Source organism: Tiliqua scincoides, chromosome 8 (assembly GCF_035046505.1).
Source record: "Tiliqua scincoides isolate rTilSci1 chromosome 8, rTilSci1.hap2, whole genome shotgun sequence".
NCBI lineage: Eukaryota > Metazoa > Chordata > Lepidosauria > Squamata > Scincidae > Tiliqua > Tiliqua scincoides.
The window spans coordinates 24,349,092-24,407,752 of record NC_089828.1 but is presented as its reverse complement, the minus strand read 5'-3'; the positions used below and the strand labels follow the sequence as shown (position 1 = coordinate 24,407,752).

At 44.5% G+C, this 58,661-nt stretch overlaps 2 protein-coding genes and 1 pseudogene across 2 annotated transcripts; 1 reads left to right on the top strand and 2 right to left on the bottom strand.

Moving 5' to 3' along the window:
• Positions 1-5,884: 5,884 nt before the first annotated feature.
• MPHOSPH10 (M-phase phosphoprotein 10) lies at positions 5,885-21,052 on the bottom strand. The gene is made up of 11 exons (XM_066635800.1): positions 20,938-21,052; positions 18,685-19,363; positions 17,453-17,619; positions 15,672-15,849; positions 15,152-15,293; positions 13,854-13,921; positions 13,051-13,188; positions 11,181-11,291; positions 10,519-10,626; positions 7,836-8,063; positions 5,885-6,098 (listed from the first exon to the last, which is right to left on the bottom strand). The coding sequence occupies exons 1-11, from the start codon at positions 21,030-21,032 to the stop codon at positions 5,952-5,954; spliced, it is 2,061 nt and encodes a 686-aa protein (XP_066491897.1). The 5' UTR covers positions 21,033-21,052; the 3' UTR covers positions 5,885-5,951.
• Positions 21,053-25,327: 4,275 nt separating this feature from the next.
• MCEE (methylmalonyl-CoA epimerase) lies at positions 25,328-37,919 on the top strand. Its single transcript, XM_066636179.1, has 3 exons — positions 25,328-25,408; positions 35,748-36,088; positions 36,865-37,919. Exons 1-3 carry the CDS (start codon positions 25,378-25,380, stop codon positions 37,015-37,017), a joined length of 525 nt encoding a protein of 174 aa, XP_066492276.1. The 5' UTR covers positions 25,328-25,377; the 3' UTR covers positions 37,018-37,919.
• A 3,765-nt stretch (positions 37,920-41,684) lies between these two features.
• Positions 41,685-41,803, bottom strand: LOC136659563 (5S ribosomal RNA; annotated as a pseudogene).
• Between the last annotated feature and the right edge of the window lie 16,858 nt (positions 41,804-58,661).

Genomic DNA, 58,661 nt, shown 5'->3' with positions numbered 1-58,661 from the left:
TGAGGAATGCATGACCAGCAACATTAAGGAGAATCATAAAAGCTTCTTCAAATATGTTAGAAGCAGGAAACCCGCCAGAGAAGCGGATGGCCCTCTGGATGGTGAGGGAGGGAAAGGGGAGATAAAAAGAGACTTAGAGATGCAGAAAAATTGAATGAGTTCTTTGCATCTGTCTTCACAGCAGAAGACTTCAGGCAGATACCGCTGCCCAAACGGCCCCTCCTGACCAAGGAATTAAGTCAGATAGAGGTTAAAAGAGATGTTTCAGACCTCATTGATAAATTAAAGATCAATAAGTCACCGGGCCCTGATGGCATCCACCCAAGAGTTATTAAGGATTTGAAGAATGAAGTTGCTGATCTCTTGACTAAAATATGCAACTTGCCCCTCAAAACGGTCACGGTGCCAGAAGATTGGAGGATAGCAAATGTCACACCGATCTTTAAAAAGGGAAGGAGGAGGGACCCGGGAAACTATAGGCCAGTCAGTCTAACATCTATACCGGGTAAGATGGTGGAATGCCTCATCAAAGATAGGATCTCAAAACACATAGACGAACAGGCTTTGCTGAAAGAGAATCAGCATGGCTTCTGTAAGGGTAAGTCTTGCCTCACAAACCTTTTAGAATTCTTTGAAAAGGTCAACAGGCATGTGGAGACAGCTCCTACCTTTCAGAGGATCTTGGGGTGGTGGTGGACAGGTCAATGAAAGTGTCGACCCAGTGTGCGGCAGCAGTAAGGAAGGCCAATTCTATGCTTGGGATCATTAGAAAAGGTATTGAGAACAAAACGGCTAATATTATAATTCCCTTGTACAAATCGATGGTAAGGCCACACCTGGAGTATTGTGTCTAGTTCTGGTCGCCAAATCTCAAAAAGGACATAGTGGAATAGGAAAAGGTGCAAAAGAGAGCAACTAAGATGATTACGGGGCTGGGGCACCTTCCTTATGAGGAAAGGCTACGGTGTTTGGCCTCATCAGCCTAGAAAAGAGGCGCCTGAAGGGGGACATGATTGAGACATACGAAATTATGCAGGGGATGGACAGAGTGGATAGAGAGATGCTCTTTACACTCTCAACACCAGAACCAGGGGACATCCACTAAAACTGAGTGTTGGGCAGGTTAGGACAGACAAAAGAAAATATTTCTTTACTCAGCGTGTGGTCGGTCTGTGGAACTCCTTGCCACAGGATGTGGTGCTGGCGTCTGGCCTAGACGCCTTTAAAAGGGGATTGGACAGGTTTCTGGAGGAATAATCCATTATGGGGTACAAGCCATGATGTGTATGCGCAACCTCCTGATTTTAGAAATGTGCTATGTCAGAATGCCAGATGCAAAGGAGGGCATGAGGATGAGGTCTCTTGTTATCTGGTGTGCTCCCTGGGGCATTTGGTGGGCTGCTGTGAGATACAGGAAGCTGGACTAGATGGGCCTATGGCCTGATCCAGTGGGGCTGTTCTTATGTTCTTACATTCTTAACATAATTCACAATGCAGAATTAACATGTGTAGCATAATGGCTCAGAGATGGAGCTGTGAATCAGGACTTCCTTGGTTCAGGTATTACCTCTCTGCCATCAACTCATTAAGGGCCCAATCCCATGGTGTTCAGCACCAGCAGTACACTTGTACTACCAGCGCTGTGTGTTGTGAAAGTGCCACAAAGCACTTTCCTGCTGGCGGTACATGCATACCAACAGCGCTGAGGCAGCACTGGGCCTCAGTGCCAGGAGGACTCAGTGCTGGAGCGGCCGGGTGAGTACTGCCCTGGTCAGCAGCAAGGCTTTTGGGGGTGGGGGAGGCAGGTTGGGGACAGAACCGGGCAGTGGGAGGATCAGGCCTGGGAGGGGGGCAGAGATGGCAGTAGACTCTGCCACCGAATCCTATGCTCCCTCCCAGGCTGAGAAGCCCTACACAGGCTTCCTCAATTCTGCACCCACTCAGTAGCAGGTGCAGCTCCAAGGAGACCCCTTCCCCGAAGAGTCTCCAGTAGCTACCCCAGCCCCATTGGATACAGCAGTGGCCATTTCACAGCCATTGTTCCTCTGGGTGCTGGGGCTCTATAGGACTGGGCTGTAAATACCTTTAAGCAAGTCATTCTTTCTCACCCCGTATAACAGAGATCATACAGTATTTACTTACCTTACAGGGTCGTCGTAAAAAGTGCATCAAGCCAATTCAGGTGACATGCTTTGACCAGTCAGAAGTGCTCTACAAAGGTTTCATTAATATTATGGAATTTGCTGCAATGGCCACAGGTTGGTGGGTTTGAAAGGAGATTGTACCAATGGCTGTTGTGACTATGGCTATAAGGAACTCCCATGTTCAGTGGCAGTATGTTATTGAATATTGGCTGGGGAGCGACAGTGGAAGAGGGATGTTGACTTCATGCCCTTCTTATAATTGGCTATTATGGGAAGAAAGATGCCAGAATGCAATGGATTTTATCCATCAGGGCTCAGCTTAACTGTATTGATGAATATCATTGCTTTCCCTTGTATTATGGATATTGCACTATCCAGAGTGGCATGTTACAAAATTGCAGACAAAATAAAAGTTGTATCACCTGCAGGAGGAGAGCTTTGAACCATGAACTGCACAGCACAGTCTCTTAGCCGTTACACTCTCTCCCCGCTCAGTATGCAAACTTGCTTCCTGGTGGACATGAGCGATAAACTGTTGTGTCATATGAAATCAATTGAGTTTACCTGCCGGTTCCATTAGCCAGCATGACTGTGGCCTTGATCACACTCTATTATGCAGAAAGTCTTTTAATTTATTTTTCAGATGGTGGCCTTAAGGCCTCTCCCTATTAGCTGTAATTGTGGTCTCTTGCTTTTGCCTGAAATTTTGAACCAGTGCAATTTTTTGCTTCTGTGTGACTTTAATTAACTGTAACAAATTCCCCCCAAAGCACATCTGCAAATATCACATAATTTATGAGGTCACCAAAGGAAAAATATTTAGTGCCCTATTAAACCAACCCCGTATAACAGGTCTTTGTTTCAGGTTCTTAACAGCATCGTTTGATAGGCAAAGAAAAGCACTTACACAAACCCAGGCCAGTTTGTTGCAATGCATACGAGATACAGACCTTCCTTAGGTGGTTAGAGCCACCTACAACTCTAAATTTGGCAGGGAAAATGGGTACCAGGAGCATCTTCACTGATTTAGTCCCCTGAATTGGGGGGGGGGGGCTGTGCACCAGCTGTCTCTGCTGGTATGCAACCCACTCATCAAATAAATAAACACTTCATCACCACCACCTTGCATTCCCCCCTGCCCACCTGGCAGCTTTCTTAACCACCAGCAGCAGCTCCCTCCCCCAATTATTCTTCCTCCAGAGCTACTGGATGAAGAGGTGGGTTCAGCTGCTGGGCTCCTGGGCCTATTCCTATTTGCTCAGACAAATAGGAAGGCTCTTTATGCTTTGTACCAACTCTGGCTAGGAGGTACAGAGCTCTTGTCCTCTCAGCTACTTAATGGCAAGAAAACAGGTTTTTCTACTCTTCATGCTTGTGAAGGCATTTGAAAAATCCCTCTAGGGTATTTATGTATTTTTTTTAGAGGTCATCCTAGTGATCAGCAGGGCAGCAGTGGTGAGAAGGGGAAAGAAGTACTGTTGATAGGTAACATACAAGAGTGCTCAGTGCGTTGCATACCTTCTCAACAATGGTCACCACAACCCAGCAAGCTAGGTCAGTGCTATCTCCATACTGAGCGAGGAAGCACTGAAGTTGAAACAGCACGGCTTGTCTGCTGAAATTCTTACATGGGAAGAAGTCCCATTGAACTCAGCGGGTTTTACTTCTAGGTAGCCATGCATAAGATTGCCGCTGTAAGATTATCTAATGAGTTTGCAGAAGCTCCATTTGAATCATGGTCTTCGCAGCTCAGCTGTTATGCCCTCACTCTTCAATATGCAAATTTGCTTCCTGGTTGATGTGAGCCATAAACTGCCTTCTTCAGACTGTGTCACTATATGTAAATGCTACTTCTAATAATGTCCCAATTCAGATCTAGCAGCACGATCGCCTTTCAAAAGAGATATGCTCAGCTGCTCATGAATATTTACTAATCACAAGGAAAGATTCACAGAATGGTAGCCTTGCTGTGGTGCAAGACAGCAAGGTTTTATATGATGAAACACAGCATTCCAAAGTGCTTCCTGTATGGTCTGATGTTGAAGGAAAGGGAAACATTACCCCTTTCAAACTTGCAGCAACAGCAAGCTGAGCACCTACCTGCAAGTAAATGTACTGGCAAGGCAGGCTGGGGCATTTATCTGCACGTGATATTCTCGATGGCCATTGGTCCCAAGAGGACCTTTGCTACATAAGTATGATGAGTAGCCTAAAGCAGAAAAGGGATTAAGTGTGGCCATGGAGCACTGCAGACAGATTTGTCAGGTTCTGCACCAGAATTTGCTGTCTAAAAGAGGGAATTTCAGGATAGGGGCTAGAGTAGCAGCAGCAGCAGCAGCTAAGCCGTAAGTCACACCAAATAGCTCTCTCTCTCTCTCTATATATATATATGGAATCACAAATGTCAATTGCCAGATGGATGGATGAAATCATAGTAACCAAGTTCTAAAAACTGCTTAAAGAAAAGCTCGGCCCTGTCACCACAAAAGGTCAGCATCTGGCATCCCAAAGACTTAATAAGGCAAACCAAAGAGCCAAGAGAGCTTGAATCCCCTGTCGCCTTGTGCGATTGCCAAATGAAGACTATCAGTCAGTAGCTTTTTAAAAAAGTGGTACAGAAAGACTTGAGTCAGTGGCTGGAATAGAAACAACTGTGAAACTAGCTCTGGGAGCCCAAAAGTGTGGTTGAGATCTTTTTGTCAAAGAGCAGTGCACTCTTCCCATGCTGCATGGCAAACTGAGAAGCTTGGAAGGCAACTGTGGCACAGCAAGAGGGACAGCTGATGTATGTGGGGCAGATAAGCCCAAGCAGCTCTTTGGAACTCAGCTGTAGTCTTCAAAAGTGCAATGCAGCCCAAGAGTAGCCCAACCATTTGCTGGTTTGGATGCAATGGCAAATGACAGTGTGCTTCAAGAGGGATGGAATCAAAGCACATGAGGGAAGAGAGGGAGCACATTACCTAACCTGTATGATGCCAAAGTTTAGAGTTGCCTGTGAACCCAGATGCACAGAGCCCACACAAAAACTGATGGGGAGATAAAACACACCCAAAGCCAGAGACACTTCAATGAAAGTTATGTTTAACTGTTAGATTATGTTCAGGTCTAGCATCACAAGGTGGCACCCTTGGGGCAATTACCAAGCGGCTGGTGAGGCTCCCTGCTGATTACTCCAACTCTCACCTTGGTAGGGGGGCATTACGTCACTTGGACTGCGCTGTTTTTATCTCTCCTGGCTTTTAAAAACTAAGCAAATGTGGCTGCGCTTCCTCCTTGCTTTCTCCATTTTTAAAAAGAGGAAAAGGAAGGTGAAGAGATGAGGGACAAAGAGTGCTGTGTGTGTGTTTCAATGGATCCCCTCGGGTGCACAGGGTTGGCCCTGGCAGCCACAAGCAGCTCTTGAACTGCTGACTATCACAGCCATGACTGCTGCTGCACTGTTGCATATGCAGCAGGGTTCCTGCCAAGATTGCCCATGTAAGGGGAGGGTTAAGGATCTGCCAAGGTAGGAGAGGAAGGCAACCATTCTGTTGAGAACCCCCCCCTCCAGTTCCAGTTATGATGCTTGTGTGGCAATGGAGCTTGCCCTTTCACAGCTAGCCATTGTGCGTAATCCGTGTCCAATCATCCCTTTCAGCTAGGCTCCTGTTGAGGAGCTCATGGTAGTTCTTATCAACCCAAGTTGCCTTTTTAACAGCCCTACGTAAAAGCAAAGAATAAAAACACAGGATGAAATTAGGGGAAAAAAAACACCAACATTTTAATTTATACAAAACAGTGTATACAAAACAGCGTATGCATAATATATTACAGCTTCAGCTTCTGGGCAGAAAGTTCTCGTTTCTTCTGTTTCCTCTGGCTTTCTTTTGCATCTTTAATTTGCATTTTTACTTGATCTTGCAATTGAGAAAAGAATGCTTGGGAGGACTTCAAAGCCTTGTCTTTGCCATCATCCTATAAAAGAGCAACATTCACTTCATAACAATCGGAAATACACACACCAGTGAATAAACATACAGACGTTCCAGCCACCTAATTGTTTCAGTAAAATACACGAGAGAGACCCCATTTGTATTCCGATTGATAACTAAATGGCAAACAGCTGTTGTGTTATGCAATACCTTTTTTCTCTGGCAACATAATAAATCCAAAGAGCTGAAGGGATACTTGGCGTTATCTACACTCTCAAGCTTAATGCATGCTAATGAGAGATAAACATGTTCGGCTCGGAGCAAATCCCTTTGTAATAGAGGGCTAAGAGTGATGGAGCTTCAATGGCATTTATATCATTCTTGTTTAAAGTTGCTTTTCTGTAGTTGCTCAGCACTTAGGTTTCACTAACAAGGCATGCCAAAAGATTTAAGAAGTAATAATGAGGATGAATGACATTTGTGGTACGTGGAAAAACCTTCACCTCAGGTCACTTTACAGCCCTGCATGGTTGATGGCACAGGGAACAGGTTTTCTATCTCAAGCTTCCATTTTTAGAGTATTCGGACCATATAAGATACCATGCTTAGGGATGAGATCGTAGCTCAGTAGCAGAGGACATTATTTTCATACGAAAATTCCAGGTTCAATCTTTGGTGTCTCTAGATCAGGGCTGGGAAAAAGCCCTGGACAGTTGCTGCCTCTCAGTGTGGACAGTGCTAAGCTAGTCTGAGTCAGTGTAGAGTCAGCATCTTATGTTCAGCTGTTCATTATAGCAGCAACTAGAGACCACCAAAAGCCTCAAGCCTTTGTAATTGCGGCAATAACCCTGAAACAGATTGCACTATGTCTGGTAAAAGTTTGTTTCTTTTTCACTCCATGGATCTCAGGTTGATTCTTCTCCCTTCTTTTATTCTCAACACAACCTTGCAAGGTAGGCTAGGCTGAGGGACAATGACTGGCCCAAGGTCACCCAATGAGCTCTGTGGCTGGGTAAGAATCTGAACCCAAGTCTTTCTGCTTCAAATCCAACACTGGAATACGTGCTCCACCCACCCCTATATTATTTTTAGAATCTATGTGAGGGCAGTGGAAAGAGCATGATTTGGCTAGAACTGAGGTGGGGGAGCCAACAGATGAGGCTTGTGGGTTTCCATAAAGGACCCTTTGCCTTACCCTCCATAACTTAATAACTGTAAGAAAGACTGCCTGGTCAGGGCTTCAATTGCCCGATCTCTACTTTTCCTGAAGACACTATACTCTGCCCTATTAGATTTCAGCCATTACTCCTTTGCCATCTAATAACCAGTTCTGAAATTAACAATAATTTAAACTCCTTGAAAAATTTTATTCTGGGAAGCAATAGTCAATAGTTGAGATTTAACCTTGCATATTTGTTCAAAGCAAAGTTTTGAAATTTACGTAGCCACTGTGCAGCCTTTCGGTGGGGAGAAACCCATACTTTTTGGGGGTTACCATTCAAACACTGCAAAGGTCCAGATACATACAGGATATACTCGGTGATATCTAACTACTGACCTGGCAAGTGACCACTTTGAAAATTCCCCCTAGGTAAACACCTCCTTGTGAGACTGTATTTTCTAAGACACTTCAAATATCCTGCCCAGAAAAGCAGGGTGACATTTTATCAAAACAAACCAAAGAAAAGGCAAGGACTGAACAAACTAAGGCTTTGGTCTGAAGCTCTGGCTTCCAGACAAATATTTCTTAAGACCTTTGCTATTGTTTTGGTAACCTTACCTTCAACAAGGACACTCTGCCTCCCTTGGTTAGCTTCTTCAGTTGTTCAGCAGAAGCCTTTTTAGTCAATTTGTCACTTTGCTTGGGATCTTTCTCCAAAAGCCTCTGCCGTTTCTCCCTCTCCTTCAGCTTTATCCGTTTCCTAAGCTTCTTCTTCCTCCGTTCCCTCTTTTTGTCTGTAGAAGTCTTTTCTGCATCTGTTTTCACATCTGCACCTTTGTTCTTCTCCTAAAAACAACAGTTGCACATTTTGCATCCAAAAACTACAGTCCGTCTAAAGGGGAACATGACAACACACACACACACACACACACACACACACACACACCCCAAGAGTGCCAACCATCAGGTTGTGTAGAACTATGTGCTGAACAAACAAAACATCTGCTCCAGGAAAAGTGGAACTATGACACCTAAGAATGTAAGAACAGCCCCACTGGATCAGGCCATTGGCCCATCTAGTCCAGCTTCCTGTATCTCACAGCGGCCCACCAAATGCCCCAGGGAGCACACCTGATAACAAGAGACCTGCATCCTGGTGCCCTCCCTTGCATTGACATTCTGACATAGCCAATTTTAAAATCAGGAAGTTGCACATACACATCATGGCTTGTAACCCATAATGGATTTTTCCTCCAGAAACTTGTCCAATCCCCTTTTAAAGGCATCCAGTCCAGATGCCGTCACCACATCCTGTAGCAAGGAGTTCCACAGACCAACCACACGCTGAGTAAAGAAATATTTTCTTTTGTTTGTCCTAACTCTCCCAACACTCAATTTTAGTGGATGTCCCCTGGTTCTGGTGTTATGTGAGAGTCTAAAGAGCATCTCTCTATCCACTTTATCCTTCCCATTCATAATTTTGTATGTTCAATCATGTCCCCCCTCAAGCATCTCTTTTCTAGGCTGAAGAGGCCAAACGCCGTAGCCTTTCCTCATAAGGAAGGTGCCCCAGCCCCGTAATCATCTTAGTCGCTCTCTTTTGCACCTTTTCCATTTCCACTATATCCTTTTTGAGATGTGGTGACCAGAACTGGATGTAATACTCCAGGTGTGGCCTCACCATCGATTTGTACAACGGCATTATAATATTAGCCGTTTTGTTCTCAATACCTTTTCTAATGATCCCAAGCATAGAATTGGCCTTCTTCACTGCCACCGCACATTGGGTCGACACTTTCATTGACCTGCCCACCACCACCCCCAGATTTCTCTCCTGATCTGTCACAGACAGCTCAGAACCCATCAGCCTATATCTGAAGTTTTGATTTTTTGCCCCAATGTGCATGACTTGACACTTACTGACATTGGAGCGCATCTGCCATTTTGCTGCCCATTCTGTCAGTTTAGAGAGATCCTTCTGGAGCTCCTCACAATCACTTCTAGTCTTCACCACTCAGAAAAGTTTGGTGTCATCTGCAAACTTAGCCACCTCACTGCTCACCCGTCTCCAGGTTGAAAAGCACCGGTGAGGTTATGAAGAGGTTGAAAAGCACCGGTCCCAGGACAGATCCTTGGGGCACACCGCTTTTCACCTCTTTCCATTGTGAAAATTGCCCATTGACACCCACTCTCTGTTTCCTGGTCTTCAACCAGGTCTCAATCCAGGAGAGGACCTGCCCTCTAATTCCCTGACTGTGGAGTTTTTTCAGTAGCCTTTGGTGAGGGACCGTGTCAAACACCTTCTGAAAGTCCAGATATATAATGTCCACAGGTTCTCCCGCGTCCACAGGCCTGTTGACCTTTTCAAAGAATCCTAAAAGGTTTGTGAGGCAAGACTTACCCTTACAGAAGCCATGCTGATTCCATGCAGGAATCCATGCATGAAGCCTGTATGCATTACGCAAGGACCCATATATTTTCATGATTTATTTTGCTTCTGCTAGTCAAAATGAAGGACAAGGAATTGTATAGAGCACTGCAATTCCACCTTCAGCTACTGAAAAGCCTACCAGGCCACCCCAATCTGCCTTCTGAGATACCAGCTGGCATTGTAAGCTTGGTCTTCTATCTCCCACAGAAATAAATGAGAAAGAGAGAGATGCACTGCCATGCTCATCCATAGTTTTTATTTGTTTCAGAGGAATTTCCTGATGGATTTGGTACCTCGCTGTCTAATCACATACTAGCTGGACCTATCTGTAAGACTGGTGCCTGCCCCTGACCACACACTTTGTCTTCACCTCTGCTCCTCCTCAGCTCCCTAAGTTGAAAAAGAAAGGGTGGAGTAGAAGAGACCTTTGGGCTAGAGTTTCAGACACTCTATGGCCCACTGTCCTCTGTCACACTTACTCTTTGACTCCACCCCTCCTTTCCTTTCCAAGAATCCAGGGATCAGGAAGAAGTGGGGCAGTGACTGACATGGTCTAAGTAGGACAGAAACATTTGGTATACTACCTCCAGGGCTTCCCTGGGCATCCCAATACCTTATAAGGCATTAAAAATGTCACTTCCGGTTTCATGGAGAAACTAGAAGTAGCACTTTTTTTAAAATAAACACTGCTGGGTTCAGAGGACCCTCTGGAGGTGAGGTGAGCAGAGCTCACCTCCGGAGGGGGCATGCGTGGGAATGCCCACAGATAAGTGAATCAGTAAATATGAGATCTGCAGATATGGGAGCCTCTCTGTACAATGCCGATAGGCAAGTAGGCAAACTATTGGCTAAGTGCAACTACCATCTTACCTTGATCTCTTCTGGAGCAAGGAGAGCAGCGTCGCTGACACTGACTGGAGCTACTTCTTCCATAGTTATTGCTGGGAGATTGGAGACTATTTTAACCTCTGGCACGGGCTAGGAAGAAAAACGAGGGAGACGTGTTATGCATTTCATATTACAAAAACATTATGTTATTAAAAAGGCTGATCCACAATTCAGTTAGCAGAAGTATTAAGATTTCACCCACTGATTCTGCCCTGCAGAAGTCAATACACCCAGAAACCCTTCTCTAACCTGTGGAAGTTAGGTAGCTGAATACATGCGAGAGAGCAGTCTGAATGTGATAACATACAATTTCTGCAACAACTTCTCTAGTGTCATCTGCACACATCTTATAGTTGCTTATTCCCAACTTTTAACCTTTATCCGACTTTTAATTCTTCATTCAGGAGGAGCCATTCAAGCAGCAGTATCTGCTGGAGCTCTTCTACCGTGAAGGCAGATGCAAAGAACTCATTTAACTTCTTTGCAATCTCCAAGTCCCATTTTAAGCCCCCTCTTTTTTGTAGTTCATGAAATATCAGGAGCAAATGCGCATCATAGATAATATCTTCCTCAAACTCTTTCCTACTAAAACACTTTCTTTTTACACATCATTATTTGAACAAAGTTGCAATTATCACACTTACCGGCTTGGGTATGAAGTGGAAATTAGAAAGGGCGTCCAGCTGGAGGAACAGGGAATCCATCATTTTCTGAATCTCTACATGCTCAGGTTTTTCTTCCTCTTCAGTTTTTTTCTGGGTTAACAGCAATATTGGATTAATCAGAGCAACTCCCAAATACTAACTTAGCAAAATTAACAGATGTCACTTATGGCCTTTATAGGCTCATTTAGTCTTCACCCTTGCTTTAAAAGCCAGATGTTAGAGTGCTTTACAAAAAGTACACTTCAGTCATTTTACCAAAGTCTCTAAAAACAATTTTGAGATCATGAGTTTGTCAAGCTCTGATTTCAGAAACAGATTGCTAGCAGCCTGGTTCAGATGTTATGCAGAACCAGGATTAAGGTATGGTTCCATGCAATGTCCCAAAGCCTCAGGATCATGCACTTCCTCGTTCCCTGTGTACATGAGGAGAGGAAGGATTCTGCTCTCAAACCTGGTTTAAAATATGTCAGAATTTGCTGCAATTTCTGAACCTGGCAAATTTTAGCTTTTTCTAGGCAGGATATGAAACCAGGATACGAAACTGGGATTCAACATTTTGGCTTATTTCTAAACTCTGGCGAGAACAAGCCAATATTTACAAGTTCAGATTTCCTGATGAATCCTTGTTCATTTTAAATCAATATCAGGAGAATCTTCCTTTCCCTTGTGTACATAAAGGGGATGTGCATGAGCTTGGGGATACTGCACAGAACCGTGGCTTAATCCTGCTTCTTCTAACAGAGACAGGCCAGTAGCTAGGATCCAAAGATGTGTGAGTAGAAATCTGGTTCTCCAATAGCACTTTTTTGTCCATTCTTCCCACTGCATCCCCTGGGGAGAAAAATGCTCCTTAAGAATGAAGACTTTCCAGTATGGTGCAATATAATAATAATAATACAGGTATTTATATACCACCTTTCTTGGTCATCAGATTTCTCCTCAGACTTTATTCAAGGTGGTTTACATAGGCAGGCTATTTAAATCCCCGTAGGAATTTTTACAATTGAAACAAGGTTCTATCTTTTAAGAACCACAACATTTCAGATGTTTCTTTCTCATCTGGTTTCACATTCTGGCCTCCATCCTCCCACGCTCAGAGCAGATGGAATAACACGGCTCAGCTTGTCAGCTGCTTCAAGGTCGCACGGTACCGGTGGCCTCAAACTGGTGACCTGCGGATGCTATCTTCAGGCAAACGGAGGCTCTACCCTCTAGACCAGACCTCCTGCCCATATATGGCAAAAATGGGCCTCAGCAAAAGGGGGCGGGAGACAATTAGGGAATGAGCTTCTTGCACAATCAGAAGACTTCCACTAGAACTAGATTTGGATTTAAGCCTATGTTTAGATGCTAACATTGCAATCAACATAATTCAGCAATGGTGAGCAAGTACAGTTTCAAACATTATATGTGCAGTAACAGCAAAAAGAAGCATAACTGACTGACATCCAAAATAGTTCTCAGACTACATTGTGTATTATAATCATACATAAATGGGATTGCAGTAGATAATGAATTACAGAAAATGTGTTGCTTTAAAATATGAAAATTTAAAAGACAATTGTTTCAGAAAGACTAATGTTTCAGTTATGCCATAAGCAAAACTCAGAAGAAAGCACAAAAAGACTTCATTTAAAGGTTATCTCCCTCCACCCCTTCCTGTTTTTTTTTTTTAAGGGAAAAAAGCCCAAATTTCTAAAAGCCACCGACTACAAAGAATGTCATCATATCCAAATTTGCTCACTTGTCACCACTGCACACATGCAGATGTGGGTCCTTAATCCAATCTATTCAACAGAAGAGCTTTCTAGATTTAAAGCATGGGAATATAAGCTCCTTCAAAATTTACCTGATTAAGTTTTAAGTACTCTTGCTCATAAATTTCAGCAAGACTCAATTTGCTTTTCTCATGATCCAGAGTCAGGCGTTTCTTATATTCATAGGGATCATCTTTTGGTTTTTCTTTACGCACGACATCGTCCCAAGCCTAAGACAAAGAAGTCAGAAAGATATAGCTGTATAAGAACAAGAACCTTCATCCAAGGGGATGCAGGCCCTCTTATTGACTCTTTTGCATAAGCGCAAACTAACCTCGCAAAAAAGTTATTGTGAATTAATCTAGGGTGCAATGCTTTGTATGACAGCTGATGCCACACGAACACCCCGGCTGCATGGCAAGTACACTAAGATGACGCACAAATCATTTTTATCTCTTCCTTCTCTCACTTTGGATTAAGAATAATATCAGCCAACCAAGTAGTAGAAACTGTTACAGATATTAATACATTTCCTGTGGAATTTTAATGAATTGAATATTATAAAAAATATCTTTCATTTTTGTAATGCCTGAGAAAGTGTATGGCAAGGTCATTAAAGCTGCAGAGTGAAGAACAAAACAGTGCAATCAAACGGTTACGAGTATTTGCCAACAATCATAGCAATGCAAACTTTTGATTAAGAAACATTGAAAGGGGCCTTTTTAAATGTTTCAGATACTACAGACATCAAGCAATAGAAGCTACAGAGAAGGTAGCAACTCCAAAGTTGCACTGGCTGCAATCTTTTTCCTGTCTAATCTAAAATATATACTTAGAAACCCATCATTCTCCCCTGCAATAAAACTGAAGACATGCAATATTAAGTACTATTTACCTGATCTTTGATCCTCCGCTTGATGATCTCTTCAAGTTCCAGAGTTGTTTCCTCGGTGATCACAGGAGCTGAGAATACAAAAAGGGCAAGCAAGTTCAGGATTCAGCCACTTCATTGTGAACTAAGGGGGGCTTCTTGCTGTTATTGGGTTATAGCCAAAGAAGTTAGTCACATGACTAAATACTATTGAAGTTAAATACTAAATACTATTGAAGTTTGTGAGACCTGACTAAGGGCCCCAATCCTATCCAACTTTCCAGCACTGGTGCAGCCAAAATGCAGCCCCGATGCAAGGGAACAAATGTTCCCTTACTTTGAGGAGGCCTTTGTGACTGCCTCCCCACCACAGGATACAGTGAATGCCATTGGCATGGCTGCAACAGTACTGGAAAATTGGATTGGACTGGGCCATCAGTCACAACAATTTGACTCACTGATTTCAATGACACCATTGGGGTGTCACTGATACGGATACGGTTTGGGTTGGACTAGATGACCTATTAGGTCCCTTCCAACTCTATGATTCCATGACACTTAGTCCTGTCTTATTTTCTTAGGGTTCACAACCCAGTATCTGTCACTTGCAAAACCACTCAACTCCTATTAAATCAGTCCAACTGTATTTAATTCTGAATCCCCCCCACCACACACACCCATAGACCATAATGACTGCATGCACTCACATGCTATTTTTTGAGCACTGTAACCAGGAAGTGAGGGCACAAAGGTGGGGTGGCGGCTGCGGACCTGACTGTGGAACTACAGGGTTTCCAGGATGGAACTGTTGCAAAATTAGGCTAGAATTGGGCCTCTCCAACAAAGGATTCCCTTAGCTATGACTCACCCCATTCTAGAAAGTCTGCCTCACATGGAGAACCTTGAATGTAGGGGAGCAGGCAGCCAGAAGTTCTTGTCTTTAAACATTTTTCCCCATGTTAGATGACAAACTTAATTTTGATTCACCGGAGTCAAGTTATGTTCCTTAACTGAGCCACAAACACAAGTCATTCACTAACCTGGACTGTTTGAAAGATTCAAGGAAAAGAGAAAATGTGCAACTTGGAAGAAATGAAACTCACTTGGAAGGACCATTTGTAAGAACTGGTGCCTTTGTGTCAGGGGTGGCAACTGTAGCTGCCATAATTTGCATGATTACAAACAGTGGTTCTGTGAGAGCAGAAAGCTAATGACATCCCCAACATGTTCTTGAAGAGTGTGCATGTGCATTAGTCTCCTGCTAGTGTGAACAGTCCTATGAAGAACTTTTAACAGAAAGCTTTCACCATCAGGTGGCTTACCCATTTTGACTGCATGGTCAAAGAGCAGCATTTCCTCCAAAAGGCTATTTTCGGGGCGTTTTTGTCCTGTCACTTCTCCCCGAAGTTGCCAAGACTTTTCTTGCAGTAGCTGTGCTTCTAGTGATTTAATTTTCTCATTCATCTGCAAGAGAACAACATTCCCTCCTGATGCATTTCCAAGACACTTCATTCATGTCCACATCTAAATTTCATTACTGGCTTTTCAAAGCCTAAAGCAGCCATTTTCAACCAGTGTGCCTTGAATGGTCCACAGATGTGTCACAGGAATTTGGGGGAGAGTTGTTTTTTAGTAGAGCCAATGGGGGATGCAAGCCCCCCACTGGCAGCATGGTGTGCCTTGTCAATTGTCAAAAACTTGATGGTGCGGCTTGACAATTTTAGAGCCTTGTCAGTGTGCCATGAGATGAGAACAGTTGAAAATTGCTGGCCTCAAGATATCATACTTGGTTTAAATGGGCTTTATCAAAAGACAAATGCATTTGAGTTACAAGCAAGTTACCTTTTCCTGTCTCTTCTCAAAGGATGATTTAATGCCAGGGGAAATGTTTGTCTTTTCCTGGAACACCTCTGCCTCGTCTTCTGTTTCACTATCATGTGGCAAGGTGAATGTCACTTTTTTAGATGATTCATTTCGTTTTTCATTTTCCTTTGCTGGTTCTTCATCTGTTTCCACCATTCTGTAGTTAGACAATGTTACACGAAAGGAGGATCTTGGTCTGTTCTTATAGCACTTTGCTGACATTTACTGCATGCCCCAAATCCCCCAAACAGGCTTGACCTGGAGTCTGTTGGCACTCATGACAAGATATGCAATGTTATCTCAAGGTATGTAATGTTACCCTCAGGTGACATTACATAAGTACCCCTTCTTACAGAACATGCACACACATACAAAAAATGCTCAGATCCCTACACCCGCAAAAGTCAGAAACAGGTGCGCCCATTTCAGTTTCTCCAAATTAAAGACAAATTTTGAGTGATTTCTCCTTGGTTCCAGGATATGGTGTTTTGAGAAGAAGCACTTTTTGTGCTTCTGCTAGCAGCCATTAGTTAATATTCCATACTTTAGTATGGCAGTTCTCCTTACAACTACTTCAGCTTGAAAAACCGCAATACATATACTCCCAACCCTGCCATGTGGCTGAAGAGCTACATTAACTCCTATACTACCTGCAACCCATGCTGGTTCCAGGACAGAGACCAAGAGGTGATGACAGGGTGGGTGGATCAGTCACCCAACAGCCTCCTGGTTCCAGCAGCAAACACGCTCTAGTTCCTAGGACCAGGTGGTCAATCTACCTACTGCCTTTCTAGCAATGGACTGATGAGGACCTTCAGATGAATGTCCACTGCAGCACAGTCCCCATCTTGGATCACAGTCTGACTGCGAGAACACTTCCGTTTCAAGATGATGAGCTGGGAACATGCTGATGTCCATGAATACATGCCCCACACAGGTACACTGGAGTAGAGCTTCCGGTTTCATGCAGCATTCAGGGGCTAGACCTCACTTGGGCATTCCAGACCTCAACCTTCTTCTCTCCCCTTGCAACATTCTTCCACCTTGATTTCTGCAGATCATTGTCAGGTACTGAATGGCCTCCATTTCATGAATGTTCAAAGGGATCTATTTTCTGTTTCAATTCTTAAAGGCAAGGTTTTTTGTGTGGTTTTTTGGTGGAGGTGCAGGGGGGAGAAGAATGCTACCAATATCTGAAAACTTAAGCCAGAAGAATTCTTTACTAGTCCTCATTTCTTCCTCCAGTTGTGCACAGCATCACCCATGAATTCTATGCTTAATTTATAATAGAACACTAAAATAGCAAAACATGAAGGCATGCATGGAAAACCCACATTTGTCTATGGTTCTCCAATTTATTCCTATTTAGATTATAATGGGTATGCTTTGCTAAGCCTCTCTCCACCAAGGATAGCTAATGTCCCCTATGCTTTCTAAGTAGGGGGATGATATCACATAAAATTAAATAGCAATATTTTTCAACTTCACAGAAGAAAATTACTTCTACCAAAATAATATATTAAAAAAGTTAGGAAAATGAAAATGTATCCACTCAGTATACCAAATCTGATGATATTAAGTAGTAGTAACTTTATTGTCATTGTGCTACAGCACAACATTAAATAATTAAATTAAATAATAATTTAATAATTTAATAATAAACAATAATTATTAAAATTAATAATTAAATAAATTAAATAATTAAATAAATAATCCCATTAAAATAATAGGACCACACCCCACATTCCTCAACCACATACTCATCAACAATTCCATCATCACTGTTGTCATCATCATCATCAGTTTCATTTTCTTCTCCCTCATGCTGGTCATCTTTCCTATTCTCCTCTTCTCCCATGCAGCTTTCATCATCATCAACAGGATCAAAATAATCTTGGTATGTAAGATCACGTGCACTTTTAATCGGCTGGGGAAAAGGAAACCAAGGTTATAAAGAGGCAATTGATATTTTAAGATGAACTTTTTTGAGAAAGAACAAGGAGCAAAAGAACTGTATTAAATAGATGCACTATGTCCACAAAACATACACAAGAATTTGAAAAGTTTCCCTGGGAGCAACATGTACCAAGTTTTGAATAGTCTGATACTTACAAATTCCATTTCAAGCTATGCAAGCATGAAGGTGGCCAATCTGATCAGTCAATCTGATTTAAAGCTGACAAGGGCATTCAGAACACTGCACAGGGGTGATATAATCTCATGTATAATTTTCTTATCGTTTTCTCAAGTATCTTGCTCATATCTAAGAAATAACACATTGGTACTTGCAGTTGCTTTAAGAACAAGCAGCAGCTGGAACATCTATGTGGGGGTGTGGAATGTTGTTCTCTCCCCTAGCCCCTTTTGAGCCACTGTGGAGTGAAAAAAAAATGGCTGGGGCCCATGCTTAGACCCATAGCCCAATGAAGATGCTCCAAACACGGAGAGCTGTTGTATGTTACCAGTCTTTCTGATATTCACATTGGGGTGGAGGAAGGGCAGCAGCACTGGAAGTGGAGAAGAGCTGACAGCCATGGAGGAGCCTCCAGTGAGAGAAAGGGCTAGTTCATTTGACTGTTTATTTGTTGTGAGTTACCGGAATGAGTGGAATGGTGGGATATACATGTTTCAAACAAATAATGAATAAGCCAATTTATTTTGAAATCACTGTTGTGCTTTTAAACATTTCAAGGGTTAACCCTGTCAGAAACAAATACCACATGTCCATAACAACACATCTTAACCATACCATTTCCTTGCTATTTGGAGTTTGGGCAGTTCTGTTCGGCACAAGTGGAAACAATCATAATTGGCCACACTATTCAGAACTCTCTTAGGTGAATGGACGAAGAAACCATTCATTTGTACAAACCAAATGCACAAATCATTCAGTAATAATTGTGAACCCTTCCTTGAAACCCTTGGAGAGCATATCAAAATATTTGGCTTAGAAGCACACAATATTGGAACAACTGTTTCTTGGCTCCATTACCTTTATTCTAGCTTCTCCAAATTCTTCATCATCCTCATCCTCATCTTCAGAAAGAACATCCTCAAAATAATCTATTCCTTCATCATCATCATCATCCTCTGTGACTCTGTTTTCTTTCTTCTCTACTGTATCCAAAATAGCTTCCATCTCAGCCAGTTTGAAAAATCTGTCATCTACTATGGACTTTTCTCCTGTTTTTTTCATGGTGGTCTTTGACCTTTGAGTTTGCTTCTCAAGTTCATCAATGTCAAAATCCATATCAGAGTCATCATCACTAAATGCATAGTCTCTCATTGCTTCAAGTCCACTTCTCTTGTTTTCAGACTCATTTTCCTTTTCAGAATTATCGCTGTCAAAACCTGGCTCTTCTTCCATCTGGTCCTCAGTAACTGTCTGCTGTTCATTGTCCTCTGCACCAGATCCATCCTCCTCTGTGCTTGGGAGAAGGCAGAAATCCTCCTCTACCTCTTCAATATTTTTAGCAATAGCCCTCTTAAAGTAGCTTAGAACCGAACTGTTCTGGAGTTCAAGCTGTTGCCATATCTGTTCTTCATCAAAGTTCTCTGTCATGAGTTCCTTTAAAGGGCTTCCAGGAAGGACATCAGCCTCAAGAGCTTTATGGAAATCATACAGTGTTTTTGTTAACCAACTGAAGTCACCAGCAAGCCCTTCCTGAATGCTGGAGAAAACAAATTGCAAAATATTTTTTACATGTAGCCAGAACACAAATACCATAAATTTACTACTACCCTGTGAGAAGCAGGGAGGAAGGCAAGCAAAAAATCATACACTTGCTTCAGATGGACTGTCCCCTCCACTACTCTAGTGGTCCACCTCTTTGAGAGAAGCACATCAGTGGTCCTAATTCAGCAAGGTATTTGCACTTTTCATGATCTTAAGCCATTTCTGCCCAACAATGCATATATGCAACAGGGATCAAATGTGCACACCTGCGGGCTGGGAAGAAATGGGTTAAACAAGAAAGCAGGCTCAGGGTTACTTAAAACAGTTTAGCTATGCCCATGTGTTCCTATACACGCAAAATATGACTGTAGCCAAAATGGGGGAGGGGGGAGCAGAGAGTGCAAGACTGAAGTCAGGCTAGCCATGCTTTGCAAAAGAAAACTCCAAATATAGAATTGTTCCAAAACAGATTAAAGGGCCATCTCAGCTAGCTTTCTGACTCCTACAGAGGCCAAACATGCCTACAGGAAGCATGTGCAAACAGCCCTTCCATGTTGTAGCTCCCCCCCCCCCAAATGTACTGCTTCTTTACATGGAAGTTCTATACACTGACCAATCTATCTTCCATGAATATAGTCAGTTCTCTTTATATGCAAATTCACTATCCAGGAGGGACGGAATTGCCACCTAACTCTCATTATCTGTGATTCTGCACTTGTTATCTTGGAATTCAACCCTGGACATGATGAGAGGCAGATAATGAGACCGCCGGAAGGCTACCTGATGGCTGCTCTGGGACAAGCCCAGGAAGGAGCCAAGAGGCAGGTGGAGAAGGAAGGGTGAAGCAACCCCCTCCCCACTGCTAAACTCTAAGGCATCATTGTTAGGCCAGCAACCTTCAACAAGTCAAGGGATAACCAGCACACTGTGAGATACAAGAAGATGGACTAGATGGGCCTATGGCCTGATCCAGCAGGGCTTTTCTTATGTTCTTCATGAGAACAGGCTGTATGTATAATCTCCTTCTCAAGCCCTCCTGCAACAGTGAATCCCACCTCCCTCGCTCTAAGACTAGCTTAATTATAAAGAAACACAACCAAGACTTTTTCTCTCTTGATACCTTCCCCCATCTGTGCTGCTACTTCTTTCTTGCACAATGTGTTCCGAGGGAAGGGTAACAGGTGTGAGCTGCAGCACAACCACCACGTTTACCCAGGGGTAAGGGCCATAATGTCAGAGGGGACTTACTAAAAGTTGGTATGTGCAAGATTACAGCCTCAGAAACCAATCCAACGCGTGTCTACTCAGAAGTAATCCCCATTATAGTCAATGGGGCTTACTCCCAGGTAAGTGTGGATAAGACTGCAGCCTCAGAGCCTACTCCTATGCATGTCTACTCAGAAGTAAGACCCATTATAGTCAATGGGGCTTACTCCCAGGTAAGTGTGGCTAAGCTTGCAGCCTCAGAGGCCTCTCCTAGGCCTGTCTACTCAGAAGTAAGCCCCACTACAGCCCATGGGGCTTCCTCCCAGGTAAGCGCGGGCAGGGGTGCAGGCGAGGGCGCCCTACCTGAGGAAGCGCTCGGGCCGGGCCGTGGCGGCGCTCAAGGTCTCCAGGCAGGCGCTCAGCAACCCGCCCGCACCGGGCGCTCTGGGGGCTGCCATCTTGTCTCTCTTCCACACGCTTCTCGTCTTCCCCGCAGGTGGGCGAGGCCCGGCCGCGTCCGTCTCCCGAAGCGTCCCGCGAGCTCCACGCAAAAGGGTTCCGCCGTAAGGAAGGTTCCGGGCACACCCCCCAAGCAGTCAGTGGAGCAGGCTGTGTTCAGTTCAGGCTTGCTGCAGAGCCAGTGTCTCAGGGCTGGCAGGGAGGTGGAGCAAAGGGGAAGGGGAAGAGAGAGACATGGGGGTCCTGTGGAACTCCTTGCCACATGATGTAGTGCTGGCCGCTATCTTGGGCACTCAAGTCAATGGCACCGGCTGTGGTTGAGTGCAGGCTAGCTGCAAAACCCAGTTTCTTAGGGCTGGCAGGGAAGTGGAGCAAAGCTGGGGGGGGCAGAGACAGGGAGGTCCTGTGGAACCCCTTGCCACATGGTGTGACTTGGAACTCCTTGCCACATGGTAACTCCTTGCCATGTGGTGTGACTAACTTGGACACTCAGTCAATGGGACAGGCTGTGGATCAGGCATGCTGCAAAGCCAGTGTCTCAGGGCTGGCAGAGAGGTGGAGCAAACCTGAGGGGCGGTAGGCAGAGAGGTCCTGCTTTCTCAAAATTCAGTTATATTCCAAGGAACGTACTCCCAGGAAAGTGTGCATAGGGACTGCAGTGTAAGTGTTAGCAATGGCTGCAGACCTACACACTCTACCCTTGGAACAGGCCCCATTAAGCAATTTCTGCACAACATGGAACTCCTTGCCACAGGATCTGGTGATGGCATCGGCCGTAGATGCCTTTAAAAGGGGATTGGACACATTTCTGGAGGAAAGTCCATCATGGGTTACAAGCCATGATGTGTATGTGCAACCTCCTGATTTTAGAAGTGGGCTACCACAGAATGCCAGATGCAAGGGAGGACATCAGGATGCAGGTCTCTTGTTGTCTTCTGTGCTCCCTGGGGCATTTGGTGGGCCACTGTGAGATACAGGAAGCTGGACTAGATGGATCTTTGGCCTGATCCAGCAGAGCTCTTCTTATGTTCTTATATTGCATATACGCAACAGGGACCAAATGTGTACACCTGTGGGCCGGGCAAAAATGGGTTAAACTCATTGAAAAATACATTGTAGGTTATTAACAGTATTTATATACTGCTTTTCAACTAAAAGTTCACAAAGCGGTTTACAGAGAAAAATAAAAAAAACTAATGGCTCCCTGTCCCAAAAGGGCTCACAATCTAAAAAGATGCAAATGAATACCAGCAGACAGCCACTAGAACAGAGAGTGCTGGGGTGAGGTGGGCCAGTTACTCTCTCCCTGCTAAAAAAGGAGCACCCGCTTGAAAAAGTGCCTCTGACCCAATTAGCAGGGGTGATCCCCCTTCACTGCTCTCTTCCGATTTGGTCCTTGGTGCTTAATATGTTGAAGATGCAAGGCTGCCTTGGCCCATACCATTGGTCTTATCTTGTCCAGTGCTATTCAGGCAGAAATCTTTTCCAAGCCCTGCTTCATGCTTCCCTTTTAACTGAAGATACAAGGGAGATGCTCTTTACACTCTCACATAATACCAGAACCAGGGGACATCCACTAAAATTGAGTGTTGGGCGGGTTAGGACAGACAAAAGAAAATATTTCTTTACTCAGCGTATGGTCGGTCTGTGGAACTCCTTGCCACAGGATGTGGTGCTGGCGTCTAGCCTCGACACCTTTAAAAGGGGATTGGACAAGTTTCTGGAGGAAAAATCCATTATGGGGTACAAGCCATGATGTGTATGCGCAACCTCCAGATTTTAGAAATGGGTTATGTCAGAATGCCAGATGCAAGGGAGGGCACCAGGATGAGGTCTCTTGTTATCTGGTGTGCTCCCTGGGGCATTTGGTGGGCCACTGTGAGATACAGGAAGCTGGACTAGATGGGCCTATGGCTTGATCCAGTGGGGCTGTTCTTATGTTCTTATGTTCTTATGACTGGTTTTGGGACCTCAGGCATGCAAATCATGTGCTCTACCACTCATCTATGGGCCTCCCCAGGACATGGGGCCCTGCTGGTGCAGATGTTTGGCCTAGATTGATCTTCAAATGTATTGAAGGCAGACTACAGTTCTCTAAACTGCATGATTTCATGGGATGTGTGTCTGTTGATAGCTAATTATGTGATTTGTAATGAGCATCATGCTGGAAACTTCTTCAGCGCAGTGTGTTTTGTGCTGTGTGTTTTGCCTTCTTCCCTTGGGTTGTTCCAGATCTGGATTCCCATCTGTAATGAACAGGGAAATAAAAATAGTAACAGTTCAGTTCAGTCATCTTACTATGAGGTGTTGTCTTCCTGACCTATATCGGAGGTTTGGTCTGGACTCAAATTTTTCAGCAGTTACAGAGACAACCTAGTTTCTGTATCAGTATTGGTAAGCTTCACATGAATGAGTTTTGTGGCACCATATAGGTTAACAGATTTATTGTGGCACAAAGTTTCTTAGACTAGAGCTTAGATATGTTCGGTTTAGTCCTCAAAAACGTCTCCCATGATCAGAGGCATAACTAGGGTGGAGCCTGAGGGGCATATGCCCTAGATGCTATGCCAAGGAGGGCACATGACTGCTTCTCAGGCTCTGACCTAGATATGCACCCTCAATTCTCCTTCAGACTCCACAGGAGAAGGAATGGGAGTGTGTGCAGCCAACCCAAGTGGTGCAAAGCAGTCACTTCTGGGTTCTTCCCAGAGGAGGGTGCACTGGCAGCATTATATCCCCCTGTTCCTTCTCCTGTGGAGGCTCCCCTTCAAGTGAGAAGGACAAGGAACAGTGGGCACAAATCTGCCACAGCAAGCACTTCCTTCTCCGGGGAGAACCCGGGAACGACATCATAGCATCATGTGACATTGTGATGTCACTGCCCCAGGAGCAGGGGCAAAGGTTTATGTTTCTGCCCATGACAAATTGATTAGTCTTTCAGGTGCCACAGGACAGACTAACATGACAGTGAGCCATGTCCATAGTAGATCCACTCAGAAGTAAGTCCCATTATAGTCAGTAGGGTTGACTCCCAGTTAAGTGTGGGTAGGATTGCCCTGTGTCTAGATATTGAAAATAGAGCATCCGTGTCATCAGGATAGATTTGAAGGATCAGACCAAAGTTGATCAGGTCCAGCACTCTGTTCCCAATAGCAGGTTAGCGAGATGTCTCTGGGTGCTCCCAAGTGAATTATGAAAGGGATGGACTTGTCCTATTGTCCAGTCCCCAACATGTGGTATTCAGAGGTATAAAACATCTGTGCATTGAGGTTCAATTTAGCCTACTAGCCCTTGATAAACGTTTTCATGATGTCAAGTATGTGGGTGACATATAGTACCTCTCAGTAGATAGAAAGTTGCTGAAGGAAGTTTCCAGTGGTCTGGGATGGCCTACCTTTTTCTGTCCAATGTTGCATATATGCAACAGGGACCAAATGTGTACACCTGTGGGCCGGGCAAAAATGGGTTAAAGGCAGGTTTGGACCACCAAACATACCAAATGCACCCAGAGCTTCACAGAGGCGTGGGTGCTTTTTTTTCAACCCCTTTTGTTTAGTCAAATGGAATATGACAGAGGTGGCCAAACCATGGCTGAAAGCCACATGAATCTCTTTAACATATAATATATGACTCGTGGAAATATGTTGGCTGAGCTCCTTTTTTGCATCACAAGTAACACAAAAGGTAAATTTAAAAATTTTAAGCTTTACAATTATTTACCAGGCATTATAATTTACTTATTATAATAATTATAATAATTTATCATGTATTTATTAATAAATTTGTTATCACAAATTGGTTGTGCATTTATTAATATATTTATTATTATTGATTAATAATTTAGTATTTATTTTAATTATTTATAATTTTATACCAAGCTTTATAATTATTTACCTAGTTTACCAGCTGGGAGTCCACTGGATTAAAATGTAAGTTTAATGTTCATGGTGAGTGCTGTAAACATATTTAAGAATTTAAAAGCTTATTAAATATTGCAGGTCTTAAACATCTAAGGTTTATGTAGATGTTAACATATTAAGTTAATGTGCTCTTATGCTAAACATGTTTGGCCACCCCTGGCACAGGAGGGGGGTGGAAAGCTGTTGTGGAAAAGAGTTTAAGGAGAGGCTGGCGCTAGGACCCCGCGGAGGCGTCTTTCTGCTGCTCTCCCTAACAAACAGCGCGTGGATGTTGTCTCTTCTTTGCGATCACACCAAGCGCCGTATGCCAAAGTCTTTTGAGCCTGCCCGCTTCCCGTTGTTGCCAGTCCTTCCTTGCCTTCGCTTTTGCTTCAAGGACGTGGCTGTCCATAGACTTGTTCGTCTGGACTTGCCAGCTTTGAAGATGGCGGCTTGCACTGGGCGCCTGGCTGCAGGTAGGTTTTTCCAGGTTCGAGGAGGCAGGCTGACTGTGACAGGCGGTGGAGCTCTGAGAATGGGACCTCCTTCCCTTTCCCCCATGCACGCCTAGAAAGGGCAGACTGGGCTTTGCAGTGGGTCGCTTTGGAGTGGGTCCCTTTGGACTGCCATACCTTTCTGTTGCTTTCTCTTGTTGCTTGTCCTTAGTGTCTGTTCATGCAAGGGGTAGACTGTCTCTGCACATGGAGGTTCCATTCAACAGCTGCTATTAGTCTTATCCTTTGTACATTTGCTTGTCCTTGGTGTCTGTTCATCCAAGGGGTAGCCTGCCACTGCACGTGGAGGTTCCATTAAGCTAGTTCCATTTAACAGCTGCTATTGGACTGATCCTTTGTACGTTTGCTTGTCCTTGGTGTCAGTTCATTCAAGGGGTAGACTGCTTCTGCACATGGAGGTTCCATTAAGCCAATGGTTCCCCAACTGTGAGCCATGGCTCCTTGGGGAGCCACAGAAACCAGGCAGGGGAGCCACAGAATCGTCACAAAAAACCCACTGCCCTATACAATGTATAGGATTGTCGCCCTAATGGGGAGCTGCAACCAAGAGCCCAGGAGGTTAAGGGAGCCACCAGTTACCAACTGTTTTCATTTGACAGCTGCTATGAGACTTATCCTTTGTACATTTGCTTGTTCATCCATTTATATCGTGCTTGCCCTGGTGGGCATTCAAAGTGGCTTTAAAAAGGACAATAAAAACAATTTAAAATATAATATAAACATTAAGATTCCCTAAAAAAACAAACAGTATTCCTTAAAAACTGAAGAATCTCATTAAAAGCTAGGGCAAAGAGTACAAAAACCGACAGCAAACACCAAAAGAACAGAAGAATTTGTCCTATAGTACCGTTTGTCTAAGGTTTCATAGGAATTTTGTAGGAATTTGTCCTATAGTACCATTTTTCAAGGTTTCATAGGGATGTGAAGTAAGGCTGTTGCCCAGTTGTTATTAAATCATAATTGATTCATCTATTAATGTTTATCATTTGTCTAGTGCAGTGGCTCGCAAACCTTTTGGTTTCCTGAGCCCTTTGCACTGCTGAACAGATTCTCGAGGAGCCCCACTGGCACATGCATGGAGTCTATGGAAGTCCCGAAGTGCCAGTGCATGCTTGAAGTGGTACAGCATCAAGCAGATGGCAACCCTAGTGCAGTGTTTCTCAACCAGTGGTACGGGTACCACCAGGAGGTGGTGTCTAGTGGTACCCACGGCATCCCTGAACACATGCTTCCCTGCAGCTAGACCAGGAATGTGACACAACAAACAGCAGTAGGAGGCTTGGCGGGCAGAGAGCATGCTTTTCCATGCTCGAAAAAGCCCTTCTGTCCTTCTGTCCTTTATTGGTGTTTGCTGCATCACATCTGGCCTCCCAAACCAGAAATAACTGGTGATGATGTCATCACCAGTTACTTCCAGTGTTATTTCAAATAGGTGTACCATGAGAAGTGGTATGGTGGGAGACAAATGTTGAGAAGCACTGATCTAGTGTTTTCTGAAAGTGCAAGTGTATTTATCTTGATGTAGTCCTTACAACAACCCTGTAAGGTACGTATTACTGTCTCAGTATTGCTAAAGGCGTTCTAATAAATTCGTGGCAGAGATTAGATTTAAACCCAATTCCTAACTCGGGGCCCAATCCTATCCAATTTTCCAGCACTGGTGCAGCTGTAGTGCAGCCCTGAGTTAAGGGAACAGATGTTTCCCATACCTTGAGGGAGCCTCTGTGACTACCTCCCCTCCATAGGATGCAGTCGACACCCCATTGGCATGGCTGTACCGGCACTGGAATATTAGATAGAATTCAGCCCTCAGTCACTTAGCTTTGACACTACACCAATGTTCAGCTATCAAGATTTGCATGAGAGTACAAGCAAAATGTTCTGAAACAAAAGGCATACTTTGTAGATGATGTGTCCATGTGCCACAGCAGGCATCCTCTTAGAAGAGCATTCCCTACAATGTACAAAAATCAACATTGCCCCCCCCAATGTTTACTAAGCCTATGCCCTCTCTGTTTTTAAGTGATCTGTAAATACCCCCCTGTTCCACCAGTCTTTTAACAAATTGATGTTATCTGTTGTCTTGTTCTCATCTTTCTAGTTGGGATATTATGTACTTTATGACTTAGATAGCAGCCTTATAGTGAGTTAGCCTTTTCGCTGCATAGCCCAAGCATTGTTGATGTTGACTGTCAGCAGTTCTCCACACATGATTTTTCCTTACCTAGAGATGCTGGAGTCTGAACCTAGGAGATACTGTATGCAAGGCGAATTCTCTTGCATAATGCAGCGACCCTTGTTGATTTTATAGTGTCAACTTATTTAGTTAGCTTCCCTGGGTGGACTGTGTCCTGAAAGGCAATCAATAAGTAAGGGAGACTTCCTCTTATTAAAGCAGCCCTTTGTATCTGCAGTTTTCTTTATCAGTACTGTACTCTTTATTAAAAATAAAGTTTAAAAAAATCGCCACTCTGCTGCCTGATTCATCTGGGCACTTTTTTAGTTAATCTAAGTAAGAGAGAGAGTGTGTGTGTTTTAAATAGTGAATCTAACTGATGAAGTTATTATACTGTATGTCACAACCACAAAATGAACAAATGAAACTTCTTTACAGTAGTCAGGTCATCGGTTGCCTAACCCAGTGCTGTCTGTTCTAGCTGACAAGTGACTTTGGAAAGTGCTTTTCAAGTAGCAGTACTTGTAAGTTTCTCCGTCTTCTACCCCAGCAGGGTTGTTACAAGAGGGTTGTGCTCCATTTGTTGTCCGAGTCCTTGGCTGCAGGGAGAGAGGGGTAGAAACAAAAGGGGGTGTTCTGGCCGAACAACCAGGATCCCTCAACCAGGCCTCAGAGTTCAGCAGTGGGAGGAGGCTGCCATCAGCTACCTAGTTCCTTTTCTTGGCTTGCCCCAATCCCAGGGAAACCAGTAGTGAAGCTGGGGGAGCGGGAACCCAGGGCCGGTTGACGCAGTGACACTTCCCGCATCATTGCATCACCTCTGTGCCTGCGCAGACACCCCCTCCCTGCGCATGTGCAGCCCTAGCCCTGGAAAGTCCTCATTTGAAGCCAGATCGGATCCAGGATGGGTGGCAAGGCCCATTTCATGGTGCTTTTGTGCACCAAAAGGTAGGAGCTGTCAGCCCCCTACGGAGACAGTGGAAAACCACCACTTTGCCTTTGGGGGGGGCAATGGACCCCCCTCCCCGGCCCTGGCTTAGCTGTGCCACAGAGAGGAGCTGCCCTCAGATATCCTGTCCAGGGACCTTTCATCACCACCCCTGAGTGCCTTATGAAGCCCTAGGCCCTCCCCTTCTATACTGTCTCCCATCCCCACCACCAGCTCTGCCTGGTCCAGCCTTGGGTTTAAAGGGCCTGCATTGCCCCAGAGTAGGAAGGCTCTCATCCTGCAAGGAGCAGTGAACCCTGTGCCTTGATGGCCTGAGGGACAACAGGAGGACCGGGCCTACAGCCATGCATTGTCTGGCCATAGGGTGCCCTGCCAGGGCTGTGATGGAGCAGCTGGAGTCCCTGGTAGGGTGAGTCCAGAAGTGTCAGTACTTCACAGTATGGCAGTAGGTACTTGTCACTACATCAGTGAGGCCCACGGGGCACTGCCCTGTCTGGCCCGACCCCACTGGAATTGGAGATGGATGTTGCAGTGGTGTACCAGTGGGCAAGATGTTTTGAAGGTCCTTCACAAGAGTCAAAGTTTGGGGAAGGAACATGCAGAACAAAGCCTCAACTGACAGTGGTGGAACTTGCAAAAGGTGGAGTTTGGGGATAAATGTTTCTTGCCACAGGTTGTGAAGCCCTGTTCTGAGGCCACAGACAGGTACCAGCAAATGAACCTGGGACTCAATGCGTGAAAAGAGTGTGCCTTCTTTTTAAGGCTAGCAAAATGACTACCAAGCCCCATGTATCAGAGAGGTTCTTTGACCGTAGACATTATTTCTGATTGTTGGACTGAACATTCGTCCACAAAGGTCAGAACAAATTTCCTGTGACTGGTGATCCATGGCAGCTATGCTGAAAGCACCTAAACATTGTTGATGACATCCCTGGAGGCTGTGAAGCTGGGATCTCTCAGTTTAAACAAAATAGGCTAGTTTGTCCCTAACCCTGCCAGCATGGGGGCTGTTGCACGCACCCAGTTCTCATAGTGTGATCTCATAGTGTCAAGCTGTGTACAATCTTGCCTGCTATGTAATTGAGTATAATCAGATTCTCCAAGGGTTCCTGTACCATTAAGAGTTGCATAGAAGAGAGAATTTCACCAGGTTCATATTTTCCTGTCCAATGTATTCTCCATGTTGTTATAGTTTCCTCAGTTCAAATCACTGGTAGCTATCAAACTGGGGTGTTCTTTCTCTCAGCCTGACTGGTAGGGTCAGAGCTGTTGTGAGGATAGATTGAGGACACCCTCTCTGGAGGGTATATACTTCTGCAAACTGTGCTGAATAGAGAATATCATTCTCATAGAAATGTCAACATTATTCATTTCAATCCTACCCACATTTCCCCACATATAGTCAGGTTTTTCTTTATAACCTCATGAGGACTAGAAATTTGCCTCTGGAAATCCTGGATTCTGAGTCCCATGTAGCAGTGACTGCAGGGTACAATCACAGCCACATAAATTTCTATGCCCCAGCAATAGATTCTTCTGTCTTTCTCGTTGATATGCAGCTTTTCTGCATTCTGTTAAAACAACCCATGTTGCACCCTAGACGCAGCTGCATTTCAGTGGTAAGTGAAAACAACTCCTTCATCTCTGGGACGTAGCCATCTATTTAAAAAGACCCCTCCCTCCCCAAAAGAAAATCCTTTGTGTCCTTCATGGAGAAAGTGAATTGTTATAGCACTGCAGAGGTTTTGTCGAAGCCAGGATTTTTAGCGTGAGAGTAATAAATAGAAGCAAAAGAGGATTGTTCAAAGTCGATGCTTTTGGCAGACTTCAGTCCCGGTATCTGTTCCAGTTGAACGTTTGGTGATTAATCATCTGCAGTTGTTATCTGCACAGCTGGTGAATTTCTGGAAGCGGACCAGATCGCTGTGGAAAAGTCATTTTGGCCCAAATTAGATTCTAAATAGTCTTTGTGTGTTGTGTGTGCGTGCATGAGTGTTGCGCCATTTAGCCCTTTTGAATTAAATTCATTGTATACATCCATAATCTGTAGTCTTAAGAGTTTTTTAAAAAATGTATCGGGCCCAGCAGGCAGAAATATTGATTATATAAACTAAGAGTCAATCCATGCTGGAAGTAATGCCCTCGCATGGCTCTTGTTTATTCTGATGGAGCATATGCGCTTGCCAGCTTCCTGGGGTGTGATGTCCTAAATATTTAGCAGTGCTATAAAGCTAAACACACTCAGCTTCTTCAACCTACCCTTGTGAGATATGCCTTCAACATCCTGTATTATCTTTCTCACTCTCTGAATCCTTTCCAGTCTAGGAAGTTCTTCTTTGGGCGGTGGATGTATTAAACCAGTGGTTCCCAAACTTTTTAACACCGGGACCCACTTTTTCAAATGACTGTCTGTCGGAACCCAACTAGCTTTTACAAGACTAAAAAAAGTTTCACCTTACCAGCTCTCAAGACTTTGTTTTTATCTTTTTTTACTATGGTGGTAGTGGTAGGGGAACCGCATTCTGGAGCATTTGCTGAGCTCCATGTTCATCGGATTGGGACCTTTCTGGTAGTCTTGCGTTCTTCTTTGCCTTACCTTCAATAAGACCAAAGGCACGGTCACCTACTCACAAGAAAATGTGCCTGTGTGGCTCAGTTTTGCTTTCCTTAAGTCTCAATATATTTTCCTTGCCAGCTATCAGCTTGTCAGTTTCGTGACCCACAAGAAATTAACTTGCAACTCACTGGTGGGTCCCAACCGACAGTTTGGGAATCACTGCATTAAACTATCACAGGCTGCTTTTTCCTCTGTCCAGCCCTCTTGCCCCTTTTTGTTAAGTCTGGCTGCAATGCTATGTTCACACTTACCTGGGAGTAAGCTCCATTGAATTCAATGAGACTTACTTCTGTGTAGACATTCATAGAATTGCACAATCTGTTTTTGATTTAGAGGCTGTATTAACCATCATATTGAGTAAGCTAAGGAGTAGAGCCCAGTTCTTTCTGATTTCATATCCCAGATCTGTAGAGGAAGAAGTTGTGTGCATAAGAATTTGCTTACTTGATCCATCTAGACCCAGCATACTGTTTTCAACAGTGACCAGGGATGCCTCTGGGATGATCACAAGGATGATGGCCTTCATCTATAGTTTGTCCCCAGCATGCGGTATTTAGTGGTAGCCTTTGTTGGTGGCCTAGTTTGTCCCCAGATGTAGTATTTAGTGGTAGGCTCCATTTAGCTATGCTTCATGATTTTGTTTTGCCCTTAAACAGTCGTAATCTAACCTAGTGGCAATGACCACATCTTGTGGCAGAGAGTTCTATGTGTTGTGTGAAAAGGTAGGTAAGCTTATCTGTCCCAAATCCTCTGCTAAACTGTTTCATTGAATGATCCCAGAATTCTAGGGTCCATATTTTGTTAAATGAGAAAATTGACAGAGAAATTGTTGTCATAGGGAAAAGTGTTCCAACCTCTTGATGATTTTAACTGCCCTTTACTTCACCTTTTCCAGCTCCATCATATCCTTTTTATAATACTGTAATATCTTTTATGTAGTGCAATATAAGTATGCAAAGTTCTTTATAAGTATTTCTCTTGATGTTATGAAGCGAGAGAGAGAGTGTTGCTTCCCCATCTGTTCCAATGCTCTCCTACCCCGTCTGGCAAGCTCTCTAGCAATAAGGTACTGGAATTCTTCAGCCTTGAATTTCTCACCACAATGGCTGGGGTTGGGGTGGGGGAGGAGGAAGGGATGGGACTAATTGCATGGGTGTTTTGCCAAATCCCAATCCACTGGGCCTTGTAAACCAGTCCAATCAATCAGAGTTGCCAATAAGCCAAGTTACTGTCCAAAGTCAGGTTCCAGGTAGGTCAGTCCAATCCGTCAGGGTATCCAAATCAAAGTCCAAAGCCAAAGTCCAGTCACAATCCACAGTCTGATTCCCAATTCCATAAACCAAGTCAGTCAGTCTCCTCTCCTACCTCCAACCTGCACTCCTTCAAAACCCACCAAGCCTTTCTGCCTCAGGTGCTCCTTATATCCCTGAGGGCCCTATTGCCTTCCAGTGGCTGCAGCTGTGCAGCACACTCTGCTGGATGCCCAGGCCTTACCCTTACAGGGGCCACTGCTGACACCACATCTACCTCCTCGCCTGTTCTTCCGCAATTTCAATACAATGGGATAACTCCTGGGGAAACTAAGAAGAACCACATCTTCCAGCACTAATTGAGAAAGCTTTCAGTATGCATTTTGAATTGGACACATGGGACCTCCCAGGATCAGGAACATTCCCCCTTTTTAACCAGACTGAAGAACAAGCTTTGTGCTAAGACATTCTAGGCAGAAGAGTTGCAATTCTCTTTTCAATGCTCATTTCACTTACTTGAAATGGACCACCCTCGTTTGCCTACCCTACACTGTTTAGCACCTGCAGTTGCCCCTACCCTATCCTTGTTTTGCTTTCTCCTTGTCAACTCTTTTATTCTCTGTTCCCTTTTTGTTCTGTGTATTTTATTTAACATTGAGGCCGGATTAACCACTGTGCTAAGTAAACTCAGGACCAGAATCCATTTGGGGCAGCTTGGAATCTGCTTCCTTATCCACTCAAATGTTGATGCTGATGGAATCCTCCTTTTTGTCACTGGAAAAGAGATTTCCCCAATGTGGAGAATGTTTCTCATCCTGATTGTCACATTCAAATTGGATTGACAAATTAATCAAATTTTAGGTAATGAATCAAATTTTTAGCATTGTTAGATAAATTAATTGATTTAATTTGCACATGACTAAAACCATCATTTTGATGAAAGAAAGCTCCTTGTTTTTAGATATTGCATGTACCGTATGTGCCATCTTAGGGGAGGCATTCCCTGCTGGGTGAGAGTGAAGGGAGAAAGCCTCTTCTGAAGGTGATGCTTGCCACCTTTCATTACATTAAAAAGAATTGTCTGCTTAATCTGGGGTGTCTTTTTAGTTCATTTTAAAAGGGCTTTAATTATTTGTTCTAATGATTAAAGGATGCAGTCAAAATTCTTCAAAATTTGGGATATATCCTATGTCTTTCGGGTAGTTGGCATGACCACATACAACGGAGATGTCAAAATCATTTCATATAGTGGGCCAAATAACATTGATGATGCCTGCTGACAGCAGGAAATGATGTCTTTAAGCAGGAAGTGATGTAATTACCGTAAGCAGGTGGTGACCAGTAATAAGTGAGAAAATGTGCTTAGGAACTCATCGACTGCAAATGACAGAACAGAAAATACATAAAACGTGATCATATTTTCAAGATATGGGAGAGTCGAACTATCACGTGGGCCACCTTTCAGCAGTGATACCTTGGCACAGCTTAGCAGCTGAGGAGGGTGCTGGGAGAACCCAACTATCCTGGGGGCTGGATAAAGAGCTTCCACAGGCCACATATGGCCTTGCGAGTTTGACATCCCTGACGTACAAGGTAGCACAGGAGCAAATCAGCATGAGTGGTTAGCCTCTGGCCTCGATTGTGTTAAGGGTGACACATTCAATAGGAGTCTATGGGTCTCTTGAACAAATATGGAAGAACTTTGGGCCTGGCTCTGTAGTCCCCCGCACTGTGCTACTATCTGCTGTTCAGTTAAGTAAACCGGAGGCAGACCCATCTTGAGTCACTGAGGATGCCCATGTCAGGGGCGATACACTGAATTACCAATTGGGAAGTCCCTGGTTTAAATTTCATGAACTTTGCTCTGCTATGAACACACTCGGTGGCCATAGCTAAGTCTCTTCAACCATAATATGAGCATAGTAAATTCTGAGTGATGGAACAGGGTTTTTAGAAAGATTACAACCAGATAGAGCACTTTGCACAAGCAACAATGCTAAGACTGAATATGATCGATGCTCAAATGACACTGCCCTTTCTCATTAATGTCATTAATGCCTGGAATTGTCTCTTGGAACGCCTCCCTGTTGCCTCCCTTGCATTGATGTTTAGATTGTGGGCCCCTTGGAGTAGGAACTATTCTTCTTTCTCTGCAAAGTGTTGTGCTTGCAGATGGCTCTAGAAATAAATAAGTACAGAAGGTCTCACCAGGTCCATTGGCTTTTCAGGAAATTCTGCCGTGATGCTGCTCCTTTAAATAGTGTCTCCGCATGAAATAAAGTCATCAAGGAGTAGTGGCAGCAAGGGCAGTTCAGAAAAGATGCCAAGATTGCAGCCGTCATCTTGGGGGTGGAAAAATGCAAGGAGGCTCTTCATATTAACATTTTAACACATTAACTAATGTGATAATGTCAGGTATTTTACAGTGTGTTTCACAGCTGGGGAGATGTATGAGATTTTTCATGCAAAGTGTGTTGCATCTGGGAATCTCAACCTTTGGTTCAAAGAATTTCCACAGATTGAGGTGGGGACGACGACAAAGAAGTGGGGAGGAAAACCCCACTCTGGGCTAAAGTAGTTATTTCAGCATAACAAATCCATACCATTTCAGTGCATGCATTTCTAGTAAATGCAGTACCTAAACTATGTAGTTATATCTTCTTACTAGGTCTGTGACTGGTGTGTATTGTGTCATAATCCCTTAAAGCCAGTGGTTCCCAAACTGTGCGCCACAGTGTCTGAGGGCTCTGCGGTGAACTCACAGGGGCGCCATGGGATGACCCTGGTGGCCCTATTTTTCCCGGCTCTCCTGTGCACTGCGAACTTGGATCTTGTGAGATCTTGCACAAATCTCATGAAACCTCATGCCATTCTTGCAAGATGCAAGATGCCAGCACCTGAAATCTTGTGCAGTTCCACAGCATGGGGGTGCCAAAACAACACCATGACAAATGGGCATCATGAGCCAGGTGAGTTTGAACTGAAGACTTAAGGCAGTGATTCTCAAACTTTTTGGCCTCCAGAGCCCTTTAAGCTCCCAAGCAGAGCCTCGGGGAGCCCCAGAGCGCAGGTGCATGGATAGAGTAGTGCAGCACCAAGCAAATGGTAGCCATTTATGGTGTGCTCATGGAGCCACTGAAGGGGTCTCAGGGAGCCCCAGGCTTCCTAGCCGCACAGTTTGAGAAATGCTACCTTAAGGTATTGACATGGAGTGTTTATTGAGGTGTCATTGAAAGAGGAAAAGGCACACAATGTTTTTTTAAAAAGCCATTCAAAGGGATTACAGACAGTTCCTATTCCATTTTCAGGGTTTCTCACACGGCTGCAAACTGCATGTCTCACAGCACGGACATTGTCAGTTTCCCATTCTGTGACCCAGAAGGCTCCGCAACACTTGTGGAAGCTGGGTCGACTTAACCATGTTGCCATCGCAGTGCCTGATCTGGAGAAAGCCAAGTCTTTGTACAAGGATGTGCTGGGCGCTCAGGTGAGCGACACCGTTCCTCTTCCCGAGCATGGCGTCTACACAGTGTTTGTGGAGCTGGGGAACACCAAGTTAGAATTGCTGCACCCACTTGGAGAGAAAAGTCCCATCGCTGGCTTCCTGCAAAAAAACAAAGCTGGAGGAATGCACCATATCTGCCTTGAGGTACTCTGAGAATCTCGAATCGAAGGAATTTCATTCCCCTTTTTCAAGAGGAACAAGTGTCTAGTCCTCACAAGGAAAGCAAGTCCAAACTGTCTTTAAATTCTCAATCTCATTTGTTCTAGATTTTACTTACTCTATCTTTAGAATACCATTAAGACCTGAACACTTTTCAAAATAGCTGTGAGCTGACTAAATATATAATGAAGGCTCATCATAAGAGTGAACACTGACCTTTTATTTCTGGAGTGGATTGACACTTAATTTTAATTATGTTCTTGGGGACCATATGCAAGTGCACCAGGAATCATTGATGGTCCCTTGAAAACAATTTAAGAACTACAGCTTTATAAGATGCCAGTAATTCTGCAAGTAAAGCATTAACAAGATCATTGCTTTTCTGGGTTATGTTTATAGTCAGCCAGCCTCTGAGTTTACCTGCAGCTCCTTCTGCTCCCTATCTCTACAGGGAAAAAGAACATGGACAGGGATCAGGAGGAGTTCCCCCCCCCCCCCATCTTAAGCTAACATTTCTATAACTAAATAATACCTGTGTTTGGATTTTAATTGCAAGTTGCTCTGGAAGCTAATATTGTCTGAGCTGCTTTGAATGCCTGTTAGGGAGATAAAGCAGGGTATAAGTAAGTAAGTAAAAGCAGGTTATAAATGTCGTAAGTACCTTTAAAACCTTTCCAAATTAAAGAAGAGTGGCGATTCTGCCTGTCGTGGAATGTGCTGCAACAATCCCCTTTCAACCTGACTTTCCTTTTCTTGTTAAGGTGGACAATATTGGAGATGCCATAGCAGAATTGAAGGAGAAGAAAATCCGCGTCCTAAGCGAAGAAGCCAAAATAGGTGCCCATGGCAAACCGGTGGTATTTCTCCATCCAAAAGACTGCGGTGGAGTCCTGGTGGAGCTTGAGCAAGCCTGAGCTCAAATCCTCAGTCCTGGAACAATACATTTACAATCGCGCTATGGGGGAACATGGGACAAATTCAAATCATTATGCTCGATTTCCTCCTACTTTTTTTTCCTAGAAAAGGTTTTCTTTGATTGAAAAGCCTGACCATGAGAAGGGAAATTAAAGGTCAAATTATTGCTGATCTTTTTGTTTGTTTGGGGAAGAGTCTTTGGTCTGATTGAAGTGGCCAAAATACTTTTTGTTTTCAGGTTGGTTTTAGTTCCCGTGGACTGCATTGATGCGTTGCAAGATGACTGCAAAGGAAAGTATGTCTCTGTTGCCTGGGCATAATTTTGCATCCATTTGGTAGATTTCTAGGTCATCCCCCATCATTTTGCTCTATATTTGTGAGCAGGGAGGGGAGGGAAAGGAGTCTGCTTTTCAGTAATCACTCCAGTATTCCTTTAGGAAATCAGCCAGCAAGGAGTCCTCTTATTATCTGTATTCACCATTTAAAGGCCCGAGCATCACATTGATTGGTTCACTGTCTAATAGGATCCTTGTATTGTCATATAGGTGCCCGTGATTGCTAAGCAACTCTTCTCTGCCGGAACAATTGCTGTCACTAAGCATTTTTTTTTTTTGCAAAAACTGCCATCTTGCTGCTGTCAAAAATATACATATACGGAAAAAGAGGGATCTCGAGGAATCGGAGTGAACATATTGGATTGCCACCTACCCAACTTGTGTTAGCATATGTCTTACTTCAAATTCATTTTTAATTATCAGGGAGGGCATTGCTTTTTCTGCCTGATTTAACTAACAGAGATCTATGGGGGAAAAATACATTTCCACACCAAGATAAGCGGCTGTATTTATTTGCCTGGCTTACTTTATGGTATTAAAACAGTGGTGAAGATTTCAGTTGCAAACGCTTGCCCTGGTTTTTATTTATAGCCGGTAATCCTGTGAAATTTTGCTGTTCAAATAATGGTTGGCAACCTTCAGTCTCGAAAGACTATGGTATAAGCCTACAGCATGCTGTATTCCCAGGCGGTCTCCCATCCAAGTACTAACCAGGCCAGACCCTGCTTAGCTTCCGAGATCAGACAAGATCGGGCATGTGCAGGGTAACAGTTGCTGTTCAAGTCATTTGGATATGTGACCCTCCTACAGGTTTAATTGGCTGAATAGTCATTCCAAAGCCGGCCTGTCTGTGAGGCCAACTGAGGCAGTTGCCTCAGGCAGCAAATTGGAATGGGATACCTGCCTCTGTCTGCTTGTACATCACTGCTGCTCCTCCTCCTCCCTAGCTCACAATTCCCCTCTCTTTCATGTCTTCTTCTGAATCCAGGGAGAACAGAGGAGACGCAGCTGTAACGCTGTTAGATGGGGGAGGGGGGAGGATTTAGCTTGCTGCTTCAGATGGTAGGAGGTTTTGGACCAGCCCTGATTCAGTCCCTGTTCCCAGCCTATCTTGAAATCTGAAGTTTTTTTGAGGTAGATTTGGATCAAGTCACTGAAAATTCCCTGTTAACTTGCTGCCTTTTAAGTCTGGTTGAAGTGGCTTGAACCCACATATAGGGAGCCCCCTCTATCCACAGATCTCGTATCCACGGTTTCAGATTAACCACAGATCAGGTCCATGGCCCTCCCTGCATACTCCTGGCAGCGAGGGCAGCTCTGTTCCTCTTGCCTTTGGAGGAACTTCTGAGCCCAGCAGAAGCCATACATGTCCACCCACAGATTCTGCCAAGCTCAGAATGACTGTAGAAGGTAAAAAAGTCACTTAAGAACAACCCCACTGGATCAAGCCATAGGCCCATCTAGTCCAGCTTCCTGTATCTCACAGCGGCCCACCAAATGCCCCAGGGAGCACACAAGACAACAAGAGACCTGCATCCTGGTGCCCACTAAAATTTCTGTTTTCGTGACTTTTTAGTGACCATTTTAGTGACATAACATTATTGTAAGCTGTTAAAAGGCATTATGAGGGCAGGGGAAGCCTTGGACGGTTTGCTATCTGCAAATTCACTTATCTGTAAGGAGCAGGATTGACACCTACCTCTCATTATCTGTGAATCGTTATTTGCAAATCTGTTCTTGTTATTCACTAATATGTGCTGGTATGCTCAGGGCATTGGGGGCAGCTTGGCGCAGCTATGAGCAGGCAGGCAGGGGCAATAGAGGTTGCAGGGGAATGAGGAGAAGAGACAGTGGGCTCCTCGTGAGTAGAAGGCAGTGCAGAGTCATGCAGTGGAGAGAGGAAGGCTGCAATCCTAGCCACACTTTCATGAGAGTAAGCCCCATTGAACAAAATAGGACTTACTTCTGAGTAGACCTGGTTAGAATTGTGCTCAAAGAGACAACAATTCAGTATATGGCTGATGGGGAAGGGGGTTGTGTCAAACCAATTGCATCAAGCCAATTATACTTGTTTTTTAGAAAGTTGTCTGGATTGGGTAAATTTTCTGCCTCAAACAGGCATTGGTATTGACAGGTGGATAATTGTTTGACAAATTTGTGTCAGTTGAACCTTCACAACTCTGGCGATGATGAGAGGTCTCTAGAAGGCTACCTGAGGGTTTCTCTGGGGCTATGGCAAGCCAGGGAAGGAGCCAAGAGAGAGGTGGAGGAGGGGTGAGCCCCTTCCCAACTGCTGAACTCTGAGACCTCATTGTTGGGTCAGCAACCATCAACATGTTGAGGGATAGCCAGGACTGAGAAATCGTTATCTCCACAGCCTTCAATTCTTTGAGGGATATCCAGTACAGAGGAGGAAGCATCAGATGTTGGAGATGCTGATGAACCATTTCTATCGTCCAGCCCCATAGACACCAAGTTAAGATTCAGGTTCATAGAGTTGATAGAGTGTATGGTGAAGAGGGATCCCTAGAACCAAACCCAATTTGTCCCATAGGCTCAATGATTCTGTATCCGTTAATTTGGTATCTGCTAGGTTTTCCAGGAACCTAACCCTAGGGCAGTGATTTTCAACCTTTTTCATCTCGCAGCACACTGGCAAGGCACTAAAATGGTCAAGGCACACCATCAGCTTTTTGACAAGCACACTGTGCTGTCAATGGGGGCTTACATCCCCTAATGGTCCTATTCATAAATGACCCTTTCCCAAATTCCTGCAGCACACCTGCTGACCATTCGCAGCACACCAGTGTGCCATGGCAGAGTGGTTGAAAATGGCTGCCCTAGCAGATAATGAGAACTGACTGTAATAATTTTGCCTTCATGGAACTTTTAACATCTTAACTTGCCTCCTCTTCAAAGAACTACAGCTCCCAAGGTTCCCTAGGAGGAGGGTACATCATGATCTAACTATAATTTCAGTGATGCTCGGAGGGAAGCTATAACCATTAAACCAGTTTAAAACTGGTATACATTTTTAGTGTGCATATATCCAGAGAACCTCAAGATATGATCCTCTGGGAAGTTCCCCTGCACATTGAAGTCCCATTGAACCTGCACGAAATTATCTGCGCATGAGGACTCCCAAGTGAGATTGTGCCCTTTTCCTTCCAAGTACTTCCTTCAAGAGGAAGCCAGTGTTTTGTATTCTGGTCTCCTGGAATACTGTGTCTTTTATATTTCAAGCCCTTTTACCTTCTGGGACCACTTTGCTCTCTGTATAATAGCATCCGCTTGTATGGAATGGAAATTTTAAGCAGGTTTATGATATGTTTTCTGTTTGTACAAGCTACCAAATGTCTTACTGAGCATGAGTCAGGTATAATCAGCTCTTTGATTGTTTTGAAAGCTCGTGCCCTGATTGTAAAAGGGAAAAAAACTCCTGACCATTATTTTGCATCAGTTTATCAGCATGCTAAAAGTGATTATTTTTGCAGTAATGTGAGAATTTTTTCCCCCTTACCAAAGGAAACCGTATGCACTAAAAAGAATATTCCTTGGATTGCTGCAGGGTTTGTATAGTTAGTTACCTGGGCAAAGAAAAGTCGAAAGCAGAATAAAGTCTCAGAAGCATACAGCGTAAGAATTTAAAGGGACCTGGAGTTGTGTGGTGTTGTTATTCATCTATAAATGTTTTCAAATGAAGGCACAATCCCATATACACTTGGCTCAGAGTAAGCCCTATTGAACACAATGGAAGTTAAATCTGAGTAAACATGCAGAGGATTGCACTGCTACTCCTCTTTCCATAGATATGAAGAAATAAAAAGATTTCTTTTGTAGAAAGTGAGAGAAATACAGTACTTGAGATGGCTAATTTCAAAGGTCATATTAAATATTTTTAATAATGATATTGCATTGTATGTTTCTTGGCATCCATGAAAACAGTACATGGACGCATTCAGATTTAAAAGGTAGAATTGCACTTTTATTTACCCTGACTGGCGGTAGCTCTGTAGCATTTCACGCAGGTACCTTTGGCAGTCCTACCTAGTAATATTGGGGATTGAACCTGGATCTTTCTGCAGACTAGGCAGGTGCTCTGCCACTGAGTTATAGTCCCTCCCTGAGCTAGAATAGGCAGGAGATACTGTAGAAGTATTCAGACAATTTAATTGGTGGTTGCTGAACAGTAGGCTTTTCAGTGTGCCTCTGTGGATGCTGACCCTGGAATAGTGTCCACAGTTTAAATATCTTAAGGGGTCTTATTCCGCACATAAATGCATTTATTAGAGATAGGTTGGCAACCTTCAGTCTCGAAAGACTATGGTATAAGCCTACAGCACCCAATATTCCCAGGCGGTCTCCCATCCAAGTACTAACCAGGCTTGACCCTGCTTAGCTTCCAAGATCAGACGAGATTGGGCATTTGCAGGGTAATGTATTTATTACATGTTTCTTATTCTCTTGAACCACCAACTGTCCAATCACAGTGAAACTGGAATCCCTGTAGATTTCCACATTTTTTTGCATGCCCCCTTGTGGATGAGCATGCAGTGGCATCTCTCTATGTACAAATAAATTATCTTCTTATCTGCATTTTTTAAATGGAATGATCGGGTTTATGGTAAAATATTCCAATTCCTTCTGTGCTTTTATGCTTTTGCTTAAGGGGAGCATGAAACACCTCCTTAATAGCACCCTTAATTAAGAGCACATTAAATTTGCACATTTTATATAGCACTTTCCTGCGCAGAGAGAAAGTAAACTTTGATTTTGGCTATAAATTTACTTTCCAGTCAGAGCTGAATAATTCATCAGCCTCGACGTATAAATGCCTACAGAACGTGTAGTGATTTCAAGGCGTAAGAGACTTCATTAAGGTTTGATAGTGTAAACGGTCAAGGAGCTGCTCTACACTCACCGGAGTGCAGAAAGACGTCTCTTCATTTGTAACGTCATTTAAAAAAATTAGAGAGCCACATAAAACAGATAAAACACTGCTTAACAGAAGAGCCACATACGATACACTTCAGGTGTTTGGAAACTGCAATATTTAAGAAGCGTTTAAATTCTTAACTATATTTACTCACCTGAACTTATGTTTCAATCCAGTGGACTCCGAATTTATACCCGGTAAATAATTATAAAGATTGAAAATGTGTTATTTACCTTTTCTCTTCATGGTGATGCACAAAGGAGCTCAGCCAACATATTTTCATGAGCCACACATTATATGTCAAAGAGCAGCAAGCGGCTCACGAGTTGTAGTTTGACCACCGCTGCCATATAGGGACTAAGGCTGCAATCCTAACCTCACTTTGCTAAGAGTAAGTCCCATTGAACACAATAGGACTTACTTCTGAGTAGTCCTGGTTAGGATTGTGCCCAAAGGGTACAATCCTAACCAACTGACTTTCCAGCGCTAGCATAGCTGTGCCAATGGGGCAAGTGTTGCATCCTGCAGTTGGGGGGCAGTCACAGAGGACTCATCAAGGTAAGGCAACGTTTATTCCCTCACCTCAGTTACATTACTCTTACCCGGGTGCTGGAAAGTTGGTTAGGATTGTGCCCAAAATCATTTTATCACTCTCATTGCTCTGATCACATTCCTCCTCCAATCCATACACTGGCTTCTGATCTGCTTCAGGATCCAATACAGGCTTTTGGTCCTTCCCTTCAAAGCCTCCTATGAGCTTGTCCCTCCTTGATGTGCTGCACTCATGTCCCACTATGATCCTGCTTGTGACCTTTGCTCCACTGGCTCCACCACCTTCCCGGCACAATCAATCCTGTGCCTGTCTATGCCGCTGATCTTAAACCTTTTCATCTCATTGCGCACTGTCAAAGTGCTAAAATTTTCAGGGCACTCCATTGGTTTTCTGACAATGCCCACGGTGCTGCTGGTGTGGGGCACGTATCCCCCAATAGCCCTACTAATAAATGACCCTCCCCCAAACTCCCGTGGCACGCCTGTGGACCACTCGTGACACACTGATGTGCCACAGTGCACTGAAAATCACTGATCTGTGCAGAAGCCAGCCCCATTCAGCAAGGGTCTGTTTATAAATCATTGTGTTCATAAGACATAAGTCCAACATCGCTATTATCAGTAGTGAACATGTGGTAGAATATAAAAAAATGTTTTTACAGTACACCTACGATACACAAGTACTCTACATTGTGCGGTCTTACCTTGAAAAACAGGCTATCAAGAAGAGGAGGACGACAGAGATGGAGTTTCCATTGTAAGAGTGCATCTCATCTCATCACCACCCCCAACAGTTTCACTTACGCTTCCCAGATATGACGGGGTTGCTAATGAAAAATGACAGACAGTGGCACAGGTAACTGAGCAGGGGGACTGCAGTAGCTACAATGGTTGTGGGAACAGGTGCTAATGCCATCTATTGAACACTGGTTGAGCAGCCTATCTCGATGGACACACGGGCAGGCAAATTCATAGCTTTGCATGTTCATAAATTGACTGTTCATAAGTAGGGGTGCTTCGTTATAGGACTGCAGCCTCACAGCACAATCCTATGCATGTCTACTTAAGGAGCAAGTCCCATTTCTTTCAATAGGGCTTACTCCCAGGTAAGTCAGTATAGGATTGCAGCCTTAGGGCCCAATCCTATCCAACTTTACAGTGCCGGTGCAACCATAATGCAACCCTGAGGAAACCTGGAGGAAGCCTATGTGACTATCCCCCTACCTCAGGATGCAGTACATGCCCCATTGGCACTGCTGGGATTTGGCCCTCAGTCATTTGAAGGTCTCTTGTTCTTGAGAATGGCCTGGCCTTTTGTTCTGTGCTGCCCATTTTATCTGAAGCTTCCCTCCAGATCACTTGCATGCGATCTCTTCCTGCCAATCTTCCCCCAAAACCTAGTTTTCCCATGAAGCCATGGGCACAAGCCCCTTCATCCTACTGCAACTAAGCCTATATGTCTCTTTGTATGTAAAATATTTGCTTATGTGTCCCCATTTATTCTGCCACCATAGTTTTCTTCCTCTGTTGTCTCCTTTGTATCTATTTCTAGACTGCGACTGCCTTGGGGCAGAGGCCTCTTCTCTTATCAGTTGAAGCACCCTCTACATAATCAAGGAAATAGTTTAATGTATATGAAAGAAGACTTCCCTCACCCTATGTGGAATTATCCTTCATTGTATGTGGAATTGGCTCTGTAAATTGATGTTGTATGCACACTTTTCCAACTCAAGAACTGAAGTTGCACACATAACCCTTTGTAGATTGATTTTGTGGATGTAAAAAAAGCCAAAATCTGACAACCTGCTATTTGAGAGGGAGAGTAGGGGCTTTCCTTTCCAAAGAATTGCACTGATGTAGTTCCACTTGTTTGTAAAAATGTTGTACTGCCAGGATTGTCAGCTAGGAGGCTGCCAGCAGAGTGCTCACATTCTCCAATGGCCCTACCAATAAATGACCCTCCTCCAGACTCCCGTGGCACACCTGCAGACCATTTGTGGCACACCAGTGTGCCATGGCACAGTGGTTGAAAATGGCTGATGTATATGCTTTCAACAATGATAGTTAATGGGGCTTACTCCCTGTTAAGTGTGAATAAGATTGCAGCTTTTGGGATGCTTGGAAACAGATCAGCAAGTTCCTGGGAGGGTTCTTCTTTATTTAAAATAATTTTTTAAACTTATACTTAATGAAAACTTTTAATTTACTCAGGGTGCAATCCTAACCCCTTATGTCTGTGCTTTCCAGCACTGACATAAGGGCAATGCAGCTCTGAGGTAAGGGAACAAACATTTCCTTACTTTGAGGAGGCCTCTGTGAGTGACACCCAACTGCAGGATGCAGCACATGTCCCACTGGCACCGCTATGCCAGTGCTGGAAAGTATTGACATAAGTGGTTAGGATTGCGCCCTTAATTTAATTTGAATTTGTCATTTAGGGGGAATGTTAAAAATTTTCTTGTTTGCTGACCATTTTCTTGTCACTTCTGACCATGACATCACTTTCTGGTTAATGACATCACTTCTGGAGGATCCCAACAGATTTTCATTCTAAAAAATGGGTCCCGGTGTGAAAACGTTTGAGAACCACTGGTTTAGATGAACCATCATTCTCCTTTAACAGGACAGTTCCTATTAGACTAAAAGTTCAAATGATACTTCTGCTAATAGCAACCATCTGTGGATAGCTAAATGGAACCTCTGTGGACAGTAGCAGTTTACCTGATTGGAACAGAAAGGAAACCGGTGGAACAGAAAGGAAACTGGTGAGTTTTCAGAGACACTGCTGCTGGGTCGTTCGTGTTGGCACCAAGACATCCTGGATCAGACATCCTGAAAGTTGGTTCAATCTAAGAGGACTCTTGTTCTATCTATTCCCTGCTTCTATTCCACTCATTTCCAGCCACTGTGCTGCGGCACATTGGTGTGCCGTGAATGGTCCCCAGGTGTGCCGTGGGAATTTGGGAGAGGGGCATTTTTTAGTAGGGCCATTGGGGGATGTGAGCTCCCCACTGGCAGCGCAGTGTGCCTTGCCGATGGTCAAAAAAACCTGATGGTGTGCTTTGACTATTTTAGTGCCTTGCCAGCGTGCCTTGAGATGAGAGAGGTTGAAAATCCCTGTTCTGTTCCAGTAGCTTGGCTGATGCGCCATGCAGGTTCCCGGGCGTGCCGGGCCGCTTGATTCAGTCACTCAGCTTCCCGGGTTAATTAGTAGTCTCAGTGTGTGGCTCTGAGCACCAGCCACACAAAAGAGCTCTTGCAGCTGCCTCTCGCCCTTCTCCCTCTTTCTCTCCAACCCCCTCCCTCCAAGCTGTCTGCAAGGAGTCAGGTTGCTTGCTTGGGGGAGGAAGCAGCAGCAGCAGCCCTGCTTTTCCCAGGACAGGTAAGGATGAGGAGGGAGACAAAGCCCTTAAGGCTGGGGGAAAGATGTGCTGCCAGCCTCCCAGGCTCTCATGTGGAGATGCGTGCATGGATGCAGTGCCTTCCCAGGGGGGGCTCCTTGACTCCTCTCCAAAGTACTAGGAGAGACCATGCCAAGGGGAGGTGCAGAGAAGTCTTAGCAGTGAGGGGGGGCTTAGCATGGGGGGGCACCACAGACTTGCATCCCATGCATTGGGAGGAGGGCATGCTGCTGCAAGCACCCCCACCTTTGCACAGAGTGGGAGGGATTCTGAGATCCAGGCAAGGTTGCACCCCCACTTTGAGGTCTTGCTCCTGAGCATTGCTGCTGCTGTCAGGAAAGGCACTGCAGAAAGTCCTGTAAGCCTTCTCTCTAGGACTCCCCCCCCCCCAACTTCTGGCAGTGCAGTGCATGATGCTGTTTTCCTGGAGCACTGCACACACATTTTTTTTTTTTTGCCATGTTTTCTTGATTCCTCCCCTCCAGCTCCCTCCATCAACATAGGAATCTGTGTATGTGTGTGTGGGAAGTCATGGCATTAACCCACTGGGTACCACAAAAGATCTGGGAGCAGGCAAGGGACAAGGGCATGCCAAGCTGGGAAGCTGTGAGCTGTGGGTGCTCTGGAGAGGGGTGTGTGTGTGCGCGTGCATCATGTGGGGACATGCACACAGGAGCTGTTATTCCCTTTTACACATCCCCCCCCCCCCCGGCAGTAAAAAGCACGTACTGATTGTGTGGGGACCAAAGCTCCTGCCTCCTTGGGAGGAGGACACTTGGCAGACTGAAGTGTCTTGCTGGTGATGCTTTGGACTCTTTTTTTTTTTTTTGGTTTGTTTAATTTTTTTTTTTGGGGGGGGGGGAGAGAAGGTAAATGGTTCATGCCAAGCCTTGGATGAGGGTGAAGAGGTGGCTTTGCCCAGCCAATCTGTTGCTAGGGGGGCAGGGGAGGCTGAACTGTTGGGAGGCTCGGGTGGCCGTGTCTGCATGGAGACACAGTTGGGAGAGCTCCTCTGCCTGGCACAGCTGCATCTTTTCTTCCCTGCTATTGTGGGAGTTGCAGAGAGACAGAGATTGGCTTTGGCTGGTCCTTGGCTGCTGCTAGCTGCTCTCCCTCCTAGGGAAATCCAGGCTGGGCAAAATAGTCTGTAGCCAGAAACAGAGGTGACAGCAGAGGCTTCCTTCAATCAGCTGCAGACTTTGTTCTAGTTTGACCTGTCTTGGCTGTCATTCCTGCGATGCGCACCCCTTTGTGATATGTCTCATGGGTGGTGGTGGTGGTGGTGCTGATTATTTTTAACCATTTCTTTTCGCTTTGCAATTCAGCACCCACATGACCGAGAGTCCTGTGGCACCTGAAGGACAAGCCGAAAGATGGGGGGGGGGAGTCAACTTGGATGTAGTGGGCTGTTTGTTGAGAAACCATGCTGACCCAGCTGCCTTTCTAGGCTTTGCATCTTACAGCACACTCCTCACATCTAGATCTGGCCCGCATCAAAGCCAGAAAGTCAAAGGATGGATCCACTTAAATTTAAAGGGATCCTTGTGATGTTCACCGTAAGACTCGTCCAACCTTCCTCTGGACATGTCCACATTGTGCAAACACGCGTGTGCTTCTGTGCTGTGTATGTTGCTTCCAGGTGTGCGCTGTTGGCAGGTAGTTGATATTTTGTTGAAATCTGGTTGGGAAGATGCAGAAGGAGAAGCAATGAAAGACAGCTCATCCCTTCTTCCCTCGGTCTTTCTCTTTGAGTTTTTTATGTCTTTCTGGCTTTTTTAAAAAATAAATACATGCCTCCAGTGTAGCAAGCTTTTGATCTAGCTATTTCTTCCGCACCATAATGAGGTCTGGAGGGAGAAGCTACTCAATTAAAAATTCTCTGCTTCATTTTTCTTGGGGTAAACAGCGTGACAAATTATAACATGATTCCCCCCCCTCTCTTCTTGCAAGCATCCTTCTGACTGGATGATTCTCTCAAATGTTGCCACTGGAGGGGGTAAAAGTGCGTGGGGGGGGGCGGGGAGAGTCTGTATTCAGCCCTTAATGTGGAATTGAGAACAGTGGCAAGCTGTGCCATGTGCTTCTGATCTTGTATTGCTCAGAGCTCCATATTTTCCGGCATTTGCAACATGAAAGGTCCACATTTTTAACATGCCGATGGAGAGGTCTTCATTCATAGCATGGGCTACCCAGGCCACGCGGTCTTGGTGGAGAAAGTGTGTGTACTTTTGATCCCTATGTGGAACTTGTAGGAAATCTGGATCCTGCATATGGTGGTCATGAGCTCATGGCACTATGTGCAAGTGTTCCGGTTGCATGCCATGATAACTATACGAAGAGGGTCAGGCCCTCCTGCGTGTGGTTCTTGTGAAAGAGTGGCATCTCTATACCTTGTGGGATCTGATTGCCGCCAGAGCGGTCTACATCAAACCAGGCTTGCTTTTTCAAGACTGAAATACAGTGCTGAGGTTGTTCATAAGCACCGGCTGGTGAGATGATGGAATTCTTATTCTTAGAGAATTATGCTGGTTACTAGTTGGAACACAACCACACATGGTGTGTGATGTAAGGCAGTCCTTGGAAACAGTATTCCATCCCCCCCCTCCGAGTTCTTTCCCTCTATCATCTGTGATATTCTGCTATGATGTGATGTTACCATGATGTGGCTGGCGGAGGTGGGTAAGTGCACACTGTGATGACATTGCAATGTGGGTTTGTGATCCTACACCTTCTCGTGCTGGCAGCGAGCTCCCCGCTGGGATGCTCCTCTCAGCCATTGCATCTTGTCATGCATAGAAGGGCCCAGTTCAAAGTGCAAGTTTTTACTTTGAAAGTCTTAGGGCGCAATCCTAACCCCTTATGTCAGTGCTTTCCAGCGCTGGCATAGCGGTGCCAATGGGACATGTGCTGCATCCTGCAGTTGGGCGTCACGCACAGAGGCCTCCTCAAAGTAAGGGAATGCTTGTTCCCTTACCTCAGAGCTGCATTGCCCTTATGTCAGTATTGGAAAGCACTGACATAAGAAGTTAGGATTGTGCCCTTAATAATATTATGCTGTCAATGTGCGTGCTTGCACTTTGCAAAGTACAAGAGGATAGCTCGCTGTCCTGGGATTTCTCTGCAATCTAAAATACAACATAGGAGACAACAAGGAGAGGAATGGAAATGAAGGCAGGGGTAAATGGGGTGGGGGCAGAATATGTATCTTGTTGTCTTGTGGCTCCACAAGGCATCTTGCAGACTGCTGTGAGTTACAGGAAGCTGGACTATATGGGCCCTGGGCCTGATCCAGCAGGGCTCTTCTTACGTATGTGTCAGTTATATGTACAATACTTGTGTTTAGTTACAGTGGGAGATATGGACTAAGGAATTGGGCTAACCCCTAAATATTCGGGATCCTAATTACTTACATTCCTCCTCCTTCTGATCTTCATAGGAGGCCCTTCAAGGAAGGTCTTCCTTCTGATCTTCAAGAGCAGGTGCCTCTGCAACTTGAAATTTGGTGTGTGGCTACCCAGGACCTTGTCAGCAATGGTACCCTCTCTCTGTGGAGTTGTTTCACCAGCTTGTTTCTACCCTTCAGGCAGTGGCGTACTAGGTTCACGTCACCCGGCGTGGAATGCCAGCGCGTCACCCCCCATGCAGTGGGTGGGGCAACACCCCAGGTGGTGGGCGTGATGATTACCATTGCCCCGCCCCCACTGGTTTTTTTGCTGTACCTTTTGATAGAACACAGATATGTCAATGCGGTTTGTTTCATTGCATTCTGCATGAAATTGCGCATTGATTGATATATAACATGCTGGTATTAATCCTCCAAACTGTGATTTTAGTGATTTTGGTCACTAGTGGTGTCACACGCACACACCCCGGGTGTCAACCTACTAACAGCTTATTGTAGCAGTTCTCAAACTTTTAGCACTGGGACCCACTTTTTAGAATGACAATCTGTCCAAGACCCACCAGAAGTGATGTCATGGTGGAAGTGACACCATCAGGCAAATTAAAATAAATCAGTATAAATAATTAAAGTAAAACAAATCTTTAAATAAGCAGAAGCCAGCCCTGGTCCACCAAGTGAATTTCCTCTGTAGCCTGTTTGCAATAACACCCCTTCCTTCCAAAACCAGTAAGGTTTTCAGCCCTACCCAGTGCCCAGTTCAATTTAAGAACTTCCGTTTAAACCAGATCACTAGTAGGATCCACCTGGCTTTGCAAGTCTCAAAAAGTTCATCTTATCAGCTGAAACCTGTTTTCATCCTTTTTAATGGGGGGGGGGGAGGCTGCTTTCTGGAGCATTGGTTTACCTCCAGGTGCATAGGATCAGGACCATTCTGGTAGCCTTGCACTCTCCTTCATCTGATCTTCACACCAACCAAGGCACGTTTGCTTACTCAAGAGTAAACACAACCTTAGTTTCACTTTGCACAGGGCTCAATAACATTCATCTGCTTGGAAGGAGGAACTTTCTTCTCAGGTGTTTTTAGGGGCTGCATTCATTGGATCAGGACCATTCTGGTGTCGTTGGATTCCTCTTATCCTGCCCTTTCCGGCAAACTAAGGCAAGCTTACCTACTCACAAGTAAATGTGCATATGGCTCACTTTCACTTTCCATAGGGATCCATGCATTTTTAGTTCTCTAGTTTTTTGGCCATAACTTTTGATAGAAAGGAGATATTTCCCTCTGGTTTTTGCATTGCATTTCTTTCAAAATTCTGCATCCAACGGTATATAATATGATGGGGTTACTCCTAACCGCCGCGATTTTAGCATGTCACCCTCCCAGTGTGCGTCACCCCCCAGTGTGCGTGACCGGTGCAGCCCGCACCCCCCCGTACCCCCCTAGCGATGCCACTGCCTTTTGGAATACATAGAAGACTCTCCTGTTTAAGAAGGTGCTTGCTATAAAAGGAGAGGACTGAGCATTGCTACCTCTGCTAAATAGGCAAAGAGGCACCTTTTAAAGTGGTGTCCTTATATTTAGCAAAGAGAAGGCAACTGTCCCTCTTCGCCCCAACTTTTCCCATGGATGTTGCTGGTGTCTCTTCTGTTTTTTTAATTTTTTTTTTAAACATTGTGAGCTCTCTGGGAGCAGGAAACCATTGATTGATTGATTTTTTTAAAATTATGTAAACCGCTTTATGAACAACTCTGGTTCAAAAGTGGTATATAAGTATCCATAATAATAATAATAGGTTCTTGGTTGCTGCTTTTAATGAGGGTGAATCTGTGTCACTGCTACTGCCCCCCCCCGATGTTTTACAATTGTTTTATTTTGTGTAGAGTGTGCCTGTGTAAGTTTTTTTTTAAATTGTGAGCCAACATGAAAGTCTTGTTAACTGGGAAGTGGGATATGCTAAAATGTTTAAATAATATAGGTTTTTTTGTTTTTTTTAAAGAATGGAACAGATTTGTAGTTGATATTTGTTGTGCAGGGTCTGGACTTGGGAGGTCATTTGAGCTGGGCCATTAAGAAAAGCTGAATGGACAGTAAGGAGCAAGTAGGAACCAAGGTGGCGGCGCATTTCAAGGCTTTCATCCTGGACAATCCTAATTTGGAAGAGGTAGATGTGCAAACCAATAACTCTCTTTTATGTGTCTGGCTTCAGCAAGGATAGACTCCAGGCTCTTTTAGTTCCAGGGCTCAGGAGAGCTGGCAATAAGTCCATGCAGCACAAGAGCACATGCATGTCCCAAACAGGCAGGGATCACCTTTCAGAGAAACAGGTGAGGCGGTTTGACACAGGTGCATGGTCAAAGCCAAACACTAGTCAAGATCCAAGGTGGTGCAGTATCTGAGGGCATGGCTTAATTGTGGACAGGGATTGGCCCTTGGCTGGATATGTAGGTGGGCTGGTACTGCAGTCCAGAGGGCGCTCTTGAAGCAGACAACTCTGCCAGTTCTAAGAATGCAGTGATGGAAAAGGAGATAAAGGTGAGACATCCCTCTCTCCTACACTTGCACATACTGCTTCTGATCCTTCTGCATGCCCTGTGTAAAGTGAGAATGATAAATGTGGTCAGGTGTCCATCCATCCCCTCTATCAACAACAACAACAACAACAACAGTATTTATATACCGCTTTTCAACAAAAAGTTTACAAAGCGGTTTACAGAGAAAATCAAATATCTAATGGCTCCCTGTCCCAAAAGGGCTCACAATCTAAAAAGATGCAAAGGAATACCAGCAAACAGCCACTAGAACAGACACTGCTGGGGTGAGATGGGCCAGTTACTCTCCCCCTGCTAAAAAAAAGGAGCACCCACTTGAAAAAGTGCCTCTTACCCAGTTAGCAGGGGTCAATCGGCCTTTATTATCCCCACGAAGCTGGCCTTCTGCTCAGAGCAGAAAGCTGGCTGCAAGAGAGCCACTTCTGATGTACTCCAGTGCAGTCTTGCCAATTACTTTGTGAAAGTTAGGTCATATCTTTCCAAGCCCACCTGCCTACACACATTATGCTGGTCATTTGGGGCCTAAAAGGTTATTGAGAACTTTCTTGGGTTCTCTGCTTGGTCACCTAGAGGCAATTCTTGCCACAGACAACCAGGCAAGTGGCTATTTACAAGACACTGAGCCTGATCATCAGTCACCAGGGAAAGGATGGCCCAGGTTCTCATGCTTGAACATTAGAGAAGTCCTAATGGATCAAACCAAAAACTTCATCTAGGGCCAGGCTCCTCCTCCTCAGTGGCCAATCAAGTGTCTCTTAGAAGCCCGTAAGCAGGCAATGAAGTTAATTGCCTTCTGTAACCTTCCACAGTATTTAATGTTCAGTGGCACACTGTTTTTGATCATGGAGGCTCTAGTTCAGGGGTCTCCAAACTTTTTTACCAGAGGGCCGCATCAAATATCTGGCGTGGTGTTGAGGGCTGGAAAAAAAATTTAAATATAAAATTTAAATAAATTAGAGATGGAATTTAGATGAGTGAATGAATAAATGAATGGGCTCATTTATTCAACCTCTCTGGCCCTCAGAACACCCTCCAGACACAATCAGAGCACAGTTCTGGTCATGTTCGGTTGAGTGGGCCAGAGGCTTTCAGGGGACAAGAGGTTGGCCGCGGGCCAGAAAGAGGCTTGCTGTGGGCCGCATCTGGCCCCCGGGCCAGGGTTTGGAAACATCTGCTCTGTGTTGGCAACCTTCAGTCTCGAAAGACTATCATGACTACTAGCCACTGATACTCATCCTCCACGAATTTGTCTAATCTCCTTATGAAGCCATTTTAGCTTAGTGGCCATTGTCACCCCATTCAGGGGCTGTGAATTCCACACGTGAATTATGGTTTGCGTATGGGAAAAGTTGTTTTTCTTTTCTGTCCTGCTCTCCTTTTGCTCTTTGGTTTCATGTTGTGTGCTAGATGTCCTTCCTGCAAAAGTACAATATTTGATATTTTTCAAAAGAAACATCCACTAAAATTGAGTGTCTGGAGAGTAAGAACAGATAAAAGTGTGTAATTAATCTGTGGAACTCCTTGCTACAGAATGTGATGATGGCGTCTGGCCTAGATGGCTTTAAAAGGGAATTGGACAGATTTACGGAGGAAAAGTTCACCACAGGTTACAAGCCATGATGGGTATACACATCATTCTGGTTTTAGTAGTAAGCTACTTCAGAATACCAGGTGCAAGGGAGTGGCAAAAGGATGCAGGTCTCTTGTTGTTTTGTGTGCTCCCTGAGTTACCTGGTGGGCCACTGTGAGAATAAAGGAAGCTGGGCTAGATGGGCCTTTGGCCTGATCCAGTAGGGCTCTTCTTATGTTCTTATATACTGCAGTGAACTCCTAATTGGCAGGTTTCTCTGCATTGTGTACTCATGTGATGATAACTTTGTGCTTTCATTGTGTGAAATGGTCCTGGTACATGTCAGTAGGCCTAAATTTGGTCCTTGGAAGTAGAAGCAATTGTGGATTGACATTCTGAGTTTGTATGCTGAACCAGGGTTTGGTTTTTTTGTGACTGAACCTTGAACTTTCTCACTTCCTCTGCCCTTCCCCTTGTGCGCTCTGAGTAGTGCAAACATCTGGTGATGTTATCCCCAAATTGCAGATGGGGAGGTGATGAGACAGAGAAGGCCACCCAGTGAATACAACTACTGATGCACAGTGATGCAAACACTTCTTGGCTTAGAGAGTCCTCGTTCATAGCCGCTACGTTATCCCACAACAAATGCTTGGGAATCAGCTTAAGATCTTAAATCATCTTAAAATTATTAAATGATGATTATCTGTGTTGTGAAAACAAGCAATATTTTTTCAATAACTGGAATATTTTGCTTTTGGTAGCATCCCTTTGTGCTACCTGGAAAATTTATGCTTTTCAATACTTTTGTTAAGTGGTGAATGCACAGTTCTGTCTTGAAAAACTGGAGGCTATTTTATTGACTCTGCAGGATGATACAGAATTCTCTTAATTTGGCTTCGATGTCTGGATCTCACCTGTATAAGAATCCTGCAGCATTCAGGTTCTTAATGAGAAGCGTGTGTATGTGTGCTTGCAACATTGGATGCAATTAAAGGCTCTCTAGTTAGCCCATTGATTAATTAGTTGGCTGGTTGTTTAGTTCCGTGTTCTAAAGACTCTTAGTACTCTGGTATCTCCTGAAGATAAGAATGAATCTATTGGAACAATTTTGACAGTTAGTAGAAGTAAATCCTTGCTGGGGGTAAGGAAAGGTGGAATGTGGGTGAGACTGTCTCCTCCTTAGGAGATTATTCCTTCTCCTTCTGGTTCTCCCTGGTTCCCACCCTTGATTGAGCAATCCCAACCATTAAATAACAACTGTAGATCTGGAGAAAATAGCACTCTCCTTCATTCCCTGCTAGCTGGACTAAGGCTGCAATCCTATACACATTTACTTGACCATAAGTCCCATTGAACCTAATTAGGCTTCCTTCTGAATATACTTGAAAGGATTGTATTGCAAGAGATAGCCTTTAAGTGGTATTTCTCTTACATTTAACAGAGGGAGAGCAACTGTCCCTATTCACCCCAATAAGCCTCTTTTGCAGCTTTTTTTTTCTTCTTCAAACCAGAAAACAGGACAGGGACTCTTTTATGACTTAATTGCATTGCATTGGGAACTCTTTGTTTGAAAAGCAACATACAAATATTTTTAATTGTAATACTTGTGAAGCACTTTGTATGCTGCTTGTAGAACACTCTCTACGTATTGTTGCTAATTGCAGAACAAGTTCTATAAAACCTGCGTCATTATGATTTTATATATTTTTAACAAAAAAGAGCCTTGTGCAAGTGTTGACATGGATTGGCATCCAGCTCTGATGTTTCCTTGACAATGCGTAGGGGTGATTAATTCTGACACATGGAAAATGCTGTCGGTTATGTGTCTACACAGGACCTTTGAAAAAGGGGGGAGCTTTCCTATAAAGACAAATATTCCATTACAGCCATGTCGAGATAGCTTTCAGTGACTTCATATAACCCTTCACCCCCAAACCCTGTAAGTCAATCTGCCTCTGATTGATAGAAATGGAATTATTTTAAACACTTTAGAAATTTGCCTATCTGAGCGCAAAGGAGTCCAGTGGGCATATGGCGTCGGATTGAGATAAGAAGCTGGAACTAAGAAAGCATTTATAAGTAGGCAACCATTCATCTCCGTTTGCTCAAGAAGCAAAGCTCTAGGCATCAGTTGTTGGTTTCTTTTTTTCCTTTGCGTGATATGAAAGAGGATGGTGTGGAGGCAGTGGGTGATGGTCCTGGGAGGAAGAAGGATTTTCTAAGCTGCTGTATTGAATAGACAGACTTTGACAAGCAGCTCAGTGGTAGAGCACATGCTTTGCCTGCAGAAGGTCCTGGGTTCGATCCCTGGCATCTCCCAGCGGTTTGGGAAAAAATTCTTGTCTGAAACCTTGGGGAGCCACTTCCAATCAGTGTTGACAGTACTGAGCTAGATCAGGGTGGTCCAACTTGTGGCAGCTGAGGAGGGGCGCATGACCCTGGTGTGACCCCCCCCACTGCGCAGACACAGAAGTAATTGGCGGTGACGTGATGGTGGTGGTCACTGTCAATTACTTCTGGGTTCTGAGCAGCCTAAGGCACTTGGCAGGTTCAGTCAGAAGGAGGTGGTGTGGCAGGGCTTTTAAATCTCTGTGCTGCATGGTTCTGGCTTCTTCTCCAAAGCGGAAGCTGGAACAGCATGGCAGGGAGACTACAAAACCACAGAAGTGGGAGGAGGCAGTGGGGGGCTGTGGTGGGGCTTTCAGGGGCCACCGAAAAGGCCTTGTGGGCTGCATGTTGAACCATCTAGCATGCTGAGCTAGATGGACCAAAAGTCTGACTCAGTATAAGGCAGTGTCTTGTGTTCCTAAGTGGGTGGGCTATGTATTGACCCAGAGTATGCCCTGTGGAGGAGGGTGGAGACATGTTAATTGTGCAAGGTCAGCAGTTGACCTATAAATGCCCCAAGACCATTTTATTTATTTTTATTTATTTACGTTATTCATACCCCGTCTTTCTCCCTGAAGGGACCCAAGGAGATGCCGTTTGGTTTGGTGAGTGCCTGCACTTTGCCATCATTGCCCAGAATGGCTCTGACTATGAGCAGGAGGGCCCACTTACACATCGTGTTGCGGTGCCTGCAGTACTTACAGTTTTGCCCTCCTCTAGCTCTACTGAGTGCTCGGATGCGAGATCAACTGGAAATCCCCAGGCATACCATCTGGGATGCTGGGATGACCTGAGGGCTGGGGATAAGAGTAGGCCCTCAGTTTGGCTATACTTGTCGTAAGAGGCGACTGAACAGCCACCGGGTAGATGGGACTCGTTAGCCTGGGAAGGCAGCTCATCTGAGAGAAGGAAAACTCTGATCCCAAACCTCCACTGCCTTGTGGCTACATCCAGTTATGGAAAAGGCTTCAGGAGTCAACCTCGAGGCAAAATCCAGAGCCGGAGTCCCTGAGGCAGTTCATGGCTGAACACAGTCACGTTCTGGCAACTCCTGCGACGCTGCTGGAACCAACCGTATTGGCCTCTGCCTTTCCGTTGGACCATTTCAGCGACGTGGAGAGGGGGGATTTGCTGCAACAGCCTATCCTCCATACCTACTTTACCCAGGCTTCGCGCACTGGAGAGGACACTCTGTTCCAGAACACTATTCAGAGTGTGATACCATAGTCTTCCGAGACTTAAGGATGCCAACAACCATCTGGGATATACCTGGTATTAATGAATAAAATGCTAGGCTCCTATGTTCCATACCCCACTTTGCTCATATAGAGGCCTCTTACTACCTGCCAGTCTGAGGGGCTGATGTTGCATTTCTGTGTGCCTGAGGAGAATTTGGGGTCCTAAATGCACCCTATAGAGCAGCCCTTTTCAACCACCGTGCCATGGCACACTGGTACGCCACGAATGGCCCTCAGGTGTGCCATGGGAGTCTGGGCGAGGGTCATTTATTAGTAGAGTCATTGGGGGATGTGAGCAACAGCATGGTGTGCCTTATCAATGGTCAAAAAAATCAATGGTGTGCCTTGACAGTTTAAGCACCTTGTCAGTGTGCCACAAGATGAAAAAGGCTGAACATCACTGCTTTAGAGGGTAACTCACTAGGTTACATATGAGCCTTGGGTTGTGATGTTCCTTGTAGAGTACCTGGATCCCTGACAGGTCTTGTCACGGGGGGGTGGGTGCGGAGGGTGTACCTTTTCTACTTTAACCAGTGTGAAACCTCAAATGGTTTCCTGGGGGCAACAAAACAGGATGGTGATAGTATTAAGCTGCTATCAGTATTATAGCAGTATCAAAGATTCATAGTATAGAAATATTCACAGAGACTATAAGAGTAGTACGAATCACGTAGTACGAATCAAGCCATATTAAAGTAGCATGATTAGGATTGCACAATGGACTTCCGGCAGAGCTAGAAAGAGAATGACTTCTAGTCTGCGGAGCCTACAAGCCTTTTTCACGCAAATGGCTAGTGAGGTGGTAAGCCTGTGTTTGGACTGTACCACTTCAGACGCAAGTGGGGGTTGACATGATTGCATGCTCTCCATGATTGAAATTTTCTAAATGTAGAAAACTGGATCAGGAAGGAGGTTACTGTAACACAAACCCTTCTGTGTTGCACTAATTTTCTGTATGGAAAGAATCGTCTTGGTATATGGAGCATTCAGTCTTGTGAACTGCAGTGGTACAACCGAGGTAAAAATGTACTGTTTCATCTGCTGTTGTGCTCTGCAATTTATAAGTTTATAAATTTATAAATAAAGTGGTACAGTCCAGAACTGGCTGAACTCCTTATCTGCTGCGTGTGTGCAAGAGACCTGCCTCTACACTAGGGCTTCTCAAATGGAGGATCAAAGCTATAAGCAAAGCTGCGTTTGTACTGACAACCAAATTAACCCAGGGTCACTTGGTTGTCTATCATTCTGCAGATTAGTAAGGAGAATTTTG

Coding starts and splice junctions, on each gene's coding strand:
- MPHOSPH10 (XM_066635800.1), bottom strand. CDS start 21,032: ATGGCAGCCCCCAGAGCGCCCGGTGCGGGCGGGTTGCTGAGCGCCTGC. Junction 15,294..15,671: donor TTGAGAAGAGACAGGAAAAG/GTAACTTGCTTG, acceptor GTTCTCTTGCAG/ATGAATGAGAAAATTAAATC. Junction 13,922..15,151: donor TGACCATGCAGTCAAAATGG/GTAAGCCACCTG, acceptor TTGTATTCTCAG/CTCCTGTGATCACCGAGGAA.
- MCEE (XM_066636179.1), top strand. CDS start 25,378: ATGGCGGCTTGCACTGGGCGCCTGGCTGCAG. Junction 25,409..35,747: donor CACTGGGCGCCTGGCTGCAG/GTAGGTTTTTCC, acceptor TTCCATTTTCAG/GGTTTCTCACACGGCTGCAA. Junction 36,089..36,864: donor TGCACCATATCTGCCTTGAG/GTACTCTGAGAA, acceptor TTTCTTGTTAAG/GTGGACAATATTGGAGATGC.